Source organism: Zalophus californianus, chromosome 2, assembly GCF_009762305.2.
Source record: "Zalophus californianus isolate mZalCal1 chromosome 2, mZalCal1.pri.v2, whole genome shotgun sequence".
NCBI lineage: Eukaryota > Metazoa > Chordata > Mammalia > Carnivora > Otariidae > Zalophus > Zalophus californianus.
The window spans coordinates 148,485,021-148,557,109 of NC_045596.1; the positions used below are offsets into that span (position 1 = coordinate 148,485,021).

Consider the following 72,089-nt stretch of genomic DNA (forward strand, 5'->3'; position numbering starts at 1 on the left):
CCGGCACATGCGCGCTCTCTCTCTCAAATAAATAAATAAATAAATAAATAATAAAATCTTTAAAAGAAAAGAAAGAAAGAAACAAGTTCTTTTGCCAGACTGGAAGCTGGTGAAAATCAGCTTGTCGATCCCAAAGCCATCGTATGGACAGAGCTGCCTAGGAGGGAAGCTAACAAAAGGAAAGAGATCGAAGACTGACGCCAGAATGTATGACCCTAAAGCCAGTCACCTTTTCCCGTGCACGAGTAATTTCGCCTTTAGAAATTCCAATGAAAGAAAGAAGCTTCACTTCAAATGATAGTATGTGCAATGGCTTGAATTTTATTAAAAATTTACATTATTCAGACCTATTCAGTATCCTAAACTTATGAACAAATAGAACAAAAATAGAAATCATCACATAATCACTTATATTTTAAATGGCACAAGTATTTAAAATTATTTGGATACAAAATTTAAGTTTGTTGGACATTTCAATGCCATTATCAAGTCTTAATCTTATTTCAGTGTCCACATACTTTTAGTTTGGCTGTTTTGGGAGCCCCCCCCCCCAATTATTAAGAAAAGAACATTTGAAAAAAAATACATATTATTTACATTAGGATTTTCACTGAAAAAATACAATTAAAGAAATTAAAGCTTCCCCTCCCCCCAATTTAATGTTTATTTTTTTCCCAACCAGTATACAGAGATATCGTATAACATTATAGATTTATTTAAAGCTATTTATAGCAGATACCTTTTATATATTTTTTAAAGATTTTATTTATTTATTTGAGAGAGAGAGCAAGCACATGAGGGGGGAGGGTCAGAGGGAGAAGCAGACCCCCTGCTGAGCAGGGACACCCCCCCCCCCCGGATGCGGGACTCAATCCCAGGACTCCAGGATCATGACCTGAGCCGAAGGCAGTCGCTTAACCAACTGAGCCACACAGGCACCCCTATATATACAGCAGATACATTTTAATGTAAGACAAACTTTTACAATGTAGGTCACTTTTTTTCAGTTCTACTCAGTATTTGATTTTATATGTCTTCAGAGTTCACTGATTTGAAACAAATTCCACTCAAATCACAAAGTATACTGAAGGCTGCCAGTTTACAAAAAATGATCCATAAATGAGAAGTTTTAGCTACAGCATTGAACATTACAGTAGGAAAATATGTAAGATAAGGGACATTTCCACATGCCTGTATTATTCCCCGACTAGTTACTGCCACAATGTGTGAACAAGTTGATGCACGATTACAACTCTTCTCTATCAGACATTCAGATGCTCACTTCTTCTTGTTTTTCAAATACGTTATGTGAAACTCTGGACAAGAATTATTCATATTAAAATTATACCTTAAAAGTGAAGGCAATAGTTCTCTATGGCAGAATTAAAACAGAGCAAGATATGATAACACTCCCGTGTCTCTAGAAAAATCCTCATCAATCTCTCACATGGACGGCATTTGCTCCAAGCTGGGAGCTTTGGACTTAGCAGGCAGAGTGAATCACTAATACAATATTCTATGAAAAAATGATTGATTTGGAAATCTTGTGCTTTCACTATCAGTGGCATTAATTATTGCTTGCAAATAATGTTACCCAAAGCAGTTGCATTTCCTGATCCTATCTTAAAACACTTGACAGGGAAAATAGCAAAACACCACAGGCTAACTTTACCTCTTGTTATTACGACTTTGAGCACACAGAAACATTTACAATTGAGACTGTGACAAAACTAGTTTTTGTCCTCAATAGCTACACATAAAACACTAAATAAATTCTGGAGATTAGAAAAAGAAAAGAGTTTTATTAAAAATCAGGCACTATGGAAATTGGTTACTTCACAAATGAGGTAACCTGAAAAATGTTATATTTGTATTTTTTCCTTAATGAGGTGATCTTAAATATAATATTTTAAGAAGCACTATCATTTTTGCTATAACTGTTAAATGTTTCATTCCTGAGATTTCTGGAGAAAATTAAATTTCTTAAAGTAAGCAAACAAGAAAGAAATGGTCTTCCTAGATGGGAAGCTGAACTGTGGATCAATATCTCAGTCAGTTACTTTCTGTCATTTTCCCATACATCAGGTTTTTCATTTGGGATATATTCACACTGTAGTTTATTCTTTTAACTACTGGCCCCAAAATATGCCACATCTTTAAAGAGCTGAAATGCTCAGCTGAAAGATGGCATATAAGTAAAAGTTATTGTTACTAAAAATTTGCCATTGTAGGTAGCTTCTTTTTTTTCAAGTGAGAACATAAAAACAAAATGAGATTTTTACATCTGGTTTGATTTAAATAACAATTCAAGTATTTCCTTTAAAATGATATTCTGAAAAACATTAATATTTATGTACCACAAATTTAAATACATTTTTCTGAAAGGCAGAATATTCCTTGAATATCCTTTGTTTTAATCATTACATAGACTATAAAGATCAAAAGTTAGCTTTGGTTCACATCCCTGTTTTTGATAGTTCCTGATTGTTTTTATCCAAATACCTAACTTATCATTTAGAGATAAAGTTAATATCAAATGCACAGAGGAAAGCTTCAGACAATAACACAATTACATTTGGTTTAAAAAGCTATATTCAAATGAAGATATGGTCTAATAGAAGTCATTTGTTCTTATTTTCAGTTATGGCTGATATATAAGATGTTCACTGAGTTTTTGCATGAAATGGAGTTGTTTCGTAGTCTTGAAAATGAATTCCCTTAGAAGTTGTGATCTTCATAATAGCGCCATTCAAAGCATCATCTTCAATGAGTGTTATTAATCCACTTGCAATCATTGATGGGCTAAAAATAAAGGAAACATTGGTTTTTTAAAACTAAATATGAGGCATAATTATCACTACACTTTGAATTGTTTTTGAAAAATCTATTACCTTTAACATGTAATAAGGAAATGGATATTATGAAGCTATGGCTACCTCCATATTTTAGTCAGTTAGATATCAACTAAATCATACGATAAGTTGAGTGGTAGATTTCCACGCCTAACCTTCTGTCATTCTGACGGGAAGAATTTATGAATTTATATTTATTGTTCAGAAAATGATTATCTTCTCATCTTTATCTTATAGTAGATCTTAGACTTACCAGATAAAAATGGTATTAAAGTAGAAATGTGAGGAATTATAAAGTTTACTGAACATCTATTATCTACTTGTTGCTGTTTCAAGAAACTTCCACGTAGCACTGTATTCATGGACTTTCCAAAAATCCCATTTTAGCATTATTTCTATTTTACAGGTGAGAAAATTGAGGTACCCAAAGGTTGACAGATAAGTTTATGGTCAGGGGTAGAGGCAGGATTTGATCCCAAGTGGTCTGATTCCTTTGTCATGACGGTTATGTCTCTGGGCTGTGAGACCAGCTGCTTGAACTCAAACACTGTTCACCAACCATGGGTGTTGATCAACTGTTTCTTATGAAAACGATCAAAGCTATGGGGCCATATGAAATTTCGCAAAAGGTAAATGTGAATATCGCTTGGAATTTAGTCAAATTAGGCATCACAGCTTCCAAAGGCAACTAAACACCATGTTTTCTTTTTAAAAAAAAAATCTGATGGTGGTCAAAGGCATTATGATGCACTGCTTCTTGGAATTCATAATGTATAAACATTCTATCCGGAAACCCAGAAAAAAATATTTTTTAGAGAGTTTGCCAAAATGTCCACAATAGCCAAACTATGGAAAGAGCCAAGATGTCCATCGACAGATGAATGGATAAAGAAGATGTGGTGTAGGGCCGCCTGGGTGGCTCAGTTGGTTAAGCGTCTGCCTTCGGCTCAGGTCATGATCCCAGGGTCCTGGGATTGAGCCCTGCATCGGGCTCCCTGCTCCGTGGGAAGCCTGCTTCTCCCTCTCACACTCCCCCTGCTTGTGTTCCCTCTCTCACTGTGTCTCTCTCTGTCAAATAAATTAAAAAAAAAAAGAAGATGTGGTGTGTGTGTATATATATATATATATATATATATATATATATACACAATGGAATATTATGCAACCATCAAAAGGAATGAAATCTTGCCGTTTGCAAAGACGTGGATGGAACTGGAGGGTATTATGCTGAGCGAAATAAGTCAGAGAAAGACATGTATCATATGATCTCACTGATTTAAGGAATTCTTAATCTCAGGAAACAAACAGAGTGTTGCTGGAGTGGTGGGGGGGGTGGGAGGAATGGGGTGGCTGGGTGATAGACATTGGGGAGGGTATGTGCTATGGTGAGCACTGTGAATTGTGTAACAGACCTGTACCTCTGAAACAAATAACACATTATATGTTAAAAAGAAGAAGAAGAAGATATAGCAGGAAGGGAAAAACGAAGAGGGGGGAAATTGGAGGAGGAGACGAACCATGAGAGACTACGGACTCTGAGAAACAAACTGAAGGTTCTAGGGGGAGGGGGGTGGGGGGATGGGTTAGCCCGGTGATGGGTATTAAGGAGGGCACGTACTGAATGGAGCACTGGGTGTTACATGCAAACAACGAATCACGGAACACTCCATCAAAAACTAATCATGTAATGTATGGTGATTAACATAACATAATAAAATTAAAAAAATGAGAAATAGAGAGTTTGCTAAACCAACACTTTGAAGCACCCTTAGTTTCTCAAATTTAAAGGGTTATTTTTTCCCTTTTTATGGCTTATGTCTAGATAGTACTTTGCTCCATCATATAAAGGAAGATCAGTATAGTTTTACTTACTCCAAAATTCCATAGAACTTCATCATATCCTTAATATGATCCTTATATTCTATATATTGTCCCATGTTTTCTTCTTTCTCAATGGACTCGAGGATGGGTGTATTAACAAAGCCTGGGCAAATGGCATTCAGTCTAACACCACTGTTCATGAGATTAGCTGCCATCTGTGGATTAGAAGTAGAAGGTTTTAGGTTTCAGTTGCTTTGTAAATGTATACCATGGGACACATTGATAATTAAAACCATTTCAAAGACTCTGATGTGAAAAATACTAGTCAGATATCCTTCTAGTGATCTAACAATGACAATGTTAAGGTTGACTGGTAGCAGAAAATAAAAGAATACATACCTAAATTGTTGAATTAATTCTGGAAAGCCTCAGCTAATTAATTCTTTAAAAATCAATATTGCTGGGAAACTCCTGAAAATACTTGATTATCTAAGCTGCTCTTATCTACTGAACTCTGCGGGAAGCTAAATGTAAAAAGCCGAGGCTCAGAATTAATATCTCTCAAGTTTGCTTTTAAAGATTAGAATTGTATATCAAGAGACTATTTCTTTAAAGATACTGTTAGTGGAAAGTTTGGGACTCTGATTGATTATAAAGATACTCTTGATAATACGCACTATGTGGAAGGCAATTTAAGTATTTTCAGACTAGCATTCTTTGGCTTAATTTCAACCTATTGATTTTATTTGAACTGTTTATAAAACAAATGTAGTCAATTATTTTTGGATTCCATTAACGTACTGCTAAAGTTCATTTGTAACCCCCAAAATCAACAATCATGGATCTTTTGGGGTCATTTATGGACAAGCACAGAGCAAATGTTCCAACTAAGGCCAAAAAGATGTTCTTGTTTCAGCTCTTATACTATAAACAAATGTCCTCTTTGTGATATATTTAGTCTATCTTTTTCCCATTTTTGTGCCTTTTATTGGTGACTTTGCTATGTAAAACGCCTCCCAAGCATAGTGGTGAAGTGCTGTCTAGTCTTCCTAAGTGAGGGAAGGCTGTGATGTACCTTACAGAGAAAATTCATATGTTAGATAAGCTTCATGCAGGCATGACGTGTAAATGCTGTTGGTCATGTTAATACATATCAAATACAATACATATTAAATAGGCTGTCTTTACATAGAAATATACATAAGACTAGACTATGTATGGATTGGTTGCTCAAAATGCTGTAACCAGAGGCTCGAAGGAACTAAACCCCGTATTTCCCCGAGGAGCAACAGTTCAATATTCTCTACTGCAGTGTTGGCAAGTGATTTGATAGAGCTAACTACCACAAATAATGAGAACTGACTGTACAGATTTACATTCTTGTCATTGTAAATAGGAGATTTTTGGTATTTAAAAATTATTTATTTTTTTATTTAAATTCAATTAGCCAACGTATGGTAGATCATTAGTTTTTGGTATAATGTTCAATGATTCATTAGTTGCATTATAACACCCAGTGCTCATCAGAATTATCTGGTTTTGTAGTAGCTTTATGTGTTCCTTAAAAGTTGAATTAAAGATTAAATCTCTGCAAAGTAAATAAAAATTTCCAATCAACTTGAATTAAGAGCATGAGAGTTGATTATCTTCCTTTTTGACTGAACATTTACCATTCATGCATCTACTTTCTCTCTCCCCATCTCTTCTCTATCTATTTCTGTCTGGTCCCTCTCTTTGTCTCACCTAGATTAATCACAGCAGATTCCCCCAACTCTTCTATCCCCTTCTACACCTGTCCTCTCTAATATATTCTCTAACAACAGCCAGAATGGTCTTCGGAAAATGGAAACCTGATCTTGTCACTCCTTTGCATAAAAGACCCACTGGTGCTTGCATTTCGAATCAAAGCTCATTCCTGTGGCCCATAAGTTGCTTTTTGTCTGGCTCCAGCTTCTGACTTTCCCCTTGCTCCTCAGGTTCCATTCAAAATGCCTCCTTTTGGTTAACAAAAAGGCAAGCATTCCTCTGTACACCTGTCACACGAGGCCCCGTGGAAACGTCATCCTTGACTACTCTCTCTGGTAAATTCTGGTCCCATCCCTCTGTGCTTGCCTTTTTATCATATCTCCAGTGATAAGTGATACCTAGAGCACACTACATATTCTACTCAAGGAGGCCTAAAGTTAATAATTTTTAAATTTGGAGTCAATTTTAAAAATAAAGAGTGTTGGGCGCCTGGGTGGCTCAGTTGGTTAAGTAACTGCCTTCGGCTCAGGTCGTGATCCTCGAGTCCCTGGATCGAGTCCCGCATCGGACTCCCTGCTTGGCGGGGAGTCTGCTTCTCCCTCTGACCCTCCCCCTTCTCATGTGCTCTCTCATTCTCTCTCTCAAATAAATAAATAAAATCTTTAAAAAAAACAAAAAAATAAAGAGTGTCTTCCCCCCCCCCTTTCTTTACCCTTAGGATATTTTTCCATAACGCATCTGTGTTTAGGACCAACTTCATTTTTAAAAGATCTCTTCTTCATTTGCTCCTTGATGTGATCTGAAAACGATCTTTTATAACAAAGATTAAAGGAAAATTTACTTTTCTCTCTTTAATCCAGATGTACTGAATTCTGAATTTATTCTCCTCTGCTTTATAGAACTTATGTTTCATATATGCACAGAAAGAAAACAAGAGATACTGTGGTAGTTAGGTCCTCACCGCTGCTGAGCGTGTGAATCCAATTATGCCGTGCTTTGAAGCACAATAAACAGGCTGTTGTGCCACAGGCATGAGCCCTGAAACAAACAAAAAAATTTAAACAATTTCACTAAAAAATAAGCAGATAAAAATCCAATAATTGCTATGCAATTGAGTAATTCGTGCCTATTCCATTTGAAGCTTATTCTACAAAATACACTACAATAATTACCAGACATTTTTCCTTCTGTGATCTCTACTATACTGGCCAGAATTGATGGTATGTAAGTTACAGCCTAGGAATGAAGCCAAAAGTGATATGTAAGTCCTTCTGTCTCCCTGACCCTCTGTCAAGAGAAGTAAATGTTATCTGAAACATAAACAGAACCACCTTTAAACCCAGTAAGTTACCACCAATTTCCAGTTTTTAAGTCTTGATTTTAAAAAAGTGTCTATTCTACATTTTGTAAGACTTCCAAATGGCTGAAGTATAAATTTTTGAAGTGAGACTTGGAGATGACTTGTCTTTGCTTTAGATTAGTATGCATTTCCCCATCGCCTATTGTACTAAATGATGCCTCTAAAGTGTTTAAGAAAAGTCAAAGTAACTTCTTTTGATTCTGAGCTATAGTAGGTGCCTAGATCTTCTTGCCCATGACTTAGGTAAAGAAAGCCAGAAATTAAAAAAAGAAAAGAACAGAAAACCAGAAATAAAAATGTATGATCCTATTTTATTTCATTTCATAATCATGTACTCTAACAGAATTCAAGCAATTTTAGAATTGGTTTAATTTTCCACATATATGCAATAGTAACTGCTCGGGTGTATGATTAAATTCATGGCTTGCAGAAATAGTAGTACTGTAGCACGCATAGCATCTTTTCTCCCCTACCTCCTCGCCCGACCCCCCAAAAGAAACAAAACAACAGGAAAAACCTTTTACTGAACTGTTACTATCAAGTTTGTTTCTCATCATTATCAATTCTCTAATCCACAGTGACACTTTAAACCAGAGCCATTCGTATATTTCAGTGTTTAACAAATTTCCCCCATTAACTCATTTTAACATTTTTTAAATTTGTGATATCTGAGTCAAGAAACAGTGATCTCTGATTACTATAATGTTATTAATATCAAATGTCACGTTAATAATACTAAATTATTCTGCTGAGACACGTTCATCTCCACCCAGCTAACTAGTCCCAGAGCACCACCAATCAGTTGAGCGTGTTGTGCCAAAGTTCAGCAATAAATGCAGACCTTAACCACTCCCTGGGTGCCTGCCAGGTCTCAATTTATAAAGTATGTTTGCTCAAGAGCAGTTTAAATCCCTGAGGATGGTAGATCACACATAGTGCGTCCACCTGGTAATCTCAAAGTACTGTACCATGTGGCTCTCTTGTCGTGGTTGTCGTTTCTTAGGTTAAGTAAAATGTGTAAGTTAATTAAGTTCATCGGTGTCAGTCAACAAGAATTTATGATGCCTCCACAGGGTACACAGGTGTGTTAGGGGTTGGGGACAAAGGGAGTAAGTAGGTGCAGCCAGACATTGCTGTGCTTGCTCTTCTAAGTTAGTCGTTGTTTTGCCTCTCCTTAAAGGTTTACGAGACAAAGGCAGTTGGTTGGAGGATGGTGTTCACGGACTGCAGGAAATGCAGAATGAACCTTAGTCAGAGATAAGCTGACACAGCCACAGAAACAAAAAAGCACAAGGACACCGTTCATAAATGTTGTCAAAGATGAATTCGGAATGAATTTTTGTTACTTGTGCGAAGGTACTGAACTTCCGAACCCACGCTAGTTCAAAGTGTCACGGAAGTGAAATAAATCAAATAGTGTTAGGTTGGTTCCATTTAAGAAGCAAGCACAAAACACAGACATTCCTCTAAAGACACAACTGTAAAGGCGACCAGAATGTGAAAAATTTGTTTGCATTTTTAAAGTGGCATTTGGTTTTATGAATCTTGTTAACATTATAATGACATTTTCACTGCTATCCTGCAAATGTCTACTTATGCATTGCTTTCACTTTCTGATATTAGATCAAAGCCTGTATAAATCAATATCAGACATTCAGAAATCGTGGCCTTTTTTATTTTTTTACAGCCTTTATTGAGGTATAACGGACATACAATAAACTACATATATTTAAAGCGTACAGTTTGATAAGTTCTGACAAATGTATACACCCATGAAACCATGACCACAATCAAGATAATAGACATATCCATCACCTAAGTCTCCTCATGCCCCTTTGTCATCTCTTCCTTCTGCTTTTCCCCTCCCTCTAGGCAAACACTGATCTGCTTTGTGTCACTGTAGTTTGCCTTTTCTAGAAGTTTATACAAATGTAATCATATATTGTAAACTCTTTTGGTCTGACTTCTTTCACTCGGGATAATTATTATGAGCTTTATCCATGCTGTAGTGTATATCAGTAGCTCATTTTTCCTTTCTTTTTTTTTTTCTGAATAGTATTCCACTGTAAGGATATACCCATCAGTTGCATATACAATCACCTGTTGATAGATATCTGGATTGTTTCCACTTTTAGGGTATTACAGATTAAGAGAATTCTTTTTTTTCAATTACTTAAGCAAGTCATAGTTAACTTAGTTAAATAGAGATTTTTTTCTTTATCTTGCCATACATATAGATTTTCACTGTTGCTTTTTATGTTTCAAACAGGTTGGGTGGGTTAGTGATCCTCAGTGCTTTCCCCCCAGCTTGCCAAAGGACAATCCAGGTGGAAATTTACTATCTGCGCCTCAGCTTGCTATTGTGAAAAGAAGACTAAATGGGTAGAGAAAGGCTTTATTTTTTTTAAGGTTTTTGTTTTTCTTTTTAACAATGATTTTGTTCTGAATATTTCAGAAATCCAACATTTTCTATTGGATCTCGAGAGCCACTTTTCTTTTACACACAATGCTATTGCTATTGTGGTTTAGCGTCAGTATTTTTAACCGTACTTCTGTTACCTTAGCCCCAAAACACTAATATATGTTGTTTCTGCGTGCTTCAAATAAAAATGTCTTCTGAGGCTGGGAATCAGGGCAAGCAGGTAGAATTGTGCAGGGTGTGTATGTTATGATTTTGGAAACACCATTAACATGGTAGTGTAAATTTTGCCCTTCCCTGCCCCCAAATTCCTGCAGTTTATAACCTGCACAACTAGACATGGCAGCCGTCTCTGGTAGAGGAGGTTGACCAGACAAAAGAGACTGTGAAGGAAGAACCAGTAGACGTAGGAAGAAAACAAGCTAAGCACCCTGTCATAGAAATTAAAGATAGTATTCTAAGAAGCCTACAGTGGTCACTGTTATCAAGTGCAGAATCAAATGAGAATCATTCCCCTTGAGATATGAACATGTCTCAGTATCACTTATCTAAAAGTAATACCCTTGGTCTCACATTTTCCTCCAGCTACAATTCCATATCTCTTGACAGCACAAACTACTGAAAAGAGTTACTCTATTCATTGTCTCAACTCTCCTTGCTTCCCATTTGCTGCACAACTCACTCTACTTGGGTTTCCATTTCACTGCTCCAATCAAACATCTCATGACCAACACTTTCTTATACTATTTAACCACTCAAAAATGTCCTTTTAATCAAAGTGGTCAAGAGGGACTACAGCATGGTAGTTTGGATTTTGGGCGCGAGGATGGCCGAATTAAAAAAAATTTTTTTTTTCAGGGAGGACATTTTTTTGAATCTTTTAAAAAATTTATTTGAGAAAGAGAATGCATGCGAGCACAAATGGGGGGTGGGCGGCAGAGGGAGAGGAAGAAGCAGACTCCCTGCTGAGCAGGGAGCCCCGCATCGGCTGGGGCGCCTGGGTGGCTCAGTCAGTTAAGTGTCTGCCCCGCATTGGGCTCCCTGCTCAGCAGGGAGTCTGCTTCTTCCCAGGACCCCGGGATCATGACCTGAGCCAAAGGCAGACACTTAACTGACTGAGCCACCCAGGCGCCCCCCGAGTTCAAATTTTGAATCCACCACAATGAGCTATGTGACCTTTGAAGAAGTGCTGGCTACCAAGGTGTTTTTCTTCTGTGGCCTAAAGCCATCATAGCAGCTGCTGAGTCTCCAGTGAGCTAATTTACATAAAATACTTAAAGTAGCGCCTGGCACATAATAAACTCTACTATTTGCTATTATTTTATATAAATATTTTCTTTAGGAGGAAACATCCCCAAATCTTGTTTTATAGACTTATTTATCCACATTATATCTTTTTGTGAGAATGTACATTCTGACCTAAAAATGCCACAAATCTGGTCCAGTGTCCTAACTTTCTTTGGTTTTTGAACCGTGGCAAACTGTGGGCTATTAATCCTAATTGAAGAGGATTTACAGAAGTACATTCATTTAAGATCTGTGTGCTTAGTAGTACCTTTCAAGTACAAGGTATAGGGAAGTAGTCTTTTAAAATATAGTCTATTGAGGGGTACCTGGGTGGTTCAGTTGGTTAAGCGTCTGCCTTCGGCTCAGGTCATGATCCCAGGGTCCTGGGATCGAGCCCCGTGTCGGGCTCCTGCTCAGTGGGGAGCCTGATTCTCCCTCTGCCTCTGCCCCTGCTTGTGCTCTCTCTCTTGTTCACTCTCTCTCTCAAATAAATAAAATAATATATACTTTACTGAAATGTGTCAGACTAATGGGAAGACCCCTGGTGCAGGGGGAGAGTGGAAATTCATTGGCTGAACTGCTAGATCAGTGCCCGTCATCCGACTTCAAGGGACTTTTGCCAGTATTAGGACTACAGGACCAGCTGCTGGAATTAATTTGGGTTTTTAACATCTTGCAAATTAATACCTATATGCACAGCGTCTTCATGTTAAAGGACTTAAGAACAACAACAAAACAAAGGATTGTGGCAACGAGATGGCAGTCTCCAAAGAAATGACATTTTGTTTAATATTGTGAGACATTTCTTATTAGTGCTTAAAAATGGATACCTTATATTTAAAATTTAAGGTCAAGAATAGAGTTTTTACCTCTAAAACTCTCTATCTCTAAACGCTCTAAAACTTTTATCTCTAATACTCTAGACCCAGCATGGTGCAAAGTTCACTTACAGAATCCCAAAATGACTCTCTAAAATATAACATGTCTAATTAGTTATAGGATTATGTTTACCATAACAATAGATTTAGAAAAAATATCAATAGGAGAAATTCTAGCCACAAAATAGAGAAATTGTTTCTACAACCGCTCAGGATAATACCATCAAATAGCCACTGACTGATGAGATAATTACAAAGAAAAATTTAAATACCTGAAAATTACATATGCAATTACAGAACATACAAGGAAGACATTTAGAAAAATATAATTTCCATTTCCACATTAGTTCTTCCATCTTTAATATTCTTTCTGCCCATATTTGCAACAGATAGCTTTAATCTCTACATCTCGTAGGATATAAAAAAACTCCAAAAGGATTTTGTGCAAAAAACTGAAATCTGCTCAGACGGGAATTGTACTGGATCCCCAAACAGGTTTTCTTTTAAGTGGATAGAAGCCATATGAAACAGATTACAGAGAAGTGCTAAAGAAATTCAACTTAGGAAAATAAATTGAGAATCTAAGGATACCAATCTTTGCATGATAAACTGTAGTTCAGCAGCTATGCCAAAAAGCAGGAATCTGAACCCCTCGCATTTTCTTTACAATCAAAAAGGAAACCATGTACCCACCTTTCTGTTTTTAACTATCACTTCTCTAAGAAGTGGGAAACTATCACTTCTCTAAGACGAGGGAAAAGGGAGAACTAGTGAGAATCTGTTTATCTATATTCATGCAGAAATCCGACCAAACTAATGGGGGCACTTCCTCATTATGTGATGTTCCACATAACAGAACACCTTATCTGATGCTGCCTTTTGTCCCCTAGGTATCATGTTTGCCATTAACAAATCATGTTTTATTTATTTATCTTTTTTATTTTTTTAAAGATTTATTTATTTATTTTAGAAAGAGAGAGAGAGAGAGAGAGAGCACAAGCAAGCAGGGGGTGGGGGAGAAGGGCAGAGGTGGAGGGAGGTGGAGGGAGAAGGAGGGGAAAGAATCCCAAGCAGACCCCCAGCTCAGCGCGGAGCCCTCCACAGGGCTCGATCTCACCAGTCGAAGATCATGACCTGAGCTGAAATCAAGAGGCAGATGCTTAGCCAACTGACAAACCCAGGCACCCCCAAATCATGTTTTAAAGTGTGACATGACATAAAAAGTGGTCTAAGCCTTCCTAAAACCACGACATCTTCTATAATAAAAATCTTTCCAGAAAGGTAATGTTGTTTGTTATGAATTAACTTTATTAATTCTTAGAAAGTGGCTTCTAATGTTCCACCAAAACTCTCCTTCCTAAAAGTTCAGGCATTGCCTGTGCTGTGATCAAAAGAAACGGAGATGGGCTTCCATAGCCACTGAGTGAATCTCCCTCTGCAAACTGGAAGCTAGCTGCTCAAAGTGTGGTCCAAGGACCAGCACCAGAATTTCAGGACCCCTCCCAGACCTACTGAGTCAGAATTTACATCTAAACAAAATCCCTAGGTAATATCTATGCATGTTAGATTCCAGAAGACTTATTCATTTCCTAATCTGGCTAGGAAGCCCTAAACCTTTTTATCCATTCCTCAAAAGGCCAACTCATTAATATTTCATCTTTCTTATTGATCCCTCCAGTCTGTACCTTCTTAATAATTTTAAGCCATAAGACAGCAAAATGGACACCATGAAGAACGTTGCCAGTACAAAACAAGAAAGGTGGCTCGCATATTCCTAACAGCTGACATCTGACCAATTAAGATCCAGATAATGTAGGATCACCTAATCTATGACATACACTAATAATGGCAAAATAAAAGTTGCTGTTATTACTACTGCTAATTCTCACCACATTTTCCAAGTTATATATAGCTGTTCGACTCTAAGTTGTAGGGACTTGGTAAAAGGTAAATGTGACATTCATATAGCCAATGCCTGTGACTTGGAAGTTGCTAAATATGTTAGGCCCCCTTCCTTGTATCAGGAATACTTGCAGAGGGTGGTACCACGTGATTCTTTTTACTTTCAGCTTGGAGATGAAAGAAGGTGATGAGTATTTTAGCTCACCTGAAATTTCTGCTCTCTTGTGACATTCCAGTTCAACTACTGCTCTTCAGGCCATGGGAGACCCAGTGCCTTGAAATTCAGTATCATGTTTCTGTTTAAAAAGTCTATATCACGCTAACCATTTGGTTCTGCCATGCTGATAAGAGATACTCATGTACAGCTCTTCAGGTAGAAATTTTGCCTAGTTACATCCATATCCCCCTTTCCTTTCTGCACATGCTCAATGCATGCTTGATTAAGTTGAATCTGTTACTTAAAGTGGTATCTTTAGGACATCCACCTTAACACAAACTACAAGCTAATTATATCAGCTTAGATGAAATGTATAGCTCAAGTAAGTACGATACTGGGTTGGTATTTAAGACATGCTAAAAAAAAAATCTATGATTGTTTTCTTGAGACCCTAATGTTTTCAGAAAATAAGTTTTCTTATTTACGGTTTTTAATCTCAGTAAATAAGACCCTAATGGGATCTCTCACAAAATGCCCCAGAGTGCCTGTCTCAGAGGCACAGAGAATGCTCCCAGTGAACACCAGGACCTCAGCAGCTGGGTATGTAGGCAGGTAGAGGCAGATTGCTTTTCCTGTGACAACTACTTCATCCTTCCCACTGTTTGAAGCAATGAACTATAGAGGAAGCACACTTGACTCTCACCGGATGTCTTGTGCTCAGAGCACAGCTGTTGAATGACCCACATTAAACCAGACTTCATGCTGATCTGTTGTTGTTCCTCTCAATTTTTTTTTTAATAGTTAAGGATGAATATGTCAACATGAGTCCAGCTTTATATACTGTGTTTATAGACAGAAACTCCTAGAGAAGAGTCTAGGTTGTTAACAGTGCTCAGAACATCTTCTGGAGCTCCCAGCTGGCGCACACCCTTCCCTCAATACTCGGAGGAATCACTCTCCACTTGACTCCTGTTTGTTAAACTTATTAATTGCATTTGATACTTGGTCTGCGTCAGTGGTCATTACTCATTAACTTCTCTGCCCAAACCAGTGTTTCAACTTAAGGTTTTACTGACAGTGAAGGACTCCAGTGAATCTATGTAAGAGATCGTGAGGGAAGACTGGTGGAGTACAACAGCACCCACAGCTAGTCCTTTAATAGAGGGACCAGTAGGGGGGAAATAGGAACAAATCTGAGGACAGAAAGTTCGGAAAACACCTCTGGAAAACACAGAGGAAGCAAGCATTGGAAATGTCTTTCCTAGATTTTGTCATTTATACCTCAATAAAGCTGGGGGAAAAATACTTTGACTCTGGTAACTCCTATAAGACTTTTTTCGTCATCTGGCCTCTCCCAACAGGCTATGACTTCAAGGGTTTAAAACTTGTTAGTAACATTTCTGAGGAAAATGTGAAGCCAGAGAAGTTCTCACTGATCTTTTTCTACTATTACAAAATCCCAAGTGTTTATCAAACTAATCTTATTGTGGGAAGAAGAGATGCTCTTGGGGATTGGATAGAATACAAGGCAATGCATCTTCATCCTCTTTGTGAGATGAAAGGACCTTAGTGCCAAAACCCAAGGCGGGAAGAGAGGTGGCAGGGCCTGCCTAGTTTGGCCAGTGACAACAAAGAGACAGTATAAAGGCATCAGGTATAGAGGTCAGGCATTATGGAGGGAAGGTACGTCTCTACATAAGGATGAAGGCACCACATTAAACAGAATGGACAAAGATGAGCTACGTAACCATTATAAGTAGAGTTACCCTGCTGGTTGGGAGGAATGTTAGGTGGAGAAGCAGTCTGGAATGCTATGATATTCATTAAACTGTAAGAGTGCCAGAAAGGTAATTTGAAACCAAAACGATCTTATCACTGAATTTATATTTATTCACTGTTTCATCTGCATGATTAGAGAAAGATTCACACACAGTTCCAAATGTTGACTCTGAAACAGGTAAGAAGAGAATGAATATCCAGGGGTGGGTAGTGTGATAAAGCAAGCTCTTAGCCAAGAAAGCAAAGTGGACGTCTAATTGTAATCCTTAAATTGCGCTTCTCAATGACGTGTTTTGACTTGTGACTTTGGTAACCTCCTCAGATGTTTTCAGGGCTTTACTCTGTGTGTCAAGTGGGGCAAAAGCTTAAGATATCACTGAGGTTTAGTTATGTGGTCTTGAGATTAAAGCAGTGTCCAGAAGGCCTGAAGATAACTAGCACATTTCACTGGTTTCATGGAGTTATAGGAAGTCAGTTTCTTTCACCTCACAGTTGGGCTAACCTAGTCACGGATGGAGAGCCAAATTAACAATCTCACGGACAGAAGAGTTAGATCACCTGGTGATTAAGACAGAAGAGGTCCTGTATCAGGTTGCTTGCATGGGAATTTCAGCTTTACTGCTGCCTTGCCGTGTAAGCTTGTGCAAGATACTCAAATTCTCCTGCCTTGATTTCCTTCTCTATGAAATGGAGATTACAGAATCTACTTCATGGGGTGGTTGTATTAAATGAGGTAATATACACACGGTGCTTAAAATAGTATTGTGTAAACAGTAAGGGCTCAATGAGTGTTTGTGTGATGACACCTTTAAATATTTTTATTGGCCAAAAGGCAGTAGTACCTTGCATTTCTTAATTATGCTCTGAGGCAAGTAAGCCCCCCCCCCCCTTTTTTTAAGCCTCCTCTTACGGTACAGACTGTCTCAAACAGTCCAAAATTGATCTAGCCCTAAGACTTCCAGACTTCTGGGAATGAAAGAAATGCCTCCAGTGACAGAAGGGCAAGGGGTTCCCTGGACAGGGTTCATGCTTCTTCAATCCTTGTTAGCCCTTTAGCTTCAAGACACAACCCATGCGATTATCTCTTGATCACCACCTCATGTTTTTCTACATTTCTACTTTTATTAAGATATCAAATATTTCTTGTTAATTCTCCAATCATTTATGTATTTTTTCCCTTATAATTTCATTTCAAAATGGTGCAGATATAGCCTTGGCAATTTGCCTCTAGGGTTTCAGACTCCCAGAATCTAAAATGTGGCTCTCTCTTGGGCCAAATATCTAAGTCTTGCCCATGCTCTCTCCTTTTACCACATCCTCAGAATTGAAATGTTATCATTTATAAGTATACGTAACATTAGGAAAAATAACCAAGTTACCCTAAAAAACTTGTAGAATTGGTTCTATAATAACTTTAGGGATGTCATTTTGTCTTTAAGCAACCCAGAAACCAAAATGCTAGTCTGTTTTTTGAGAACCTCTCAAGAAGGAGATTTCTAAGCCTCCCTTGGTTTGAAGAGTTTAAAGACGATCATCTGACAATGAAGCCCAGAGGAAGGAGAAAGAACAAAGCTGAGAATCAGATCTCTGATGTGGTCGCAGGTGCTTCCACACCTGACCCCTGAAATACAACTGCAACTGGGAGGTGGGGCCCGGGGGAGGGGCGGGGAACACCTGTTCTGAAATTACCACGTGACTGAAACCAGATAATGTAAGGAAGTCTCCCTGCTTTGGGACACGCAGAGTTTAGACGACTCACTGTCAATACTGGTCAGACTTCTAAACTTCATAATTTCATTTGAACTACTGAAGAAGCATTGGTGATTTTTTTTTTCCCCTAGAATTTTTAGAAGTCAAGTCATCTGGTTAAGTTGCTCCAACAGTTCTGCCAAAGATTTATAGCCACTATTGAGTAATATGGTACCGGGTGGTATTAAATCCTACTGCCCTGAATAAAACAGAGTTTGGATTACACGTTGTGGCAAAGACTGTTAGCCATCTACTGGAATCCATTCTTCCCTTAGGCACAGAGCTAGGTGACATTCTCAGACCCTCTTAAAGTTAGGTGAGCCATGAGATCAAATTCTGTTCTGGAACCTGAATACAAGTGAGGCTGGGGGTAGAGGGGTTTAGAAAGGTAGCTTTGCCCCCCCACCCCATGCTCTCTATTTCTGTTGCAGAGAAAGGAGTCCCCACCCCACCGTACCCCACCCCCACCAGCATAACTATGGAAGCTCCATGTCAAAGAGCTCAGCCAGCTAGTTTTCCCAATGACTGCATATGGAAGAGGCTCCTGGCAACAAGGATCTTGCCCAGGACTGATATATGAGTGAGAAATAACCTTATACTATATTTAAGCCATTACATATTTGGGTGTATTTATTACAGCAGTTTAGCATTGAAGGGTGGCAGAATAGGTCACCCCAAAATGTGTCATTTTGGCATAAGAATTATTTGGAGCTAAAGGCACTTCAAAAACAGCAGGTATAAGAAGGGCACTCCGACCTCTCCTTTTCCTCCTGAAAGCAGGTGATAAAACTCCCATGTAAAATATGTCCTTCCTATAGCAGTAGGAAAGAAACATTCTTATCACCAGAGATGGGGAGTTGAGGCCAACGGAAATCTGTACAGACCTTGTTAAAATAACTCTCATCTTCCTTTAGGCCCCCTAAATATCTTAGTGGCTTTCCCACAATTACCTCTCTTTGTTCAACCTTGTTTATAAATGCTTAGGCCTAGCCATTCTTGGGGCTTGGTTTTCCTATGCGGACTCTGATGTACACGTAAAAATCTATATCCTTTTTTCCTGTTCATCTGTCTTATGTCGATTTAATTCTCAGGCCCAGCCAGAGATCCTCAGAAACTACAGGTAAAGTCTGGCCTCCCCTACAACAGATCCCAACTACTATATATGCCATATTTTTAAATTATATACTCTTTCTAAAATCACATGGGAGTAGAGATACCGTACTGTGTTTTAGCACTTTTTTTACTTTGTCAGAGATGCTTTCATATGCATTACTGCTCAGTGCCACAGTAAGGGAGCTTAAAAAGTCACAATTTAAAGTAATAGAAGTAAACATATACTTCAAACTTCTGATATTATGCAATTGAAAATTCCATAGAGCCAGTAAAAACAAAACAAAACAAAGCAATTAAATGAAATTTCAATTCCCAACCTGAGTTGATAACAAATATACTCGGAAGATTTACTTTTGTGGTCCAAATTACCAATAGGTAATTGTTACGAATGTCATACTTGTCCTTACCTGCTAAAGAGGACATATTGATAATGATACCGCCTTCACCTCCGTTTTGCTTACTCATGTAATCCAAGCCAAGGTAGGTTCCACTGATAACAGAAACCTAAGCCAGAGGCATAAACAGGAAAAACAACATAGCCGTTATACTTTATAATATATCCCAGAGTGAAGCTTTTATGGCGATTGCAGACACCCAGGGAGATTTCTGCAAATACTATCACCGAAAGACTTTGAAGCGGCTGCTTGCCTTTTTTTAAAGCCAGTCATTGACTAGCTTCTCTTTTGTTTGCCTACAGTTGTAGAGCTTCTCACATCTCTGCAAAACTTGATTTGGTTGCCCAATCTGAGACTTTATGAAAAAAGTTGTATTCCTATAGTGCTTTGTCACTTGACCTCAAATCTTGGCATCTTCAAGAATTGTACATGCAGTATTCTTTTTCTTCTCTAAATATTGGGTAAAAAATTATTTACCCTTCTTAGCATATGGTTCTCAGATCCTGGTCTTTCACATTTTAATTCTCTTGGATCTTGGAATATATAATAGTGGAAACCCTTGATTTCCTACATGGTTTTCATGTCCTTTTTTTTTTAATTTCTAATAAAAAGTCTATTTGGCATTTGTATCTACTTCTTCCCCAAGTAACTCACGAGGAAGGTGATCTCCCCAGGTTTAGTGTGGACACTGATTAATTTTGTTCAGTCACAGAAATCCCATTCTCTGTGCTAGTGACTGGTTTAGGAGCCCACATGGGACCCATTTCCAGCCAGTGAGACCTGAGGAGCAGTCAGCTAGAGGGGGTCCGGGTCAGGGCAGGGCAGTAGAAGAGGATGTGGCTGAAAATACTGTTGCTTTTAAGAAAACCAGAAAGAGGGCGCCTGGGTGGCTCAGTTGGTTGAGCGACTGCCTTCGGCTCAGGTCATGATCCTGGGGTCCTGGGATCGAGTCCCGCATCAGGCTCCCTGCTCAGCGGGGAGTCTGCTTCTCCCTCTGACCCTCCCCTGTCTCATGTGCTTTCTCTCTCTCTCATTCTCTGTCTCTCAAATAAATAAATAAAATCTTTAAAAAAATAAAAAGAAAACCAGAAAGAAATGATTACATTAGTCCTTTTCCATCCCTCTGTATGGGCGTGGGGCTGGAATACACAGTTACACTGCTAGTATCCTTAAGCTGAAAGCTCCATGAAGGAAGGCAGACTGGGGAGATGAAAAGAAACTGGGTTCTGGGATCACTGTGTGGCAGTATCAAGCTCTCGTGATGTCTGTGTTGTGTGAGATCACATCATTCTCTTACTCAGTTTCAGGACCCTGACTTTTCGGTCAGGTGGACACAGGGTCTTCTGTAATATCTGTCACTTAATCTTGTTCATCACTCTCGTACTGTCTTTTTGAAACTTTACTCTGATTGGTTACTCACCTTCCTGCGTAGGCAAATTTTATGTTGTATTCTTTTTTTTTTTAAGATTTTATTTATTTGTCAGAGAGAGAGAGAGAGAGAGAGAGAGCACAAGCAGGGGCAGCGGCAGGCAGAGCGAGAAGCTGAGCAAGGAGCCCGACGCGAGGCTCGAGCCCAGAACCCCAGGACCATGACCCGAGCCGAAGGCAGTCGCTCAACCGACTGAGCCACCCCGGCATCCCTGTTGTATTCTAACATTGGAGGATTTGCCACTACCAAAAACAACCTGTAGTACAAAACTTCTACTTGAAGCCTTATTTTCCCTTTTAGATTTAAGAACTCCTCTCCCTTCCAACTCAGACTTTGAGAAGGTGAACATTTTCTTTTGATATCTTAATTCCTACTTTTTGCATTCTTCACAATACGGCAAAGAAAATGACACAACAGTAATGAGTCTGAAACTGAGAGCATATAGTGGTGGTTACCTTCTTTTTATTTTAAAAAGTCCATTTGGAGTTTTCTTGTCACACATTCAACGTTGCCACTCTACCTAATAGTAGTTCTAGAACAAAAAAGTAAATTGAAGATTCTACTCACTTAAGCCATGTGTCAGTTTGATATTAAGTAAGCTTAGGGAGAATGAGGAAAATCTCCACATGATTCCCTTCACAAGAAAAAATACAAAACATTAAATGGTTTATATAAGAAGGAAAAAATGTACATGGCTGAAATAACTGAAGTGAGTTAGATTCTGGTAGTTTCTGCCTAAGTCTCTAGCAAGTCTGAACAGAATTTCTGTTTACGCATATTGGCGCTATGCTTTTATTCTCAGGTATTTATAGCTTTGCTGACACCCTGCTTTTGTGTTTTCAACATCTACTAGATGCAGCCAGATAGAAAGTTTGGGAATATTTAAGCTTTAATTTTTAAAAAAAAGGAAGATTTATTTCCAGGTCTTTGGTGGAAGAGGACAAAGGATTATTTTCCCATCTATTACCAAGTTAAGAACTGAGGAACTTTTCAAATGAAAGTGTTCTCGGAATAAATCTACAAAACAGGGTTTAATGCTTTGGCTGGGGCATATGTCGTCCTCTCCTGCAACAATCTCTTCCTTATCCCAGGTAATAGATTCAAGGAAATGTTAAGAAACCAGAGAATAAAATGTTTTTGTTAATATTCTATTTCTTGTCTCTTGGCAATATTTATATAGCACATAGAGTGGGTCACTAAAATACCAAGCATCTAGGGGAAAAAAAGAAAATGAAAATTATAGACGTATTCTAGCTACAAACAGAATACCAGGGATCTGTATTATTTTAGTCTATCACAAAGGTACTCTCAATTTTGTACTTGACCTTCAAAAGACGGTGTACTCGACTCTCAAAAAAAGAAAAAGAAAATCCCATGGGGCGCCTGAGTGGCTCAGTCGTTGGGCCTCTGCCTTCAGCTCAGGTCATGGTCCCGGGGTCCTGGGATGGAGCCCCGCAGCGGGCTCCCTGCTCGGCGGGAAGCCTGTTTCTCCCTCTCCCACTCCCCCTGCTTGTGTTCCTGCTCTCACTATCTCTCTCTCTCTCTCTGTCAAATAAATAAATAGAATCTTAAAAAAAAAAAAGAAAAAGAAAATCCCATGGCTAATTTCACATAGTGCAAATAAAAATCCACTTACTGACAAAATGGTCTAATTAACACATGCTTACTCAATAGTTTTGGTTATGAATAATTTTTATATGTAATACCAAAATTATAACTGTGCTGTATTCCAAATCTTAAATTCATTTTTTCCACGGATTAAAGTACCTTATAAGTTAAAACCACTCATAAATTCCCCTGTACTGGGAATAATTCTTAAGTAGCAAAGATAAACGGATAAATGGTAATAGCATATTTGTTTAACTCTTCTTATCAGGCATCATGTCTTCTTACTATATATATGTAATATAATATATATTATTATATATAATATATAGTATGTTATATAACATACATATTTCCATAACCTATATACAAAAAGCACACATGCATGTATTCACTACTGAAATTTCCTAATCTATCATTTTCCTTATCTTATCTTCTTCCCCTCTGAGGTTCCTTTTAGTTTATTTCTGGTTCTTGTGCTACACTCTAGCTCTAATTTTAAAAATCCTGTCATCTAAATCATGAAACGTTGCCTTTCAGGTTTCTTGTTTTTTGTCCAGCCCAAGTCTCGAGGAGTACTAATATAGAGGACCACTTTTTTTTTTCCTGAAATTCTTTTCTATCTTTTGTTTCTCTGTGTTCAGTCTTTTTCCATTTTTGCTTATTTATGTGATAAATACTATTTTATTCCCTCCTGCGGAGCTACTTAAAATTTAGCAAGTTCTGCCTAACCATAATAGTTCAACTAGATCTTTAAATATTATGGAGTAGGAGTAACAAAACAGAGAGAAGTTACTAATTTAATATGTAATCAACATTTTTGGGAGCCAAGAAAAGGGCGTACATTTGACAACATTTCTACCCATCTTCTCAACTCTTCCTTAGAGGCAGAGTAGGGCAGAAGAATCCACTTCATATAGAAATGAGATTGTGAGAATGAAGAAAATGTAAGTTTTGACATTCTGGATGAGAAATGTAATTTATTGAGTGATACTATGTAGTAGCACTATGCTGGATACTTCATGTAAATTAGGGTTTATTTAAGCTTAACCATTCTTCCAGGTGAGGAAATTATCTTCACCTTTTACAACTGGGAAATTCAAGACCAGAGAAATGAAATAAAAGTTCATGAATTCTAAATTCAGGACTGTCATCTCGTTTTGACGGAATCTAAATGTATATCCTTACCAGTGCAAATCTTTAGTGAACCCTTGTATTTCTGAAAAAAATAATCAACCGCAATAAGCCATCTATTTTTTTAGTTTTTATTTCGAGTACACTAAAGGATTCAATATGTTATTTACATGTCCAAATTAGATTATAAATCCCACCTGAATGGGAATGAATTATTTAGGCTTATTAAAGATCAGAAAGTAAAAGAAGTATATTACAGAATGGCCTTATCAATATTCAAAGTTAAGTCTACCTCCACCCGCGCAGTTGCCAGAGAAACCTTTGATAGTTATTCAAAGATTCAGTCTTTCCTGAACATTCCTAATGAGCCCTGGGTAGCTATAAATAGAGCAACTGCAGTTGGCTTCAGACTAAGGAGGAAGCACAGAATAGCCTAATGGAAACAAAAGAATGGGAAGAGGTTTAATGTATCTCTTGTGTGGGAAAAATGGTGAGATCGGCTGAGTTAAGGATAAGGAAATGGTAAGTTTGGTAAGGAGTAAAAGTAGGACAGATGATACAGTTTGGCAACACTGATGTATTTGGAAATAATCCAAACATTGTATTAAAATACAAAAATGAATATTCCTGTATGTAAAATATCATAGAAGGGCAGTTTATGTATCCAATAAATGTAAATTGAACATCTACTCTGTACACAAAACAAAAATTTCATGCCTTGAAAGAGCTTATAGCATACTGGCATAAATTGCACAGGTATAAAAATAATTCGAATATAATTTTAAAATGTGTAAGCCCTATAAGAATGGTATCATTATGGTATACAAGATTCCAGAAGAGGAAGAAATATGTGGTGAGGTCCTTTAACTAGGTGGTTACTCTGATAGGGACAGGAACATAGAAGAACATGCAAAAGAACATGCATGGTATCATAAAAGGAGGCAAATTACATCCAGAGTATAAAAAATATATAAACCAAACACAAATATTTGCATTATACTAACAGAGATAATCAAGTTGGAAGGATAGTGATAGGTCAGACTCTAATCTACTCTTGAACTGAACTGGGTGTTGCAGGTAGGAAGGGAAGTAACATGTTTTCAACTTATATAGAGGTAACAAAGGTTATAGCTTGCTCTCTAGATGTAAAATGAAATAAATGTCATTAGTTCCTGGAGTTAAGCTAAGGAGTGGCCTATCTCAGCAGAGTCCAAAGAAAAATAAAGGCCAGATAATTTCAATGAGGAAGGATCTAAGAGAGTGAGTTGTAACCAAAGGAGTCAAATAAAATTCTCCTGGTCTTCTAGAATTTTCTATTTGCAGATAATGTAAGAATTTCTAGCCTGCAGCAAGTGTTTATTCACCCAGACCATGTGAAAGCAAACATGCCCTCCCAGCCAGCCCGGTGAAGATTGATAATTCTAATCCTATTACCTTTGTGATAATCGCGTCATTATTTTTATGTTCTTTATATTAACTCTAATCATTGCACAGTTTTCTGAGAGCTGATTTGTCTTTTTCTTTTTTAAAGATTTTATTTATTTATTTCAGAGAGAGGGAGAGAGAGCATGAGCGCAGAGAGGGGCAGTGGGAGAGGGAGAAGCAGACTCCCTGCTGAGCAGGGAGCCCAATGTGGGGCTGGATCCCAGGACCCTGGGATCATGACCTAAGCCTAAGGCAGATGTTTAACCGCTTAACCGACTGAGCCACACAGGCGTCCTGACAGCTGATTTCTTAGAGAAAAGACACAGTAGGTGTCCATTATGAATGCAACAAATATAGGAACTTTATAACCTAGTGATCTTTGTCTATAAAATATCTGTAGATATTACTGAGGAAACTATTAAAAATACCAGTAGTGAGAAAATTGCTGTGTGATTTGTGCTTTTTCACTAGCAGAACTTGATGCAAAGAAATTCTCGTCACTTTATGTGGTTGTGGAAAGTGCCATTAAGTTTATAAAAATATATTCTTAAATATTCCTGAAGTTCTCAATTGGTTATACATTCATTTTTTTCCCCATCTGGCAACCAAAAGATACAATGAAATACATCGTTCATAATAAGTCAGGGACAACCACCAAAGATTAATAAAATGTATAATTTTCAGGGTGCTTGGGTGGCTCAGTTGGTTAAGAGTCTGCCTTTGACTCAGGTCATGATCCCAGGGTCCTGGGATCCAGCCCTGAGTCACGTTCCCTGCTCAGTGGGGAGTCTGCTTCTTCCTCTCCCTCTGCCCCCACCAACTCCTGTGCATGATCTCTCTCTCTCTTAAATAAATAAAATCTTAAAAAAATAAATAAAATGTACAATTTTCTTACCAGCAGAAAAGAATTAAAGGTATCCAGTGGAATTTAAGAACGTAATGGAAAAAGGTCAAAAGCAAAAAAAGAAAACTTAGTAAATTCAAAATATGAACTAAAGCCTGTGTGGCTCAGTAGTTAAGCATTCAACTCATGATTTCAGCTCAGGTCATGATCTCACGGGTCGTGAGATAAAGCTCTACATCGGGCTCCACACTCAGCAGGGAGTTTGCTTCTCTTTCTCTCTCCCTCTCCCGCTGCCCCTCCCCCCACTCACTCTCTTTCTAAAAGAAATCTTTAAAAAAGTAATTAAAAAATAAAATATGAACAAAAATATAAGACATAAATCCCAATAAAGGGTAATGATAAATATAAGTGGCTTAAATTCACAAATATAAAATGCAGATATGCTCAGATGTGACTTAAAAAGCTCATGCTACACTGTCAACAAGAGACAAATTTAACATAAATGTTGACAGGTCAGGTCTCTAAACACACACACATATCCCAGAAAGACTTTTGGGGAAACTTGACAAATAAATTTTAAAGTTATTTGAAATCTGATGCTATCTAGGAACACTTGAGACAAATTTTATTATTATTTTTTTAAGATTTTTATTTTTTTGACAGAGTGAGTGCGTGAGAGAGAGAGAGAGAGAGAGCACAAGCAGGGGGAGAGGGAGAAGCAGACTCTCCACTGGGCAGGGAGCCCAACGTGGGGCTTGATTCCTAGGACACTGGAATCAGGACCTGAGCCAAAGGCAAATGTTTAACCGACTGAGCCACCCAGGTGCCCTGAGACAAACTTTAAAAAAAGAACCGGAAGGAGTACCTTTCATTCTCGATTAAAGGATGTCAGGCATCTGTCAAGTTTGGGGAGAAACTCTGTACCCTTATCAAAGTTATTCAACTCTTTTGTGAGGTAGTGTAACTCTCATTACTCCCATCAAGTTATTACAGTTAAGAAATTATTCATGGGAATGTAGATTCAAGTCAAACATTTATTGACTAAGCACTATCTTCAAGATATTGTGTTGATTACTGAGAAAGAAAGAAAGAAAAAACATAACACATCCTGTTTTTAAGGAGTTTATCATCTTCCCCCGGGAGGATATCATGAAGTAGGGGGCCACTCCCTGTATGTTTATACACACAAGTGGTCCTTCTGTACTTGACACATACCTGTTTTGCAAGACTAGTAGAATGACCTTACCAAGGGCAGGGTGACCCCATGCAGAGCCTAGCTCTTACAATTTCCTTTGGCTAAGGTTTAAGTTTTACTAAACCCCAAGATCTTATGTGAAGTGTATTTATAAAATGGGATAACCAACAAACTTGTGATACAGAGACTAAAACAAATTTTATTTCCTAATTCTGCAGTTTTGTAATTTAAGAGCTAAATGATCATCAAACATGGTAGAAATTATACATAAACACGTACACACACACACACACACACACACCCACACCCCGACTCGCAGGATAAAAATCCTAATAATTACAAAGTCCAACAGTCACTTTAGCCTTGCTTTCTGTTACATTTCTGGAATTAAATTAAGACTTAGTTTTTAAATACACAAGTTAAGCCAGGATTGACAAATATTTTTCTGTAAAGGGCCAGATGGTAAATAGCTCAGTCAGTGCACATTGTAGGGTCGTTGTCATGATTCAACGCTGCGGCTACAGCAAAAAGCAGCCACAGGTAATAAGCAGATGGATGACTGGAGCTCTGCTCCAGTAAAACCCTAGACACTGAAATTTGAATTTCATATATTCATATATTTCATATTCTTTTTACATTTTTTCAACCATTAAAAAATGTAAGACCCATTTTTCGCTTGTAAGTCACACAAGACAGGTGGCAGGCTAGTTTCACCTATGGACCATAGTTTGCTAACTCCTAAGTTATGCAATAAACTATGAGTTTTTTTCATATTTCCTTTTAAGATTTTTAAGACAGAATTATTTGCATCATTAGAAGCCTCAAAAGTCTTCCCATTTGTAAAAGGAAATGCTTTGTTCTAGCTTTCTGCAACTTTGCTTTTTCTAGGTTAGGGGTCATTGTATTGATCCCATGAATGTAAGAACCTTTTCTTCTTTAAAAGCATCAGTTTATTAAATAAGTTTAGACAATAAACATGGCGAAGACAGCTTACCAAATTAATCTGCACAGTTTTTTCCCAGTTTTTCTCATTATTCACACCAGCATTATTGACCAAAATGTCCAATCTTCCAAAGTGGTCTACAACTTTTCTAAAGGTATCTAAGTAAAAAAAAAGAAGACATAGATACAGACATACAGATACAGATTCCATAGGTACATTTCAATCCTACCCTGTGCCCTGAAATTAATTTTCATTTATCTACTTTTATAATGAAAATTATACTCTTAGATTGTGACTTAATGCCTTGCTTCTCAAAGCGTGGTTTGTGAGCCAACAGCAACAAGAGCATTCCTCAAAACTTGTTAGAAATACATAATCTGGGGCACCTGGGTGGCTCAGCCGGTTGAACATCTGACTCTTGGTTTGGGTTCAGGTCATGTGAGATTGAGCCTCACTGGGGGCTCTGCACTCAGTGGGGAGTATAATGGAAGATTCTCTCCCTCCGCTGCACCCCCAACTCGTGTGCGCTCGCACACTCTAAAATTCTGTCCTTAAGAAATTACTGAAGTTCTGTGGCTTAGACTATGACAAACACCCTTTTTTAATAAGCCATATTATCTTTATAAAGTGTTATATTAAACACAAGTCGTCTTGTGTATTCAGATCCATTATGATCATTTCAGGGGGTCTGATACTCCAGCAAGTAAAAGTGTACTTTTCATTCAGTTGATTTGGATACTGTAACTTCAATATTTACTATTCATTCTTTTCTCTTTGTCACTATTATTGTTACTTTGTATTACTAGTTTGTGTAAAAACTATGTTCAACCAGGGTAAAGTCTGCATAGATCCTGAGGCCTGAAGTTCATTCATTATATTGCCCAACCACATACCCCGTCCAGGCCTTGCAAACCCTCCTTAGCCAGTTCATACTTGGTTTTACCACTTTTGTATCAGGTAACACATTATTTCTCAAAGCAGCCTTTGACAAGAGTTCTATAGATTTAAACTGTTTCCTTGGGCCCTTTACCATTGGTTCTAGCTCTATTACTTGAGACTATAGATAATATTCATGGCTGTTCTTCCAAATGACAGAAACGTATTCTCTGGTCTTAGGGCCAATATATGAGTTCCTTGAAAACAGTAAATCCACACAAACTTTATTCTGATTGAATAAAATCTAGAATTATTAACAACCACCAGGCATATTGAAGAGGGCATGGATTCATCAGTTCCCAAATGGATAAATTACTATGCAAGGTAATTGCCAAAAATATTGCAAAAGCCATTATTTACAGTACTTTACCATACTGGAATAGAAAACAAGAAAATAAAAACTGTTTACTTTTTCATGGAATTTTTAAACTGCTTAAAATCTCAAATTGATTCCAGAAAGGTCCTCTAGCAGAAAACATCTAAGGAATATTATTTTTTTTTTGCATTCCACCTGAAACATGTTCTACTTTTCAAAACTCACATCCATCTTATAGGAAATTAGGTTGTTAAGTACATAAGTCTAATTGCTTTTTTCTTTCCTCATTCTGGTCTCTACTGTATTCCTTATACTCTGCCCTTATCAATATCTAATACATCATCTTCTTTCTGGCCTACACTGAATTTTGGGCTCAAATGGCTTACAATTAAGCTCTTGCTGACATTTAGAAGCTTGGGGAACTCTATAATTTACCCAAACTCTCCATGTTGTATTTTTTTCATTTGTAATATGAATTCTGTCTAGATCATCTCTAAGAAACTTTTCACTTCCGTATTTATGTGATTTCAAAGAAGTCTCTCTTGGCCACAGCCTAAACAGTTTCAAAAGCTGTAGATGGCATTAAATCCTGAAATTGTTAGAGTCAAGGCCATGTCTTCCTTAAATGCAAATAAATGCTGATGTTCAGACAACATGTGGATTTCTCATGACCAACATGCCTTCTTCTGGTCACTCATTATGTGTCTGAGTTTCCTCCTCCACAATCACTTATCCTTAAGGAATGTGTTTACAGCCAAGATACTAATTTTAAATACTGGGAAGCAAAACAATTAAGGTTAAATGTCACATGTGAAACTACATAAATTCAGGCAGAAATAGCTTTCAGATGATCTATACTGTTTCCTATTTCATCAGCATGGATGTTGGGATTTGGCATGACTTTATCCTTGATCCAAAATATCATGCACAATCAACAGAACTTTGTCCTCTGGCAAAATATGTTCCACTAGCACTGTGGTTCACAGATCTCTTCTAGTTGTGCTTGTAATTCATGTTATAGGTCTTTATTAGCATTTTCAGATTTAATTACGTAATTTCCTTTAAAACAATTTCCTTTAGCTGTGGGGGAACACTCCCTTCTAAGGTACCACTCCATCTTCACCCTTTTATAGAATATCCCAACATTTCAAAGCAATTCTCACGTTCAGTGTTCGTTTAAGAACAGGAGTACTAGAATGACTTTTATGGAAGATTTTTGGCCCCTTCGTTAAAGATGTGCCTAACAATTTAGTTTTCCAACAAAACTTTGTGAAATACATGTATTTTATTTTTCTACTTTTTTTCCAGAAAAAGGTGTTTGTTTGTTTTTTTTATGCGAGTCTATCAGGCCTCCATATGACCAAATCTGTTTATTGTACACACCAATATTGTCCTTGATATCTCACAAGTAGATTGTTCTATTTTAAGGGAGTAGACCGGAAACAGGAAAGTGTTGAGGAAAGTCTGATAGAAATTTTTCTTCTGCAATTCTAACACTGCAGTACAGCTATTATTATTTTTAAAGTACCATTTCAGAGGGGAAAAACCAGAGAGAACACTTGGTTGAAAGCATCTAGCACGTCTCTGATGATGATCCTTGATCTTGCATTCTAGTATGTTTAAAAGGAAACATTGCCACATTTGGTTGTCATTGGACTCTGCGTCTTCCAGCGTTCTGGGAGAAGTTGTTTGCCACAGTCCCTTAGCCTACTTCCCACTTTCCAAGTTCCATCTGCAATTTCAATCATTTAATAATTACTGCTGCAGCACGGTCTTTGAATACACAAAGGAATTTTGATTACATTATGTGCTGCCAAATGACTAAAATAAAAGATTTCTCAAGCAGTCTCGGTTTTCCCCCCTTGGTCTTTATAGCTATCAGGATGTGGGTAGGGAACCTAACAGTCTAAGCTATCTACTAGAGCGTCTAAGTGGCTGCTCTCCAGGAGGCAGCCGATCTGCCTGCACCCAGGCTGGCTCTCTGGCCCGGGCTGCCTTCAGGTCGTTGCTTGTTCAAGGCATGTTCCGATGGATGGATCGGATTTGATGGATCGATTCCCCCTCTCTTACCTCTCAGTTGTTCCTGGTCTGCCACATCGCACTGGATGAAGAGAGTCTTCTGAGGTTCAAACTGCTCATCCAAGGCAGCTTTACACTTTACACCTGCTTCAAGATTCCAATCGACCAGCGCTACCTATAGACAAGAGGAGAGGCATCAAGGTCCTGCGCAGCTTGTGAAACAGACGAACAGTAAATAAACACCAGGACGCTCCCCTCTTGGACCTCAGATTCTGCAGTTAAAGTTGGGGGTCTCTCCCCAGCCGCTTCGGAGGTCTGCTCGAGACGGTCAGCCTCAGCAGCTTTTGAAAGCGGCAAGGTGGGCAGCCCGGGACGCGGCGCCCTGGCTACCCGGGGAGTCATGTGGCTGGGGGGGACGAGGGTCGGGGTGGGAAGACAAGTTTCCGCGGCCGGGCGCCACACTTACCTTGGCGCCCTTGTGCAGGAGCGCCTCCGCAAAGGCTCTGCCGATGCCCTGCGCCGCGCCGGTCACCAGCGCCACTTTGCCATTCACGTGCATGGTGCGGCCGCTGCTCGGGGCGGTGGGCGAGCTCGGCGTCTCGGCGCCGCTGCAGCTTTTATGGCCCCCTGCGCGCGCGCGTGCAGCCAGCCCTGCCGGGCGCTCTCCTGCGAGTGGGCGGGGATGAAACTGTCAAGCCCGCGCCGGGGAACCCACGGCTGTGTCACCTGGCCCTGAGCGCTCGGAGAGGCCAAGCTTCGCGATCTTTGCCTTCCTGACTCTCAGCCCGGGTCAGAGCCTCCCCTTGGCCTCTGACTGAGCGGCTGGCCGGGCTCTGACAGGAAAAACAAAACAAAACAAAACAAAACAAAACAGATTACCTTCAGTGCGCTAAAGACCACCGGGATAAGAGGAGGGCAGAGGAGGGGCTCAGGAGCTTGGTTTCCTCCTCCTACCCGAACATCCTCCCCTCTTTCGCCGCCCCCCCCAATAAGAAACAAAAACAAGCAAATAGAGCAAAATCTTAGGGGTGTTGCTCTTTGTCTCCATCTAAGTTTACGTCTGAATTCCCATGTCTTGGCGATCCGAGTGTCAATTGTGTGTCACCTTTACTTGCACAGGACTTCCAGAGTCGCTGTTAGCCTGGTGAACTGTTGGTTCAATGGAATGCTTACTCATTGAATCAGACTAGCTTTGGAGGCTCTGAGTTGCCAGTATGGGAAAGAGGTTCTCAGTCCTCCAGGAACTTGAGTATAAGCTGTCTACCCAAGATGCATTCAGCCAGGGCTGTTTTTCTGACCTAATCACTTTTTTTTTTCCTGTTATCACCTGCAGGCTTCAATTTTAATTCTGTAAGCTTAATACCTGGTTGGCATGTATTATGAAACCTAAGCATTTGGGGAGATGAAAGTCAGGCAAAAAGGCTTGACTAACAGCAGAATGAAGCCTTTGTGTACTTCCTTGCTGCTTATTGGAGATATGGGCGAAGGTGACTGGGTCAGCACTGAAGGTGTTTGGGCGGGCTGTGTGAAATACATGTTGTCAGTAAGCCGGAAGAAAGACTTCCAAGTTGATTTGAAATTGGGTCTTCAAAAAATGTTGAGAAATTAAGACAGGAAAAGAGATTTACATTCTATCATGATCATTAAAAGTCATAATATGAAGAGTGCGTTGAGGGATCATATTGAAAGAGAACAGCAGAGGACAAAAAAAAAAAAAAAAAAGGAAATAAACAAAAACCCAATACCTCTAGTGGCATGCACAGAACAGAGAAGAAAAGGAATGAGCTCTTCAGCGGGAAGGAACTACTAACAGAGAAGGAACCACTAGAGGAACATTGGACCATGTTGGGAGAGCTAAGTGTTGCAGCACATATGGGGGAAAATAGATTCAAGAAGAGAGGAGTGGTTAATTATACAGACACTCTAAGCAGCACAAGGAAAAGACAGATGGAGGAATGCTTCGGATTTTTCAAGAAAAGAATTAGTGTGAATAAATTTACAAGGCACAGAAACCAAATGGCTGAAATTTAAGGAGAAAATGGCTGGGGAGAAGATGGGTACCGTAGGAGTTCAAGATATTACATGGAAAGAAATAGATCAGATAGTAGTCAGGAAGATCAGAGGAAAAACCAGTTTTTCCTCCAAGGAAGGACAGGAGGACTGATTCAGCTTAAAAGGCCAGGAGTCTGTGAGAGTGAGAGGAACCGGAAGCAGTCTGTGGGTGCAGAAGAGCATTGGCTTCAGACTGACACAAAATGAGTTTGGATCTCACCTGACCAGCAGTCTGACCTTGGGCAAGTTTCTTCAACTCTCTGTGCCTCAGACTTCTACTTAGTAGAGTAGCAATTCCTATAAGAATTTGGTGAAAATTAAATTATGTAATACATATAAAGCACTCTTTCAATGTCTGGCACAAAGTCATGCAATAAATATCTGTTCTAACTAATTACTTCTGGATTATCCATAAATAATACATGTGAGCTAGAAAAGAAAAAGTGAGAAACAGTTTTTTGTTTGTTTGGTTATTTATTTATTTATGTATTTATAGTACATAGGAAGAACTGGGATCTAGGGCAGTTAGTACCTTTTAATCCCTTTCCTCTCAGCTTCCATTGTCACCATCTTTGTTCAGACCCTTAACTTTCTCCTGGGATAGCAATTGAATTAACATCCTGAATTACTTTGCCCACAAATTTCCTAAATCCAGTTCAGCTTCCACACTCCTTCCAGGAAAAGTTCTAACCTATTGATCTAGTCATGCTTGGACATTCTCACTTTCAAAATCCGTAAAATACCCAAACTCTCGGGCACCGCGTGGGAAGAGGGCATAGCCTTCCACACCCCGGGTCTTTCTTGTAGCCTGTCTTTAGAGTCTAGGAAGTGGAATCAGTTAAAACCTACCCCACTCGCCAAGCCTCGGGCCCTTGCCTTCTTCTGTCTTCTCACCTGAGGATGCTTCCCTTCCTAATGTCTTCTCTTGTCTTTCAACTCAGCTATGAAAATTCTACAGTGAAAACACTGATCGCATTATTCTAATGATCTGACTAACCCTGTGTGTCCAGTTTTCCTTGAAGGGAGAACTGGGCCTTTTTTTCGGGGTATCTCCAGCATCCAGCACAGGGCTACCCAAAGTGTGCGCTTGTACATGTTGAATGAAGAAAAGTACAGATGAATATGAGATATGTGTTTGAGAGAAGATGGAAAATTTGAACTAGATGATGAGATCCCCCATATATTATGATTACCCTTTTTACACAACTTACAAGACTGGAAAAAATACATTGGTATGGTATTTTTTGAAGCAGAGTGTCTTGATACTTTTTTTCATATTTTGTATTAAATGTACATTTTGACTTAAAAATACGTATAGGACATTATATATGTATATTCTAAAACCAAAAAAAGTATTCTTTGCCCAGTAAACATATCTCCCTGTGGTTTCTGATATACATTTCTCAGTTTCTGTGTTGATAACATTATTTAGTTTCATTGACAGTAGCTATATAATTTTATCATCAATGTAATTTGTGTAATTAAAAAAATAATTCTTAGGTGAAACTAAGTTAAATCTGGAACAAACCATCATTCACATAATTTTGCAAAGCATTCCTATTTACAGGAATTACTAAATAGTAAATAAACTATTTACTTTATTTAGTAACTTCGAACAAAATTCTCTTTAAATGGAAACAGATAAAATGCAAAATTAAATAATAGATTAAAAGGGATGATTTTTCTCTCAATACAATTGCAGGTATTGGGTATTGAATATTTATTCATCTCATAAAGTCTAAAAGCATGGCCTCTGCAACAAACTGCCTGCCTCTGAATTGAGCTCCACTGCCTCCTAGCTGTGTGACCTTGAACAGGTTACTTAACTTCTCTGAATCTCAGCTTCTTGGTGAGTTAAATGAGGATGAAATAGTACCTATTTCACAAAGTTGTTGTAGGACTATACTGAGTTAAATAAATTCAAGTGAAGTGCTTAGACCAGTGACTGGCACATAGCAAATGCTCTGAAAATGCTATTATCATTAAGCACTGTACATGTATAATTGCATTTATTATTTACAACCAAACAGTGACATAGTTATTATTGTGGTCATTTTACAGATGAGGAAAATAGGTTTAAGAACATTAGGGAATTTGGCCAAGGTCACTTATCTAGAAAATTGAAGGAGGTGGTTTTGAGTCAAGGTGTGGTACTAAGTGGTACTCCTTTTTATTTTTTTAATTAAACTTTTTGAGATAATTGTAGCTGAGCAGTAGTTTTAGCCATGATTGAATAGTGATTTCTTTAAGAAAGGCAAGTTAAAAATAGACTTAACTTCAAGTCAGAATTCCTAAACAGATATATATATATATATATATAGAGAGAGAGAGAGAGAGAGAGAGAGAGAGAGAGAGAGAGAGACAAACACTAGTCTCTGTTGGCTCAGTTCTGACCTGCTAAAACCAACCAGTCTTAACTTGATTTTCCTTCAACCCGTGCCCAGGTTGCGCATAGACATCCCAAGATGCAACTAGTCATGGGCCAGGTTAAAGATAGAGACAAATCAGTCACCTGATAGGTATCAGCTTATTTAATTTTTAATTGATCGCATATAAATCAATATAGAAATAGACTTTTTCTTTGTGAAACCAAAAAGCACTGCTGAAATAAGTCGGTTTCTGCAAATGCTGGGGTCAAGGATTCTTGTTTTGACTTTGCCTGCACAAGCTAGAATAGAGGAGCTGACTATGTTTGAATCTATACTATGTTCTTATTCTTTTGTGTATCACATTTGATCCTACAAGATACATAGTATTATCCTCATTTTACACTTGAAGACACTGAGGCTCATGGAAGGCAAATGATCCATCCCAAAGTCACACTCTGCCATTTAGCAACAAACCTGACTTCAAACCCGTCATGCAGCTCCCAAAGCCTTTGCTCTTTCTGTGCCGCTTGGCTGTCTTGGACAGATGTATATTCAAATGCAGCCTCTTCCTCTTTGCTAATTGTACGATCTTGAGTTGATTACAGTTACTCAACCTCTACAGTCCTGAGTTCGCTGAGCTGTTAGGTGGAGTAAAGGTTGGCAGACCATGGAGCACCTGGTACAGTGCCTGGCACATACTTGGTGACCCATGAATTATTACTATTAGCTTCTTCTTCCTTAATGTTCATATTTCTTTCTGGACTTAGATATAAAGACTTAGTCCAAAATGGAAAAACAGTGATGATAAGGGCAGAGTTTCAGCTAGTCTGTGAGGGCTGCCATAAGAAACTACTCTGTGACTTAAATGAGAAAGATTCAATTTCTCACAGTTCTGGGGGCTGGAAGTCCAAGATCAAGGTGTCGGCAGATTTGGTTCCCCGAGATCTCTCTCCTTGGCTTGCAGATGGCTGCCTTCTCCTTATGTCTTCACCTGGTCTTCCCTCTGTGCACAAGCCCCTGGTGTCTCCCTGCCTATTCAAATTTCCTCTTCTGACGGGGATACAAGTCAGATTGGATTAGGGGCAACCCTGAAGGCCTCCTTTAAAGTAATCACATATTTAAAGGCCCTATCTCCAAATACAGTCACTTTCTGAGATACTGGGGGATTCCACAGATGCATTCGGGAGGCAGGTGGTAACACAATTCAGCCCACAACAGATAGGTTTTCCAATTTGGAAATGGAAGTCTGCTTCTTGATGAAACTATATTGGAGAGCCCTATAGATGCAGTAAGGATTGAGCCAGTTTTGTGGCATGTGATTGACAAAGCATCATACATTCCTATGACTGGTAAGAACTGGGAGGCAAGAGACATGGGAGAAGAGTAGTCAAGATTATACCTATGGTGGTAATCTGTGACAAGGAGGGTGAGAAAAAGCAATTTGGTTGTTGTAAACAACTGCCCTGAAGTAACTTCTACTTACTATGCTGTGCTTATAGGATTTGTATGATTTATTCAACAAATGTGTCTTAGGCACCAAAGATATGTCCTGCTCTAGGACACAAGGACATGCAGTCAATAAAGCACATGGTCCTACCCTCCATGGAGTTTGTAACCTAACGTGGCTGGGGAGGCAGACGATCATTTGGGCACAGGCAGGTGTGTGGGAGCAGAGAGAGTCAGAGAGACTTAACATAGTAAGGTGCGACTTAACGTAAGTCTTCTGGAGAAAATGCTAGTTCTCCTGAAACCTCTCCTTCTTGGACAGCAGGAGAAAGGGTACTGTAAACAGGGGAGAGCTGAAGATTCTAGGGCCTAGAAGGAAGGGGAGGGCTATGTATTCCAAGAGTCAGAAGAAAGATAAGAGTTTGGGATGGTGGTGGGGATGCAGAAGATGAGACTGGAGAAAAAGGCAAGAGCCAGACCCTGAGAACCTTTGAACCCATTTTTAGGTTGTGCTTGGAGAAAGAGTTGTAGTCAGGGGCAAGGGAAGCTGATCAACTGTATTTATCCTGCTTTACTCTTATAGAATTTAGGGGTTTGGGAAGAAGGGGGGACTTAGAGCACTGGTAAGACGCCACCGTGATGTGAACCGCAAGAACCAACCTGACAGGACAGAGTCGAGTGGAAGAATGTCCGTGAAACCTCTGAGAATGTCACCCATTCACATCTGCATTGCATTGTTGCCTGTTTTGAGTTGGCAGTACTCTGTATAACAATGAAAAAAAAATTGTATGTAATTCTGGATGTCAGGGCTTGTACATTTGGGTTTTAAATTTAGGGAAGGAAATTTTTTTGTACTTGGCTGAGCTGTTCACCTGTGGGAGGTTATTTATTCTTGCTGAATTTTTGGGTAGTGTTCTAGAAAATCTTTTCGGACTGGCCCTGTGGCAATTTAACTATCTTGGTCAGAGAAGACTAATCACATTTCACAGTATGGTGAGGAGAATGAAATTCAAGTTTCCCCCGTGCAAGGGATTCCTTATCATTTTTAGATCCTCCTAAACATAGGGGAGAGAACAACTTCATTCCTTTTTGTGGTTGTGTAATAGGAGGTCTTATCAGACAGGGAGACTTCTGAAAACTACCGGCACAACTGACCTAAGCCTCGATACACTCAATTGCACAACCAATGTCCTCTGTTGGGGGTGGGGTGGGGATTTGGAGTCTAGAATGTGCATATGTTGCTGATGTGCCATTAGTGATGAGAATTTTTTCAGGTGATGCCACCACAGGTCCTGGTCTTCAGTACCTGGTAACAATAGAGGACACTTTTCAGAAACCCATTGCCTAAACTTTGAAGAGACTCTTTTAATATGTGATTTCCTATGTTTCATAAATTCTTAGAGTTTTTAAGGTAGTAAACTTAATGGACTTCATAGATTAAGATGAAGAAACAATCAGTGAATCTATTTTTGGTACTGAGAGATAGAATATACAATAGAAATCCAGACTTGGAAACTTTAAGGATTTGTGACTTGGAAGTCAAGAGAATTTGCCCTCTTATAGGCTAATAAGCTGCATGGGCATTTGCAGATCAAACGCTCAGTGTTCTCATCTGTAACATTGTGGTTTGAATAAAGTGGAGAGCTCCTCTAAGGGAGCTGCCTGTCCTCTGTTCCCTAATCTCCCGCCTCCCTCCTTTTTTCTGTCTCTCTTCTCCTCCTTCTGCCCCGTATTCTTTCTGAGCCAGGATTAGACATGTTTGCAAACAAGAAATAAAGGGTGGGAGTAAGACAGGGAGGAGGTGATTGTTGCCGGTGATTTCTTCCTTGGTTAGGAACCTCTGTGTGTGAGGGCACAGGACCCAACTCTCAGAGCTACTTGAACCCTGGATGAAGTGGGAAATGAGAGGAGGCGACCTGGATAGTAGGACAGAGGAGGAGAGAGCTAAAACCATAGGCTGCAGTGGTTCACATCTGTCCATCCCACTTATCACATGCTCTCTGCTCTTGAAATATTGCTAGAGAGCACTGTTGCTTTATAACAACATAAATAAAATCACTAGAAAGAAAACAATATGGAGGCTAGATATAACATTTGCTAATGCTGTGAAATTTACAATGTAGATCTCTGCTATATTAGATCTAATAACAGAAACTGCAACAAATAATGTATGTTAGGATGTAGGATTTGAACTGGCCATCTTTATGTCAGAAGCCTATGAATAGACACATTTATTTCAAATGGGGACAACTAGGTTAATTTTTAGGTTGAAAAAAATTATGTTCAAGTTATTGTCATTGACCTGGGACTATCTTATATTTATGAACTGACTTCTTCAAGATAATCTAATAATAGTAAGTAGCAATAGTTAAATGCTGTACAATTTATTGAGTACATTTCATGAATATTTTCTAGTTGATCAGGGAACATGCTAGAACTTCTGGAGCTACAGCTAATCAAAGCAACCCTTCACCCTTTCGTTTGCTCCATGACTCACAAAAGACCGCAAATAATCAAGGAAGTTAGGATAAGTGTATTTTTACAGATACTCCTTTTAAGAAATGTTATAGTTTGTTGTATTTTGATTTAAAATGTATCTGGACATATCTAAAGAACTCAGACTATCAGGCTTTTTAACTGAATCCTGACACTGAAGTTGTCTTTTCAAGATTTTTACTTTTGTATAAATATGCTAGCTTGCTTGCACTCTGCTTTGGAATTTAGTTTTCCTAATTGCTGTCAACCTTTTGAACCTACAAGGCGAGATCTTATATAACACTGTGTAAATGACAGTACAAGCTAACTATAGAAAAATTCCTACTGATAGGCCCTATGGGTTTTAACTATAACTATGCAAGTAACCTAAGTATCCTGTGAAATTAGGGGAATAGTCTGGCTTAGAAGAGTTTAAGAGAGAGGTCAGAGACAGAGACAAAGACTGAGGAAGGAAGGAAGGCGGGAAGGAAGGAAGGAAGGAAGGAAGGGAGGGAGGGAGGGAGGGAGGGAGGGAGGGAGGGAGGAAGGGAGGGAAGAAGGAGAGAGAGAGAGAGAAGGGAGGGAGGAGGAAGGAAGGGAGGGAGGGAAACATTAGCGCAGAGCTGCCTGAACGGATGTCTCAGCCCCTTGCTTGGGAATCAAGGTCTCTCTGTGAAGCACAGTGACTGTCTAGGAAGGGCAGCTCTCAATAATGGGAGCAATACAAACGACTAGCTTAATAGTCAGATAAGATCAGATATCTTCCCAGTGACTCACTGTGAAGAAAAATTCAGTTTTTGCAGTTTCATTTTATGAAGAGAATAACACTATGAGTAAACTTCTTTTAGAAGATTGGACACTTTGGAAATTTGCCTCATCTGGGTTTGGGGTCAGTCCAGACTTGAATAAAGGAAGGAAAAAGATTTTTCCTTTCCCTATATTTCTCATCTATTTATCTCACTATTTCTCATCTTTCTTAGGCACGCTGGAATGGAAGTTCACAAATTCAGTTTCTTCTTCTAGATTTCTCCTCAATGTCATGAGAAAATTTGGGCAAAATATGCAAATTCCTCATTTTACGTACAGGTGGGTTTTATTTTTCTCCTTCTGAAACAAAAACGTTTCTGCTACATACTACTTAAGTAATTTATAGGGATTTTGTAAGAGTTAATGAGTTAATACATCATGGCAGGTGATTGTATTATTCCAGAGAATGCACTACTGTATCTAGTTGGCATTGCATTGATTTTTTGGGGGTAAATACTTTATTAATCTCTATTAGAGAGCAATGCCTTTATGTCTTGTTATTTTTGGAGTTAAAAATGATGTAATAACTCTCTCCAAGAGCTAGAAACGAATTTAGTGAACTGGAACTGGAGAATAATTTATTCTTTGCTACTACAAATGTTAATTATTTGTCATAAAATGGAGCAGGCCAAGAGATAATCTCTTTGGTTTGGATGGAGTCTTTGCTATTTATTGTATATTCCAATTCCTTTATTATATATGAGTAGATTAAAGCAATAAGGTAAGTGTCTTTTCTTCGATCACACAAGTTCTTTTTCCTTTTTTAAAGACTTTTATTTATTTGTCACAGAGAGAGAGACAGAGAGAGCACAAGCAGGGGGAGTGGCAGGCAGAGGGAGAAGCAGAGTCCCCGCTGAGCAAGGAGTCAGATGTTGGACTCGATCCCAAGACCCTGGGAGCGTGACCTGAGCCGCAGGCAGGTGCTTAACCAACTGAGCCACCCAGACATCCCAGATCACATAGTACTTATTGGTTGGGTCATATCTGAAAGCTAGATCAACTGTTCCAGTGAGTACATTTTGTGCTACATAGCTATCTTCCTGAAGAAGACAATTACAGGATTTACAGGCAAAATTACCCAGAACCTCACATTAGAATAAGAGGCATTTGTTATAATGTTTAGGGTTACAGTGGCTTGTTTTGGTTAAATAGATGTGCATTGTTTTCTTGGTGCATGTTTCCAAAATAGTGATGAGGATGATGATGATAACGATGATGATGGGTAGTTAACATTCATCAAGTTAATAAATTAACTTTTCTCCGTAATGGCATTATACTTGGAGGTTTATACAGATTATTTCACTTATTCTCTAAAATGGTGCTGAGGTTGGAACCCATTATTTCTTCTGATTTACAGAAGAGGAAAGTGAGACTTAGAGATGTTTAGTAAATTGTATGACTTGACACCATTAGAAATGGCATAGCTGACCATATGACACCACCGCTTGCCTTGTCACTGTATCATCCTGATACACATTTGAAAGTCTGCCAGATTTCATGAGCATCATTATATACTACCATTTTTTTTTCTGACTTGTGTTGAAATGAATGACATTTCTAGCAGGCACTGTTGACATATTTAGGCAAATTTTAGGATTGTAGAGCAGGAATAAGATACTGGCCATTGAGTAACTGTATGGTTAGGTGGTGCTGAGGACCAAGATCTTTCTGGACCGAGTTTTAGAAGGAAGAGTGGTAGGGAAGTCTTCCAAAGTGGAAAGAGCAGCAGACACGTATCTCCCTTTACCACTTACCAGCTGTTCAACCAGAGGCGAGTTACTTAGTCTTTCTCAGGTCAGTTATATAAAATCTGAGATGAGGATAATTGTTTTTCTAACGATATCAACAGGAAATTCAAGTGATAAGATATATGTGAAATGATCGAGCACAGTACTAGGCAGATCATTAATTGTTAACTGATCCCAGGGAGTTCCTGGCAAAGTTGGAACACATTTCAAGGGACTGGATTTTAGCAAAACATTTAGAGGAAGGGGGAAATGATTAGATAAAATAAAAACCCAGATACTTTGAAATGGTTTCCTGGTAATTCTTAAATGAAAACAGGAGGAGAAAGAATTAGGAAATTAAGTGATTGTGAATAATGAATAAAATGAAATTTAAATTTAACCATAAATAGGTGAACATGATCTTAATTGTTACTATGAAGTGAGATGTCAGAAATAGGTCTGAGAGCAGGGACAGGGGAGTAGAAAGCATATGTATCATTGCAATCCCAAGAATCTAAAAGAGAAATTGAGCCAAGAAAGAAGGAAAAAGAGAAACATGACATTATTAATTTTATATAGTGCATACTGAATCCAGCTTGTATGAATAAAAAGGTATGTTCAACTCTATTTAACTTGAAGTTACTGCTGCCACTTCTAGTCAAAGTCTGGTGCCTGATTTTGAAGGGATTTTTTAAAAATGAAGAAATGAGTCTTGATTTTAAACAATTTATTACCCAGTAGATGTGAGTAGAGCAGGTGGACATCACTTGGCACACAGGGATGGCTCGAGAGTGATGAGGCCGGTATATTTTGTCTATTTTCAACAGAAAGAGCAAAGATTGTGAAAAATACTTGAGCTTCTTTATTGTCAGTTTGGAGTTTCTGCAGATAAATGAAACACAAAGGGGAAAGTACAACTGTGCTGAATTCTAATCCAAGAGGAAGAACTGGTTTGTATCCTGAGACTTTTATAATAAATTCCATGTCTCGGTATTCAAATTGGCCAAAGGAAGAAACACTGGAATTAGTCTTTCAAAAGCCAGCTTATGGAAAATGGAGAAAACATAAGAGAGATCCCATGACTAGGGCTCAGTATAAATAAATATTGTTGGACATATTCGTGAGGCTTGCAATAATCAAGTTCTGCTTTACCACCCAGAGTGATCACCGTGAGAGGCATGGATTTGGAAGGTGTTCTTAAGAAGGTGACAGGGAAAGTAGTAATAAGTTCCTGACAGGGGGCAGATGACATAAGCTTAGATTCACTTATTCATTTAACTAAGGCTAATATTCAGTCTGTACACTGGGGGGAGCAACTCCAGGTGTTCACATCTGGCATCTGTTCTCATTGTTGCGTTTCCTACTGTGCCAGTTGATGCTTTGAGTATTAGCACTGTATTCAACAGCTTATTTAATATTTGCTCTGTGTGGGGGTCTATAATAAGACCTTGGGTGACAGTCTTATTCCTGCCTTCATGGAGCTCACCTTTTAATCGAAGGAGATAGAAAATAGTATTACAGGTAGTGGTGAGGGATACAAAAAAAAAAAAGAAAACCAAAAAAACAATAAAACAGGTCTGGGGTAGAGCGACATGGCGGGGGGGGGGGGAGGGGGCAGGTGGAGGAAGGATCCCGCGAGATCCAATGGTGAAGGGAGGCCTCTGAAGAAGCCACACTGGAACTGAGAGAGGAGTGCTTACTTCGGCAGCACATATACTAAAATTGGAACCGAGAGAGGAAAGGTCCGCTATGTGAAGATCTGTCGAAGAATGAAAAGAAAGCACGAGATTTGAAGAAGAGAATTAAATCAAAGCTTTCTAATGGCCTGAGCTTTCTAAATCATGGGGGCAGTAATAAAAAAAATTTTTTTTAAATATGTGAAACAGGGAATGCAAGCTGGTGCATCCACTCTGGAAAACAGTATGGAGGTTCCTCAGAAAGTTGAAAATAGAGCTACCTTAGGACACAGCAATTGCACTACTGGGTATTTTCCCCAAAGATACAAATGTAGTGATCCAAAGGGGCACCTGCACCCCAATGTTTATAGCAACAATGTCCACAAAAGCCAAACTATGGAAAGAGCCCAGATGTCCATCAACAGATAAATGGATAAAGAAGATGTGGTATAGATATGCAATGGAATATTATGCTGCCATCAAAAAATGAAATCTTGCCATTTGCAACGACGTGGATGGAACTGGAGGGTATTATGCTAAGCGAAATAAGTCGATCAGAGAAAGACAATTGCCATATGATCTCACTGATATGTGGAATTTGAGAAACAAGACAGAGGATCATAGGGGAAGAGAGGAAAAAATGAAACAAGATGAAACCAGAGAAGGAGACAAGCCATATGAGACTCTTATTCTTAGGAAACAAACGGTTGCTGGAGTGGAGTGGGGTGGGAGGTTGGGATGGCTGGGGGATGGACATTGGGGTATGTGGTATGGTGATCGTTTTGTGTTGTGTAAGACTGATGAGTCACAGACCTGTACCCCTGAAACAAATAATACATTATGTGTTAATAGAAAAAAAAACTTGATATTGATGGACAAAAAAAAAAATATATGAAACAAGGGGCATCTGGGTGGCTGAGTCGGTTAAGCATCTGCTCTCAGGTCAGGTCATGATCCCAGGGTCCTGGGATTGAACCCCACGTTGAGCTATCTGCTCAGTGGGGGGACTGCTTCTCCCTCTCCCTTCGCTGCTACCCCCTGCTTGTGGTCTCTCTCTCTCTCTCTCTCTCTCTCTAAAATAAATAAATAAATAAAATCTTTAAAAAATAAAATATGTGAAACAAAACAGTAACATTTATATTTATATAGAGATGAATTTATATTCATCTCTATATAAATATAATATACTATATGTATACCATATACTGTGTAAATATTGTATATAGAGATGAATTTATATTCATGTCTCGTGTATATAATATATACAAATAGAAATATATACAAATATATACATAAAGATAGAGAGGAGCTAGAGTAGCTGATGTAACAGATGATAGTGAATACCTGCCTATTCATAGCTTCTGTGATGCTATTTTGTTGTATTCTTCTTTATCCAGGAGAACACTACATGAATTAGAAAGAACAAAGCAAACACGGTCTGAAGATCACAAGCGACTTAGAAGATTGAAAGGCATCACCTGAATACTTCTAACATGAGTTAAGTATTAATCCAAATACTGGCATTCTTCAGTGTCTAAAGCATTTTCTTTTGTGATTGAAGACCTGCCATGTGACATGTGCGAGAAGACCAGAAATGCACAAATGGCTATGTTTTCACAAGACAAGTCAAAATGAGGCTTGGGAGAGTGGGGTTGGGGAAAGGGTTAGCCCAGGTAAATTCCAGAAGTTGTGCTGGGATGACTCTGACATCCATCTTCAGCATAATTTTATGCTTGAATATTGAACCAATTATTTGGGGGCTCTTAATGAGGCAAGATGGTTACTACTAGGAGCCAGCCCCAGTTTAGTTAGAATTTCTCATGCCAAACTAACCTCGTGGATTTTCCCAACTAAAAAGGCAAGTCGTAAAATAATTCTAGATTTGAGAAAGGCATATGAGGAAAAAGTCTGGCTTAATAACTTGCTTTTTCAAGTTTGTATTTTACAAATTCCATTCCATTTCAAAAATCACACAACTCCCTTAGAAGTGGCAAATGTATTTCTTGATGGTCAAATGCCATTTTTCATTATTAATAATTCTCTCTCAATCCACCTTTTTTTTAGAAATTTACATTCCAAGTAAAATGCATAAAATAAATGACAAAGTGTTTTTAGTAAACAAAATATCCATTTTTGTTTTTTAATAAACTAACAAATTCTAAATTTGCCTTTGGAGAGTATAAGATAGGATAAATCTATTCATAATGAATATATGGTTATATTTGCATCTGGTAAAACAGTATGTGACCTAAACCCTGAGTTTATTCATTCTTTGAAAGTGAAAATATAATGACAAGTTGTGGAGTAAAATACTCTACTTCAGGCTTCAGTCTGTTATAAATAAAACTATGTACAGAGGTGTAATCTGCCAATTGCACTAGTGAGCTGTAATGTTACATGTGTGATTTATGAGTGAGTTCACTTGGGAAGATTTTAAAATTACTTTTTAGTTTGGAATAATTTCAAACTTAGAGAAATGTCCAAAAATATAGTACAAGGAACTGTTTTCAACAGAACCATTTGAGAGTTGTCAACGTGATGCCCCATCATCCCATATTTCGTGCCAACAAGCAAAGACATTCTCCTACCTAAGTACAATATCACCATCGTATTTAAAATTTAACAGGACTAAGGGATAATGGATCAGTTGCAGAATAATGTCAGCAAATGCTTCCTGTTGCTCCATGTTACAAATACTGTATTGTCCTTATTGTTGTTGTTGTTATTCTTATCAGTTTAGTTTTGTACATGTTTTGGTACATATAAATTTGTAATTTATTTTCTGACCATAGTTTTGTAAACATATATTTCAAATGTCTTTCTGTTCTATTAAATTCTTGAGGTCTACAAAGAGGATATAATAACTGAATATCGATTGTTTGAATTATTCTGTCATTGACAAAATGGCCACATGTGCATGACTTCACTAACAATATGAAACAAATCGTTCACATTTAAAAATGTAAATAAATCAGTCTCATTTGCATTTACATAATGATGTGATCCCTAATAAAATATTCATATATTACTCATTTTATCATTCTTGTCTATAGCAAGTAAGGTTATTTATAAGATTTGTAAAATTTGGCACATGAACTGGAATGCTATCGTATGTGCTATCCTATTAACGACATTATTTTAAATGACAAAATATTATTCCATGGAAGAAATATGGCAAAATTTACTTTTATTTGCTAATATCTTGTTGTTGGGCATTTACATTACTTGCATTTTTACTTCTTAAGTTATTTCCTTAGGTTAAATTCTTCAAAGTAAAATTTCTAGATTAAGAGGATATGCCAGATTAATGTTCCAAAAATGTGATACCAATGTACACTCCTACCACCAATATGAGAGGTGACCATTTCCTTGCTAACTAATACTGTTACACTTTTAAACCTTTGCCAAATGTGGGCAAACAAAATTAGACAATTGTTTTTATTTGAATTTGTAAATCTTTATTGTTAGTGAGATTAGTTTTTTTTTGGATCACTTTTAGGTTTTTTTTGTTTTTTAGTCTGTGAATTTTTTACCCATTTACTTTATCCAATTTTTGTCATATTTTTTTAATTTATTTATTTGAGAGAGAGAGAAAATGCACGTGAGCATAGGGGAGGGGGAGAGGGAGAGAGAAAATCTCAAGCAGACTCCCTGTTGAGTGTGGAGCCCAACATGGGGCTTGATCTCATGACCCCGAGATCATGACCTGAGTTGAAATCAAGAGTTGGACACTTAACCGACTGAGTCACCCAGGCACGCCCAATTTTTGTCATATTTTAAATAGTTTATTTTGTGTGATGTTACTAATTTTATGAAATTATGTTTTAGAAATGCATTCTCTTGAAGAGGTTATGCATTAATTAATATGATATCTTGGATTATAGGTAAAATAATCCAGTAATGTGGTGGAGACAGATGCAATGAAGAGTGGTGATGAGCTGACAGATAATGTGGGAAAACTGGGGAAGACTTCAGGGAGCTTCACAGGGCATTCCTCTCCATTCATATATACATACAAAAATATCCATTCCAAAAGGTAGGATATGTCCTTATATTAATAATTTTATATGTCACAAAGGATGAATTTAAAGGGGCAAAAAGAAACTTTCGATTTCAAGGGTTTAAACATGTATCAAGACATCAAATTGTACGCGTTAAATATGCAGCTTTATTTGTAATAGCCCCAAGGTGGAAAAAGCCCAAATGTCCTTTAACAGATAAATGGATAAACTATCTATCCATACAATAGGACAATATTCAGCAATAAAAATAATGAACTGTGACATTCAGGAATCTGAAAGTAATTATGTAGCATAAAGGAAACCAGAATAAAACAAAAAGCAAACACTCTATGACTCTGATCATATGAAATTCTAGAAAATACAGACTAATTTATTGTCAAGGAAAGTAAATCAATCATTGTCCGGAGGGCTGGTAAGGGCAGGGAGAGATGATAAAAAAGTACAAGGTAAATATAAGGGTGATGGGTATGTTCATTAACATGATTACGATGGTTTCATGGGTTCATACGTATGTCAAAGGTAATCCAACCGCACACTTTAAAATATGTGAGTTTATGGCATGTCAGGTATACCTCAACAAAACTTAAAAAACAGTTTCCATAAAAGTTTAGATCTCTTATATTCCACATATGAGTGAAACTATATAATTGTCTTTCTCTGAGGGGAAGGAAGGGAAAACTGAATGGGAAGAAATCAGAGAGGGAGACAAACCATGAGAGACTCTGGACTCGGGGGAACAAACTGGGGATTGTGGTGGGGGGATGGGATAATGGGGTGATGGGCATTGAGGAGGGCGTGTGGTGTGATGAGCACTGGGTGTTACAAGAAACTAATAAATCATTGAACACTACATCAAAAACTAATGATGTACTACTATATGTTGGCTAATTGAATTTTTAAAAAAGTTTAAATCTCTTTTTTTTCCCCCCAGAAACCAGAAAGTTTGGCAACTCTATATTTATTTAACCATCTCTCTCTTCATACCTTGCAAAGGACAGCCCTCTTTTAGCGACAGGTAATACTGGCAAGCAATAAAGATCATTTCTGTGGGTCAACAACAACTCTAGCTGAGTGAGAAAAGTCACGTTTCTGGACTATGGGATTCCCCTTTTCTCTATTTTTGCTTTCCTGGACAACAGTGGCCTTGAGGTGAACAGTCCAGAGGCTACAGGAGCCAACAAACCCCTATTTGCTCTGACAATACCCTTGAGTCCAGGAAACACACCAGTATGAAGTGGACACACTCATTTCATACAACTGTAGTCACTAGAGCATCTGGGGATGCATTCCAGAAGCACATTCTCTACTGTGGTGCAGTCTTCTCCAGACCGTATTAGATACACACACTGTTTCAGTCTGGCCCCTGTAGTCTTAACGGCAAGTGCCACCAGCAAATGGAAATGTGGACATCAGGGGACATGCTTCCTTTGCAGTACCCGGGGAAGAGCTGGGTGTTATATGATGTGCCCTGGGTACAAGGGAACCAATTTTTCTTTTTCCCCAAAGCACTGAAGGTTGTTACCACAACCTCCCATTCCTCAAGGTGACTTCTGGAACTGCAAAAAAAAAAAAAAAAAAGAAAGAAAAAAAAAAAGAAAATAAAAAGAAATCCTGGGATCCAAGCCACAAAAGAGGACCACAAACCGTTCCTAGGTGGCCTTTGTCAGCTATGCAAATTAAATCAAAACTGAAAGAACTAAGAGGTTTTGCAAGTTGCCAGTGTTATCCAGACTGGGTCTTCTTGGCCAAAATTGTGTCAGAACTATGCCTTAACTGGTCAGAGAGAAGCAAAGGAGGCCCCCTAAAGGCTCAGACTATTCATGGTTTTCTCCAGGGCATGGGAGGGAAAAAAGAAACATCTGCCTTCCCTTATTACACTGGGGTGACTAAAATACACATCAGGGACCTGCTAGGTGGGAGAGGTGGAATGGCATAAGCCACAGAAACTCTGTGACATTCATCTGGCAAGTGCCCTCGCCTGGGCAGGTTAGAAAGTATGGTGCTGCTCATTAAAACTTCCCAGATTCCTAGAATTTATGGGGAATCTCCCATTATGGATGTCCAGATTTATGGAGTTCAATTCAGGTAGATGGCTCTCTCACAAAGACTCTCCTCCTGTGTTCTTACACTGAACAAGGAAGCTTTTCTCCAGTGTGAACTCTGTTGTTGAATGAAGTCAAATTTATGGTTAAAAGATTTCCCATATTCATTGCGTGTATAAAGCCTTTCTCAAATACGAACTCTGCAGCATCAAATGAGGCCACGGTTGGTCTAAAGGATTTCGTACTTTTGGCACGTTCATAAGGCCTTGCTCCATGGAACTCTCTGGTGATTGCTCAGGAGAGAGCCGAAGCTAAAAGATTCCCCACATTCACTAAAGTAGTAAACCCTGGCTCAGGGTGATGCATGACATTGGAGCTTTAGCTGAAGAATTTCCCACACTCACGAGAACTTTTCTCTGTTGTGAATTCGTTGATGCCAAACAAGCTTGTATTTGTAGCCAAACACTTTCCCAGTTTGCTGCACTTGTAATGACTTCTTCCACTGTGAAAGGCCTCTTCACACTTGGGGCTGCCATGTGGCATCTGTCCAGCTGGGAGCACCTGGCACTAGAGAAAACTGGGGTTGTTCAGGAAGCCCTTCCCACAGATGAGGAGCAGCCCTTCCCAAGGTAGGACCTGTCCACGTCCCATCTTCACTACGCTCCTTCTGGTGCTGGTAAAGATATGTGCTGAACCAGAATTGTTTTCCACATCTTTACAAGTGCTCAGCCGTGCTACAGAATGTGTCTTACCACCTGGACACACATCTCACAGAGACGAGCCTTTTGGAAGGATGGACATAGCTGTGTCATTCTACCCTGTGAAACACTCTATACTGAAGTTGCCCCCTCACCTTCTGGTCCACACCAACCATCTAGGGAGGCTATGAGTGCAAAATTCTCTGGCATCACATGGCACGGCATCTCAGACCCTCCTCAAGGAAACCTCATTGCTCTTAAGAGATGTCACTGAAGGTCAGCCACACTCTTAAAATAGTCACACGGAGGCAGTTTCTGCTATGGGAATCTGTGGATGCAGCAGGCTGGTAGCTGTGCTAAGCAGGGAGGGGACCCCAGAACCAGAACCTCTGTCCCCACCTGGCCCGGAAATGTGGTCACTGCAGAGGGGAGAGGCAAAAGACCCAGAACAGCCAATACAATTTTGAAGGAGAACAAAGTTGGAGGACCGACATTATCCAACTTCAAAATTTACTATAAAGCTACACTAATCAACAGTGTAGTATTAATGAAAGAAAGACAACTAAAATCAATAGAACAGGAAAGAGAGACCTGAAATAGACCCACATACATATAGTTAACTAGTATTTGACAAAGGAACAAAGACAAGACAATAAAGCAAAGAAATAATTTTAACAAATAGTGCTAGAACAACTAGACAGCCACATTAAAAAAAAAAAATCTAGATACAGTCCTTCACAGCCCCTTTCACAAAAAATTCACTCAAAATGGGTCACAGACCTAAATGTAAGATGCAAAATTATAAAATTCCCGGAAGATAACATGGGAGCAAATCTAGATGAATTTGGCTTTGGCAAGGACTTTGTGGATCCAACACCAAAGGCACAATCCATGAAAGAAAGAATTGATATGCTGGATTTGATTAAAATTAAAAATTACTTCTCTATACAAGACACTTTCAAGAAAATGAGAATATAAATGACAAACTGGGAGAAAATATTTGCGAAAGACACCTCTGACAAAGTGTTGTTACTGGTGGAAAGAACTCTTAAAACTCAACAATAAGAAAACAAACAACCTGAATTAAAAATGGGCAAAAGTCCTTACTGGACACCTTACCAAAAGAGATAGATGGATGGAAAATAAACATATATTGCTCTACATCACATATCATTAGAGATATGCAAATTAAAATAACAATGAGGTAACCACTGCATACCTATTAGATTGGCCAAAATCCAGAATGCTGACAACACCAAATGCTTATAAAGATGTGTGGCAACCGAAACTCTCATTCATTGTTGGAATGCAAAATGGTACAGCCACTTTGGGAGATAGTTTGATGCTTTCACACAAAACTAAACATACTCTTACCATAAGATCCAGCAATAGTGCTTCTTGGTATTTACCTGAAGGAGTTGAAAATGGGTTCACACAAAAACCTGCACACAGATGTTTATAGTAGCTTTATTCATAATTGCCGAAACTTGAAAGCAATTGAGATGTCCTTTAGTAGGTGAATGGATAGATAATCTGTTGGAATCTAAGCAATGGGACATTAACAGGGCTAAAAAGAAAGGAGCTATGAAGCCAGGAAAAGACAAGGAGGAAGCTTGAATACATGTTACTAAGTAAAAGTAGCCAATCTGAAAAGGCTACATACTGCTTAATTTCAACTACAGGACATTCCAGAAAAGGCAGAACTTTGGAAACAGTAGACACATCAGTGGTTGCTAGGGCTTAAGTGGGGAGAGAGGGATGAATAAGGCAGTATGAAGCATTTTTTCAGGGCAGTGAAACTATTCTGTATGGTATTATAATGGTGGAGACTTGTCATCATATATTTGTTCAAAGACACAGAGTGTACAACCCCAGGAGTGAACCCTGATGTGAACTGTGACTTTGGTTTATAATAATGTGTCCACCTAGTTTCATCATCACCGCTTGCTTTTTGTTTGTTTTAGTATGAACTTAAAATTACTCTAAAAAATAAAAGCTATTTTTCTTTAAGGATCCTTTCCTCATCTCCCTTTATCTCCCTGAGAATTACTGGTAACTATGAAGCCAATGCCTCCCTAACACATGTCTGCACTGCATTTGACTTTGCTCCTAAAGATCTGCTTTTATGTCTCTGCCCTGACAAATGAGCAAATGAGAGTCTGTACCACTACCATATCCAGTTATCGTTCTGGCTTTTTCTATAAAACTTCACTTAAACCAGCAGATCAAAAATCTTCTAAATCTTCTAACTCTAAATCTTCAGCACATCTAAATAAGCCCACCATTTGCTCTCTGCATACCTAAATTCCTGGGCAAATTAATTTCAAAAACCTAATAAAATGTTGGAAATTATTTAAGATATGATAGAGAGAGTTAAATCAATATTTGTCCAAAAGAGTCTGCTATAAAACTATTTTTTCAAGTAAATATTCAGATGTTTGTATTTTTGAAATTTTCCCATTACTTAGGCATTCATTATTCAAAATGTATTTTTATAATCTTTTGAGACTTTCAGACATCGGACTTCCAGATCTTTGGCCATTCTACTTTTTGCCTCACAGGTCTCTCTTGCCTTTTCTCTATTTGTCATCTTTTTAGATTCTACAACCCATTACTTATATTACTTTCTTGCCAATTACCTTAGTGCCATTGTCCACCTATTGGCTCTACATTGACAAATCTATCCCACTTCTTCATTTTCAAATTCAGGCTGCTAGGGTACCATGAGGGCAGGCAAATCATAAACTGTCATGGTGAATGGCTCTCTCTGTTGCTCTCCCTCTCGTGCCCTAGCGTGGCTAACGTAAGCATTAGAACTGCCTTCTAACCCCTTCATCTCTATACTTCCCCTTCATCAGTTGGGATGCCCTCTCTTCTCTCCTTACTACCAACACACCTGTGACTCTATGTCCTCTCTCATTGCTTCCAGATCATGCTAGCAATGGCACTTTGGCATAATTCTGATCTCCCCATTTGCACTTCGAAATCTAGTCCTTTCCCTCTTCCCAAAAGTACTATTTCACCATTTATCTGTTTTCCTTTCCCCCTACTTTTGGTTCCTCTTTTTCTACCAGCATCAGTCCCATGGCATATAAACATTTGTCAATTTGCTTTTCTGTTGAATTAAAAAAAAAGAAAAAGAAAAAGAAATCCCTTGCTGTCATGGTTAGCTAACTTATTTTTTTTAAGGATTTTATTTATTTATTTGAGAGAATGAGAGAGAGAGAACATGAGAGGGGGGAGGGTCAGCGGGAGAAGCAGACTCCCTGATGAGCAGGGAGCCCGATGTGGGACTTGATCCTGGGACTCCAGAATCATGACCTGAGCCGAAGGCAGTTGCTTAACCAACTGAGCCACCCAGGTGCCCCTAGCTAACTTATTTTGATATGATTTCACATTTTCTAATTCATCTGACATTTATTTGGATATTTTGTACATTCATTACCTCAAATTCATCATTCATAGGCATTCTTCAATCCACTGAAATTTGGCTTCCCTTCACTTATTCTTTATTGTCTGTTTTCCCTACTTTTGGACTGAATGCCCAAGGGCAGAGGTTTTGATCTGTTTTGTTTTTTATGTATCCCAAGCACCTAAAAGAATTCCCCTTGTCTTTCTAAAGAACTCCATTTCCTGAGACAGTATAGGCCCTCAGTAAATATTTTTTGAATGAGTCAATGGATGTTGGACACTGAGCAAGGCCCTGAGAGTAGGGGGAGGAAGCAGAGCCATCTTAACTTTCTCTTAAGATGATGACAATATCCATGCTGCCATGTCCAAGTACACATCGACATTTTGGTCTTTATCATCCTTTACTTCTCTTCCCCACCTGACCCTCTTTATCTCTTATTTCTTGAAACAGTTTCTTGCCTTGAGTTTCATGACCTTGCACTCTATGTCTTTTGATCTCTAATTTTTTAGTCTTTTCAGGATTCTTTGCAAGGTCCTCTTCTGTTAACCTGTGGGGGTCAGCTTCTAAGTGTTAATGCCTTCTCTTATCTTCAGGCATTATACAGACCCTTGAATATGCACATTCACTCCCACGGCATCAACTTTATATTAACGCAGAGCATTCTTAAATCTAAAGCCCGGTTCTTGAACCTAAAGTTCTATCCATACTTGTCAATCTCCCCTTCTGTCCAACTGCCCACAGAATCATGTCCTTGTCTCATGCTCTGCATCTCTGTGAATTGTGGCACCATCTCTTCACTTTCCCAAATCAGAGACCATGGTGATAGCCTTAGTCTTCCTTCACCTTGTCTTTCCTTTTCTAATCATTTTTCCCTCCCAGTCTATTTTAACTCCACAATATCTTCAGACTGACAATAAAAGCAATAGATTTGTGAACAATTCTATTTAACCAATAATCTTAAACTTACCCATTGCTGTGGAAATAATTGCACTGTATTATAATTCTCTGTTCCTTCGTCCCTTTTACTCAAGAGAGTGTGAATTATATATATAGAAGCATATATAATATTCTTCTTAATAAGAAGAATATTCTGTTACATTCCCAGCTCTTCACACATGGCCTGATGGTCCCTGTGTAGTTAAAAAGCATTTGTTGGCCAGCTGACGATAGATCACTTAGATTAGAATATAGGGCAAGAAAAGGGGGAGGGTGGTAAAAAAGATAGTAAATGGAAAAACCTGCTTAAAAAAAAAGCATTTGTTGGAAGGATAAGAGATTCTAGATGAATTATAATCTTTAATGATTTAATTGTGTCAGTTTGAGTTTCATAGCATTGGGTACATAAGAACTGAAAGTGTATATTGGGGCAATATTTTAAAGCTTTGTTTTGAAAGAGGAGCTAGACTAGGCTTACAGATTTGAGATTAAAGTACACTATTTGAGGGGTGCCTGGGTGGTTCAGTCGGTTAAGCGTGGGACTCTCTTGATTTTGGCTCAAGTCATGATCTCATGAGATGGAATGCTGCGACAGTCTCTGCGGTAGGCGTGAAGCCCACTTAAGAAAGAATCTCTCCCTCCCTCTCCTTTAAAATAAAATAAATAAAATAAAATAAAAATAAAGTATACTACTTGAATACAATTTATTAGTGTAAGAAATTAATGTGATAAAATTCCACGCAGAATTCTCAAATAATTACTACTACTCTTACTAAACATGAAACCTGCCCTTTGTATGCACATGTACTCTAAACATTAGCAGATAGAGGGTATATGGCTGCTGACAACTAGAATAGCATGTTTAGATCCAGGGAAGATTCCTTAAGGAGATACTTGCCTTGCCAAGTAATAATTATTGGCAGTGTGTCAGCAATGTAAAGAATCTGAGAAATTCAAACTACAGCTTGGCCAAATTAATCTTAATATGCTGACGTTAGAGTTTTTTTTTTTTTTTTTAACTCTACTGCAGTTGAGAAAAAAATTAACCTGGAGACAAAATTGTATGACCCCCAAACATTCTGTTTTTCGACACCTTATTAAGTAAATAGACCTTAATTTTAGGATAGTTTTTAGGTTTATAGAAAAATTGAGCAGAAAGCACAGAGTTCCTATGCACCCTTCCCCTCATCTAGCTTGCACATTTCTCTTTTTATTACCTTGCATTAGTGTGATACATTTGTTACAATTGATGTTCCAGTATTGATCTATTATTATTAACTGAGGGCCATAGTTTCCACTGGGCTCATTCTTTGTATGGAACAATTCTATGTGTTTTGACAAATGCATGTCATATACCCACCACTATAATGTCATAGAGAATAGTCTCATTGCCCTAAAAATCTCCTGTGCTACACTTATTAATTCCTCCCCTGACTCCACCCAAATGCCTAGCAACCATTGATCTTTTTATTATCTCTAAAGTTTTGCCTTTTCTAGAATGTTGTGTATTTGGGATCATACAATATGTAAACTTATCAAACTGGCTTCTTTCACGTACTGATAGGCGTAAACACATTTTCAATGAATGCTTTCCATGTACAAAGCATTAAGCTGGAAGCTGAAGAAATAAGAATTTCTCCATATAATGAGCTCATGATCTAATACAGTGAGCATATATGTAAATAAATAAAATACAATAGGTGGGGATAAAGTACAGGAGTCTTATTAAAAACACATGAAGGGGGGCTTTCAGGTGGCTCAGTTAGTTAAGTGGCTGCCTTCCGCTCGGCTCATGATCCCAGGGTACTGGGATCGAGCCCCACGTCAGACTCCTTGCTGGGTGGGGAGTCTGCTTCTCCCTCTCTCTCTGCTGCTCCCCCTGCTTGTGCTCTCTCTCTCTCAAATAAATGAATAAAATCTTTAAAAAAAAAAAACCCTCACACACATAAAGGTAGTGGTACCTGGGTGGCTGGGTCAGTTAAGTGTCCAACTCTTAATTTCAGCTCAGGTCTCGATCTCGGGGTCGTGAGTTCAAGCCCCGCATAAAACATATATATAGCACAATAGAAAAAAAAACAAGCAAATTATCTATAGATGGGAGCAAATGGAAGGAAATTTAGTTAAGCTTCCCAGAGGAAGTGATTTCTTAGCTGTGTTCTGAGAAATGGGTAAGGTTTTGCCAGAACAAAGGAGTCATCTTTCTTGAGTTTCTTTGTTTTTCTAATTGCTGAAGCCATTTACTCTAAATACATTTCATATATAACCACTTGAAAACCACCCCTTCCATATATTATTTATATGATATAGGATTATATTGGTAATATAATCTGGGTTCACAACAAATAAGATATAAGTGAGCACATTTTAAAAGAGCTGCTATTCACATGGGAAAAATGATGTTACTGGCCCAATCTGCTTGTACTTTGAGTTGTTCTTCCGTCAGCGATAATAAATTTGTGACCAATATGGCTGGAATTAAGGGTGTTGTCAGGGACTGTAAAAGAAAGTTATCTGTCACACACTGAAACTAAACATATGACCTTCAGTTCTAGGCCAGAATAAACCGTCAGGATGGTTTACTTGTTCAAACATAGATATATGTGCATAGATATACAATATTTGTCCAAAAATCTTGTTGATTTTTCCTTTGGGCAAATTTCTATTCTGATAAAATGAGTAAATTAAAATGATTCTGGATTATTGGAGGGTTTTTTTTTAATTCCATGCCCTTTTAGAATTTTGAGGTATTTATAATTATAAATGTGAATTGGATAAAAAACACTCAATAAATATTTTTTGGATGAAAGCATAAATATGAGGTTTATAATCCAGAGAATGAAATATGTGAAACTAAGTATCATATTGAGATATATACATTTTTTTTTTATGTTTTCCCTAATTGCTTATTCATACCCTATAAATTAGACCATATAGTCTGGATCACTGCAAATAACTTTTGCAGTTGAAGCATGAGGGGGTCTTATCATCAACCAATTACCTTCGGTAATTGAAGTCATAACTTTGGGTTACTGGGCATAGTAATCTCAGAGAGAAATTTGCAGATGATGGGTAGAGCTCTAATTGACTATTTGCCTCAGATCTTCTGAAAGACTCAACCTTTAGTCATGCCTTAAATAAAAAGAAATACAGAGTAGCTCAAGTCATTTCCTGTACTTAAAACATTTGGCAAAAATGAGTTCCAGGGTTGTTAAAACTGATGTGTTCAACTTTGGCAGCTTCTTTTATCCTCAGGGTACATTGTAACATCTGCTCTTCCATAGTACATATGCCAATCAGGAGAGGCCTTGTTTTATTACTGTTTTTTTTTTTTTTTCAATCCTTAAATACATACGAAAAAGAAAACTCATACAAGCCTCTTAGGGTTAATGATATTGTAAAATTATTTTCGTGGCCAAGTTTTGGGGGGAAAAAAACTCTCACATTTCTCTCTTCATTTAAATCCAAAACATATGAATTGAACACTTACACAATAAAATGCCTTTTTTAAATCCATTCAAAGACCTTAATAAAATAAAGAAATACATTTCCTGAATTACAATACTGAAGAAGCCTTGAAGGGTAGCAGAACATGCCACCTAAAATATGCCCCTTTGGCACAAGGATTATTTTGAGCTGAAGGCAACTGAGAACAAGTAGACATAAGAAAAACTCTGTCCTTTATTTGCCCAAAAACAAGACGTAAACTTATAAAGGTGTCCTCTCTTCCTTTCTACCGGGAAGAACAGAAGTTAACCACCGAAGACAACTCCAGACCCTTGGGAGCCCAGAGGCAGCACCAGATGCAAAAACACAACACTTTGCCAACACCATACCTTTTCTCTTATTACTTTCCCATATATTTGCTTTTCCACAATTTGCTACCCCTAGAAGTTCAAAGTCTTTTTCTTTTGTCTTGCTGCTTCCCTACAATATGACTATTCTTTTGTTAAGGTGTCGCATAAACCCCGTCCTAACTGCCCCTGTAAGTTACTCCTCACTGGGTGCTCCCAAGTGTATGTACAATACATGTGATCATAAACTTCTTGTTCTTCTCTTACTAATTTCTCCTTGTCAGAACCAATTTACAGATCCCCAGTCAATAAGCCTAAAATGGATAGAGGGAAAAGAGTTTTTTTCTTCTCCTACTCTCCTTAACTCCCACTGACATGCATGGAGTAACAGTTCTTGTGAAATTTCTCCCCAGTCCTGGGCATTTCATGGTATCTCTTGCTTGCAGAGAAGTCTCACAAGGCACAGGTGACTGAGCCTTTGTGCAGTTTTCTGTGATTATAAAACAACAGCTCCTCCAGTCTCAGTGAACTGTATGTTGAAGAAAAATTACAAGCCATTCTTTTGTTAATAAAAAGTCTTAGGGTTTAAAAAGCAACTTCTCTCATACCCTCGGAAACAAGTAGGCATTCTCTAACCCAAGCATCTCACAGCCCTGGTGTGTGCACGCATGTGTGTGTGTGTGTGTGTGTGTGTGTGTGTTATATGAATTGAATGTCACATAAGTAAGATTTTGGATGCATAGTTTGCTATAGTGTCATATATGCATATATATATATAAAACAGTTGCACAATTTTTTTAAATAAATTTCATTTTTTCAAACAGTTTTAGATTTACAGGAAGATGGTGATAGTACAGAGAGTTTCCCTATACTCTGCACCCAGTTTCCCCTATTATTAACACCTTACATTAATATGGTACATTTGTTATAGCCAATATGCCAATACTGTCCATAGTTATTCATAAAATCTCTGGTATGCAGATTGTCTTAGCTTTTAACCTAATGCCCTTTTTCTGGTCCAGGATCTCATCTAAGATATTACATTACGTTTAACTGTCATGTCAGTTTAGGCTTCTCTTGGCTGTGACAGTGTCTTAGAATTTCCTTGTTTTTGATGACTGTGAGAGTTTTGAGGAGTACTGGTCAGGTGTTTTACATATTTTTTTTATTGATCACTCTCTTAAAAAATTACTTAGGCCACAGCCAACAGGGAAATTTCCCTTTGTCTACATTTAGGGATGCAAAATAGTGATACAAATTTCCTTAAGGTGAACTCAATATCCCCATTGCCAGATCTCATCATCAAAAAGCTTCCTTGGTATAAAAGACTAGATATTTTCCCACGATTCCTGTTTTATGAAACAATATTCTCACATTTGGGGGGGCCTCTTTTTAAAATACATTTAGTGTATGTGTCTCTGTAAACTGTGAAGGCACAAAGAGAGAATGCTGAGCATTTCACTTGCTAACATTCAGGTATTAGTGGGTGCTATTCTGAAATGAAAGCCTGGCTCTTCTGGGGTTCTCCCAACTGATCGAAACACTGCATTTTAACCAGTCCTAGGAAACGTAGTGTGGGTATATATATGTGTGTGGTTGTGTGTGTGTGTGTGTGTGTGTGTGTGTGTGTGTGTGGTTATGTATGTATTTCCAGCAGAGTACCTATACTCATTCAACAAATAGTTACTGAGCCCTAATAGTATGTCAGGCATGGAGTTATTTGCACTGATGACTTAGTTCATGAGCCATTGACACGTCTTATTCTGGTGAGTAACCAGCCTCTCTGTTCTCTATTCCCTGACTGAATCTCCCCATAAACCCTTGAAGATCAAACCTTAAAGAAAACAAATTCAGTTGACTTTACATTATAAACAAGTTAGATCAGAAGTAAATATTTTAAACCTGTAAGTGAAAGAAGTAAATCCCATAGAAAGCTAGCTGTGTACCCAGACAAGGCTTACCAGGCGTGACGGCAATACCGTGTGATCACAAAGGTAAATCATTAAATTGGGAACAAAGACTGCATCGTAGGTGGGGTTACCTCATTTTCTTTCTTATTTCCAAGTCATTTGTTTTTCAAATATTTTGTAAAGCAAGATTTTTTTTTTAAATTTGTAAGTCAGCCTATATTTTTAGTTCCATAGTTCTGGCAAGTAGCTTGCCTTCATACTGATATCCCTTATAATCAATGAACTCTCTATACTAATAAAAAGGACAAAATTGGAGGATTCATTTCTACATACAATTCTTTCTTAAAAAAATGTTCTTACTATGGCATTTAGTTTCAATTATTTTGAAAATTCCAAGGATTAATTTATTCACTTTTTGTCATGCTTTTTGATAGATATCAAAATCAGTTATTGAAACATAGCATTAGAAATAGGCCTTACACAATATCATACTCAATAAAAGATGATACACATCTTGAGTGCATGGAAAGCAAACAGGAAAAGTTGCTGTTTTCTTGGGTTTCTTTGTTTCTTGTGTTTAAAAAAAAAAGTATCATGTGCTCCAAAGCCAATTATTTGCAGGAGTCTTGGAAAGAATATAATTTAAATGTACAGTGTCAACATAAAATACAGAAAACATTAGCTTTTGATTTTGGAAGTATTTTAAAATTAAAATTAAGTAATTTCTGCAGAAGTCCAACAGTTTTGTTTTTCACTTTTCTAAATTGAGAATGTTGTGGCATCTTGTGTAGCATGAATCTTAAATTAGATCCTGCTTATTTTGAGGTGTGTTTCTAAGATAGAAAATCATCATCAATAGGTCCGAAACTTAAATAGAAGGTTATAAATTAAGTGTTCTGTGGAATTTGTCATGTGGAAAGGGAAAGCCTCCAGTCCTTCTCTGCTTACCATTCATGTGATATTCTTCCTTCTTATGGGAAAAGGAAATTTTTAAAAATTATATATATATATATAATTGACATGCAATGTTACTAGTTTCAGGTGTACAGAATAGTGATTCACAAATCCATTACCTTATGTTATGCTCACCACAAGCACAGCTCACATCTGTCACCAGGGAACACTGTTATAAATACCATTGAACATATTCCCTATGCTGTACCTTTCATCCCTCTGTGGAAGAAAGAATATTAATATAGGGTGCCTGGGTGGCTCAGTTGGTTAAGCGACTGCCTTCTGCTCAGGTCATGATCCTGGAGTCCCGGGATCGAGTCCCACATCAGGCTCCGTGCTCAGCAGGGAGTCTGCTTCTCCTTCTGACCCTCCCCCCTCTCATGCTCTCTCTCTCTCTCTCAAATAAATAAATAAATAAAATCTTTGAAAAAAAGAATATTGATATATTTATGTGCTCAGTGTTTAAGTATGCTATAACAAACTTTTCCTCATCTTTTATTATAAATATCTGCACATATGTGTTAAGGAAGGATACACATATTTGTAGATTCCTGTGATTGAAGTTCTTTAGCTCAGGGACTAAGCAAGCTCATTCTAATCCTCCCTGAAATACTTATGGAGAAATTTGTGCCTCTTTTTCATGATTCACCTAAGACGTTATCCCATACGAGAGCTGATTATATTAAGCCCTAAGGAGACTGTGAGTAATTTCCTTTTCATCAAGTATACATTTGCCACTCTGTCTCCTAAGAAAGTGGCAAAAGTTCAGAACATTCATTTTTCTGGAGTATAGTCTAGAAATTCTCCAAAGTTATTTCACTGCAGGATATCCCACCAAAGCCCTCAAAATTATCCACTCTCCTGTGGTGCCTGGGTGGCTCAGTCAGTTAAGCATCTGCCTTCGGCTCAGGTCATGATCCCAGGGTCCTGGGATCAAGTCCCGCGTTGGGCTCCCAGCTCAACGGGGAGTCTGCTTCTCCCTCTCCCTCTGCCTGCCGCTCTGCCTACTTGTGCCCTCTCTATCTCTCTGTCAAATAAATAAATAAAACCTTTAAAAAAGAATTATCCACTCTCTGACCTGGGCAAGAAATGAGTTTAAGATATAAGACTCTTCAGACACTTAACATTTTCCACTTCAAACCGAAGGCTGGAAACACTGCGGATAAAATATCAATAGTCATAGAGCACTGCACTTATAAGCGTGTAATAAGAAGTGAATGAGCATTTAAAACCCTTGACCAGTTTCCTTCCGTACCATGAAAGTACTATCTCCTTGAGATTACAATGAAAGTGTTGTCTAACTCAGAGAAGGGAACTTCCCCTCATACTGTGCAACTCCCAGCTAGTAGCAACTATATTTCTTGAGCTCAACCACAGAAGAAAGAAAGAAAGAATGAAAAACACCATCTAATTGATTTCTTCCTTTATTCCGATGCCAGCAAATCAATAAAAGTATGCAAATTTTGACTTTGGCCCTAAATGATTAGGCAGAGTGTTTACTTATAATAACTTATTGTATGAGTTTGCTAGGGTTGCCATAGTAAAGTGCCACAAACTGTGTGGTTTAAAACACCCCGTGTTGGGGCGCCTGGGTGGCTCAGTCGGTTAAGTGGCTGCCTTTGGCTCAGGTCGTGATCTCGGGGTCCTGGGATCAAGCCCCACGTCAGGCTCCCTGCTCATTGGGGAGTCTGCTTCTCCCTCTGCCCCTCCTCCTGTTCATGCTCTCTCTCTTTTTCTCAAATAAATAAATAAAAGATTAAAAAAAATAAAATGAAACACCCCATGTTTATTGTCTCACGGTTCTGGAGGCTTGAAGTCTGAAATTGAGTGGTGGGCAGGCCATGCTCTTTCTAGAACCTGAAAGTGAATCTTTCCTTGTCTCTTCCTAGCTTCCGGTGGTTTGCTGGTTATCTTTGGTGTTCCTTGATTTGTAGCCGTGTAACTCCAATCTCTGCTTTTGTGCCCACCTGGCATTCTCCCTATGTGTCTCTGTCTTCTCGTGGCCATCTTCTTAAAGGACAGCAGTCGTTTTGGATTAGGAACCTACCCTGCTCTAGTATGACTTCATGTGAACTTAACTAATTACATCTGCAGGGACCCCATTACTAAATAAGGTCACATTTGGAGGTATAGACAGACCCTCATCTTTTTTTTTTTTTTTTTTTTTGGTGGCATGGGCATACAGATCCAATTCAACACATAACACTTAATCTCTTATTTTTTGTCAATGATACATGACATGGCAATAATTTGCTTTGAAAAGTGGAGTCACGTTTACAACGGTGATATTCATTTAGAAATCTGAGCAGACAATGTCTGGAGATATGAAGAGAAGCTTCCTATCCTTAAGAAGATTAGAATCTAGTCGAGGAAACAGACCATTTACAGCTGTGATAATTCCTATAATAGCAATGGCGACAAAGTACTGTGAGAGCAGTTGATGAAGTGACACATTTTTCTTGTACTGAAATGATTTTTATGTTCTTTATGTTTTAATGTTGTCTAAGTTTTTTACAATGAGCATTTATAAGTTCAAGAAGACATTACAGCAAAGGGGATAGATAAAGGAATATGGTTCAAGGCATGTATATATATGCCCAAATCAAGTTATCCACCACTGTGGAGGGAGATTATATGGGAATTCCATTCTGTACAGGAACATTCATGCATTCATTCATGCAACAAATCCCTAATGAATATAGTAGTCCCCCCCTCATCCTTGGGGAGTACCTTCCAAGACCCCCAGTGGATGCCTGAAACTGAGGAAAATACCCACCTCTATATATACTCTGATTTTTTCCCCTATACATACATGCCTGTTATGAAGTTTAATTTATAAATTAGTCTCAGTAAGAGATTAACAACAATAACTAATAGTAAAATAAAACAATTAGAGCAATATACATAATAAAAATTACTGTAGATCTTAGCAACCTTAGCATACAATCTTTTTCTTTCCTTATCAAGAACTTTCAACTTTTCACTTAAAAAAAGCATTTTTTAGCGTCTCCTTAGCATATCCAAATTGCCAGCATCATTACTCTTGTGCTTTGAGGCCATTATGAACTAAAATTTGCATTACTTGAACAAGCCCTGCAATAGCATGACTCCCAATCTCATAAGCAAGATGGCTACTAAGGGACTAATGGGCAGGTAGCATTTATATTGTGGGTACACTGGACAGAGGGATGATTTGCATCCTGCGTTGGGTGGAACGGGTGGGTGTGAGATCTCAGAATGACATACAATTTAAAACTTATGAATTGTTTATTTCTGGAATTTTTCATTTAATATTTTCAGACCACAACTGATCACAAGTAACGGAAACCGTGAAAGGTGAAACAGAATAAGGGGGGACTACGGCACCTGCCAGGCACTATTCCAGGTGCTGAAGATATAATGTTGAACGAGATAGATTATATTCTTGCTTTCAAGAAGCATACGGTTTAGTGGGGAAGTAGACAGAAAAACCCAGTGAGATACAAATAAATTAAAATCATTACACTTTGTAATGAAGAAAACAAACTGGGGATAGGAAAGCAGGAAAAATCTCCATTAGGAGGGAATATTTAAGTTCTGAATCCTAAAGGATGAGAAGGTGTTGACCATGCAAAGAGTAAGAGAGTTTTGAATGGGACTTCTGTTGGAGAGACTCAGTAGAAAATTGGAGGGAAAGACTAGGTGCTTGAACAATTTTCAGAGAAATGATCTACATTTAAAAGTTATCTAGAAAAAGGGGAAATGAAGTGGATAATGAAGGTCAAGTACAACAACTTGCAAAGTAAGTGTCAGGTATAGGCAGAGGAAATAAAAAGGGAACTTTAGAGAAGCAAACAGATGAAAGAGATTGAGGAAAGGTGAAAAGGGAGGACAACGCATTGTCAATAATGCTGAATTACAGACAGCTCTTGAAAGGATGCTGACAATGGCGCTAGGAAAAATATCAAGTTTTGTCTATGCTTACATATAAATGTATATAAACTTACAAGTGTATACCTCTTCAGCAATTCTACTGCTATGCATGCATCTTAAATAATCAGAAATGTGTGCAAAGGTGTCTGTACTAAGAGCTCATTTTCAGCGAGCTTTATAATGAAAAATAGAAGCAACCCAAAAATCCAATGATAGAAAATTGGTTTAATAAACAGTCATGTATCTGTACAATGGAATAGTATACAACTGTTTAAAAAGTATATTAAAAAGTAGCAAGTCTCAAAGCTTGGGTCTCAAGACTCTTTTACCATCTTAAACATTATAGAGCGCTCCAAGGAGCTTCTATTTTTGTGAGGTATACCTATCTATTCCATCAATCTTACTAATGCAAATGGTACAGTTCAACTCTGGTTCCTCTTTACTCTGTGCTGGGACCAAGACCACCAGACAAAGCAATGGCTTCTTGCACATGCAGACAAGCACAGAAACATACTAACATATCTTTCCTAGAATGAGAAGGAAGAAAATGAATACAAAGGTTAAAAACATTTCCTATAGGACTTACCACCAAAAGTTGACTCTTGAGAATTCCAAGCAGACTGTATGATAGTACAGCTGCCTCTAAACCTCAACATCAAAATCTAAAACCTATACTGACTTTTCTTCTAGAAGCCATCGAGGCGGTTCTGAGGACTGTATAAGTAAGTTTCTATAGGAGAACCTATTTCTGAATAAGGACAAATTGTTATGAACCTCGTGTGTTTGTTACTTTATAATGGTTGTCCCTGTTTCTTGTTTAGCAACAGCTTAAACAGGCTCTGCAGGATGCTCAGAAAATGGTTTCATGGGTGTAGCTACAGGCTAAACAGGAATGCAGAGAAAAGAACCAACAGGCCCTGCTGGTTTCTCAGAAGCAACGCTGTGTATTGCAAGAGGCCTTCATTAGGAGAAATGCACCTCCAAGCCAATCAGCTCCCTGGAGTGTCAAACCTGCTTCCAGCTCACCCCTCTACTTGTTAGGATGTAATCAAATAGTCTTAGTGCTGTAAGGAATCTTCCTGCAATAAACTCTCAGCATTCTAATGCAATCATCTTGTAAGACTCCTCCTCTAATGGTTGAATCCTTGGGCAGCATCCCTCATTATTATTGACCAGGCTCCATTTAATATCTTCAGTATTGTAAAACTAGCTACCCGAGGCAACCTTTCATTGAACAGCTCAAAATGTTATAAAGTTGTTGTGTTGAGCAGCAAAGTATTTTCGGAAATGGAAAAAGACCTATTGTTCTAATTATATCTCCTGGGATCGCATAGACCAGCCCTGCTCCCTCTTCTTCGAGTCATTCTTTCAAAAATCCTTGGAAGCTAGTAACATGTTGCCTAAATATTCTTGTTCTCATCATAGATATTTAGGGTTTGTTCATCACAAGGTTTCCAGGCTCTTTGCAATCCTAGACGTTTTTCTCTTCCCATATTTTGAATTAAACAATTCCTCAGATGCCAACACATTTTAACAATATGTGCTATGTGTTACAATGCTCTGTGCGGTCCTGTGGTGCTTAAAGCTCAATGAAAGTTTCAAGTGCTTTGCAGATACATTGTTATCTTCCCTCGTTCTCAGTATTGTACAGCTGAAACATACTTCTTTTTAACTCAATATTTGAATTTTATTCCTAGTTCTGTGAAAGCTAACAGTTGATGCAATATAACAACCCAAAGATCCTTTTGGATCTCAAATTTTTCATGCAAAAACATGTCTATCTTGATCAGCTCATGGGAAAGGTGTTTTTCCTTTGTATTTGAAAATGGTGGCACTGAAGGAATGCTCCATCCATTTGGCACAGGAAAAGCTAGGCTGTCGGTCACTAGCTGCTGCCGCCTTGGATTTCGTGTTGCCTTTGCCTTACCAGTACCCAAATACTTTGAATGTTACGCACTCCTGCTTTTAGATATGGGTGAAAGAGATTAAACACAGATTGAGGGACAGATTTAATATAAAACATCACAATGATATCCATAGGTGCTGTCCTCTAATACGCTGAAGAAAATAAACTTACAAATGCTGTATTTATGGAGAGATTCTTCTAATTAGCCAATTTCTCTACGTTGGAAATGATGATAGCTACAAAAGGCAAATGTCAATCCAACCTTCAGGAGTACATCTGTTCGATTTTTTTTAAAAAGTGAATCTCTTTTAAGCAAAATGTATTATCTGTAATGTTTAGTCCTTTCTGTGTAGCTTGGTCGAAATGTAAAATAATGCATTGTTCTCAGCTAAAAATGTTCTCTGTGACTATCTTCTTTCAATCTTTGCCCTTGATGCAGTTTTGAATCCGGATACATAATCTTCCTGCCAGAAGTTCGTGCTTACTTCTCATTGGTTTTCATTTCCTGTTGCCTTCTGAACACCGCAGAGAGAAGGTGCTCCATCTGTACTCTCTAAGACGTGCGGCTTTCCCGGGCACATTGTTCATTTAACAAAAAAGATAGAGGAGAGGTCCACTCCTTTTGTTTGGAGTTATATAAATATTTTTAAAAGGCAAGATTTCCTCATTTATTCCACTTTGGACTTCCTGTTCAGGGAGAGTTTTAAATGCACGTTTAATCACTCTAAGATGACAACCCAAGTTACGATTCTGTAATTACACTGAATACGTTCAAGGCATTGAAAATAAGGAAGGCAAAATGGAATAGCGATTCTGAATTTCTCTCCACATATACTGTAAAGTAGGATTATCACATATGTACATATTCAGAACCAGTTTGTCATTATAAACCCAACGATAAAAACAGCAGACATGTGTTATAATAATTATAATAATAGCTGAATTTAGAAGAAAATTACCAGAGAAAAGACTCATACATCATTGTTTCGTATGTTGAGTATTGTAGTCTTATTCCCCTCTATTTCAGTGTTCCTTGTCCAAGGAGTATTTGAAGTTGAAAAATTCTTAAAAAGGTACCGTAATGGGAGAATATTTTCAATCAGAAACAATTTAAGTTTAATGAATATAAAACTCACATAACAATAAACGTTGAAACATCTTGTATGATTGCAAACACAATTAGTTCTTAATAGGTAACTAGGACGGGAAACATGGTACTACAGAGAGAAAAGAAACAGCAATGATTCAAATAACATTAAGAATAACATTTTACAATAAATATTTAATATAATAAATATTTAATATAACTATTTAACATATTTCTATAAACATATTGCCTATTAGAGATAACATACAATTAATATCATCTTTGTAATACATATAATTAAATTTTAATACATGATTTTTATAATGCATAACAAATAACATCTTAATACATAGATATTTAATATAATAAAATCACCTGACAGTATTTTGTTTTTGTTTTTTTTTTATTTTTTTAAAGATTTTATTTATTTATTTGAAAGAGAGAATGAGAGAGAGCACGAGAGGAAAGAGGGTCAGAGGGAGAAGCAGACCCCCCCCCCCCCCCCCGCTGAGCAGGGAGCCCGATGCGGGACTCGATCCCGGGACTCCAGGATCATGACCTGAGCCGAAGGCAGTCGCTTAACCAACTGAGCCACCCAGGCGCCCGAGTATTTTGCTTTTGATTATGTTTCAGGACCCATTTTATAGGCTTGATATATCATCCCTTTAACGTTACTGCCTCTCAATGAGGTAGGTCCTACTTTACCTCCATTTTATACATGAGACAAGAGAAAAGATGTTAAGTAATGTGCTCACAGCAACAGAGATAATACATGGCATGGGTGAGGCAGAGCCCTACTTTTACTGGATTCCCATGTTCGTATATAACTCCATTACGTTTAAAAAAAAAAAAAGAAAGTTAAGAGAAGTATTATCCTGACTTCACAATTTGCTGCGTGATTTTGATTTTTGTATTAGATTTACCTTAAAAACTGTATTTAGCCTACTACAATATTGGAATGATTTTGTTATTCCAGAGCTCACAACTTGCTGAGTGACCAGCACTAACTGGACTGGGATTTTTTTACTTGCTAGGGCTAACCTATAAAGCAAATAATTGTGTAGCTAGAGGCAGCGACTCACGTTAGAAACTGGGACAAAGGATACTTTGAAAAATTGTTTTGACAGGACTTCCTTGGTCCCTCTTAAAAAGTTAATATATGATTTTATTAGAAATGACAACAATAACAAAAACTTGTTCTAAATCATATTTACTGAGAAACTTGACTCAGGAAAACAAACTGAGGGTTGCAGAGAGAGAGGCGGGTGGGGAGATGGGGTAACTGAGTGATCGGCATTAAGGAGGGCACGTGATGTGAGGAGCCCTGGGTGTTATTGAACACTATGTCTGAAACTAATGATGTACTATATGTTGTTTAATTGAATTTAAATTAAAAAAATAAATAAATCATATTTATTATAATGTGTATTACTATTACTAACCATGAGAAGAAAAACATACAGAAGAAAATAAAAATAATCAAGCAGAAGTTATAAAATGAGATGAGTGTTAGTACAATAGCTATCAATGGATACTGTGTTTTCTTTATTGAAAAATCTCTACTAAGCCCTGAGGGCAAAATCCTTTGACTAAACTTGTATGAAAGAATAGCTATCAAACCATTATGCAAAATTCCCAAGAGTTAATTACCAAACTACATTTACTTTACAAAGCTAGCAACAAGGAACTTTGAGGCGCCACTGTAAGGAAGAAGAGTAAACATGGACTGATTCATGACATGTAATTCGGGCCTCACAAAATTAGATCTGGCTTCTAAGTTTGATATGGTTATTACTCTAGATGCCTAAATGATAATAATAGTATAGATACCACTTAGACAATATTTTTATTACCTGATGGAACTTTAACTTATACTTTTTCATTTCTGAGGAATTAAATGTAATTTAATTTAATTTGTAATTTTCTCAACATTGGAATTTTTAAGAGAATAAGGACATGTGTCCTTTTCTACCAGTTTTGTCTTTGGGTGTAAAAGATTGATAGTAGCCTAGATTTGTGTTGCTTGGGCAATTTTATGCTATCGAGGTCGGAATTACACTAATGCTTTTTCATTTTATAGGGTGAATAGTTATAGATCGGTTACTGATAATTTTTTCTCAGACCATTTTTATAGTATGTTAAACATTCTAGAATAAAAATAGTGAAATCAAACCACCAAAGTGACTATACTAGCTCAACATAAATACTTAAAGAAAATAAGGCAAAATTAGCATATAATTTTTACTTAAATCATGATATCCATAGGGCTCCTGGGTGGCTCAGTCGTTGAGCGTCTGCCTTCGGCTCGGGTCGTGGTCCCAGGGTCCTGGGATCGAGCCCCTCGGTGGGAAGCCTGCTTCTCCCTCTCCCACTCCCCCGGCTTGTGTTCCTGCTCTCGCTATCTCTCTCTCTGTCAAATAAATAAAATCTTTAAAAAAAAAATCATGATATTCATATATACAGTTGACTTTGTTTAAGGGGAAAAGAAACATATTCAAATCACAGTGACACAGCAGAGAAAAAGAAATGTCACAGATTTGATATTATGTTTGGGACACATCCTGTTTCTTTAAATAATAATCAGAGCATGTCAAGTGTTTTACCACAGCTTCTTGAACTTGACACATGACCTTTAGATTTGTCAGGCATAGTACATCAATTTTCTTGTTTGGAGTTGCACTGGTTTTGTTCTGCAATGAAGTACATTAATTATTCTGTTACTCTTTTTATTTGGAATTTTGGATATTATTTCTAGAAGAGTCACAGTTTGAAATACCTTAAAATCTTTTAACTCAGAAAGGTAAAGGACGTTGCTCTAGCTTAATTAAAATGCAAGGTAGGGAATTAAGATAGTCACTGGAAGTTCATGGTTAAATAAATGTTAACTATGGTGAAATCTGTCACAGTGAGAAATAATTTCATCCGGTTTTCAATGCTTTAACACTTACGTTCTGTTTCTTGAATAATAAGAATCAGACTCAGATTTTAAAGGAACTTAAAATGTCATCAAAATTGAGGGACTATGTATATTTTATTACTGCTTGAATGTTTCTCTTTTCTTCTTTTTGGCTGGTTGTTTTGGCACAGACTACGATATTTAGCTATGAGGGGCTGCTATTGATTCTAAATCATGGAATCTGTTTTCCTACTTGCTTTATTCTTATCAGGGAATTCAATCAGGAACTAGGTATAGATTACCACTAGAAAACTGAGTACATTGTTATTGTCAATGGTGAGAGATTCTTTTCTGAATATGTGTATATAAACAAAGAATAGACTTCCATTTTATTTTTATAACTGCTTTAAAAATAAATGCAAATGTATTAACTAGAGGTTTTGCTTGTTTTGAAAAATGAGTTTCAAACTTCAGTTACCTGAATTTAGTTACTTCCCAATCTTCCCTCGAAGGCAAAATTCACCTGGAATTTAAGTCAAATCCATGAGATGCATATAGCAATTGTGTGCAATTAGGCAAATCCGTCAGGTATAACTTATTAACATTAATCATTTTTGGAACAATGGTTCAGAAAACCTGGTTCTACACAGAACTTGATTTATATCAG

The 72,089-nt window shown here is 38.0% G+C and overlaps 1 protein-coding gene across 1 annotated transcript; it reads right to left on the minus strand.

Annotated features, from left to right (window-relative positions):
* Nucleotides 1–298: 298 nt before the first annotated feature.
* HPGD (15-hydroxyprostaglandin dehydrogenase) lies at nucleotides 299–32,080 on the minus strand. Its single transcript, XM_027600656.2, has 7 exons — nucleotides 31,771–32,080; nucleotides 31,356–31,479; nucleotides 28,085–28,191; nucleotides 19,471–19,567; nucleotides 7,381–7,457; nucleotides 4,725–4,888; nucleotides 299–2,802 (listed from the first exon to the last, which is right to left on the minus strand). Exons 1-7 carry the CDS (start codon nucleotides 31,861–31,863, stop codon nucleotides 2,664–2,666), a joined length of 801 nt encoding a protein of 266 aa, XP_027456457.1. The 5' UTR covers nucleotides 31,864–32,080; the 3' UTR covers nucleotides 299–2,663.
* Between the last annotated feature and the right edge of the window lie 40,009 nt (nucleotides 32,081–72,089).

Excerpts from the sequence above, each read along its gene's own strand:
- HPGD (XM_027600656.2), bottom strand. The coding sequence starts at position 31,863 with ATGCACGTGAATGGCAAAGTGGCGCTGGTGACCGGCGCGGCGCAGGGC. Across the intron at positions 7,458-19,470 it reads CAATATGTCCTCTTTAGCAG|GGCTCATGCCTGTGGCACAA; the intron begins GTAAGGACAAGT and ends TGTTTGTTTCAG. Across the intron at positions 4,889-7,380 it reads GATTCACACGCTCAGCAGCG|ATGGCAGCTAATCTCATGAA; the intron begins GTGAGGACCTAA and ends TCTAATCCACAG.